Source organism: Silene latifolia, chromosome Y (assembly GCF_048544455.1).
Source record: "Silene latifolia isolate original U9 population chromosome Y, ASM4854445v1, whole genome shotgun sequence".
Lineage (NCBI taxonomy): Eukaryota > Viridiplantae > Streptophyta > Magnoliopsida > Caryophyllales > Caryophyllaceae > Silene > Silene latifolia.
The window spans coordinates 464,269,186-464,341,274 of NC_133538.1; the positions used below are offsets into that span (position 1 = coordinate 464,269,186).

Consider the following 72,089-nt stretch of genomic DNA (forward strand, 5'->3'; position numbering starts at 1 on the left):
ACTCCGTCCTAAACTCTACTAACACACTTAGAATGTTATAGGATCAAGTTTCCACTAACATATTCTTAGCAAAGAATAGAGATGGACAACTTTTACAAGATCAACAATTCTTAAGCAAGAGAGTTTAGTATGTTAAAAATGTGATAGCCACGATCGTAACAACTTGAAGACTCTTAGAAGATTTGCAAAGGACACACGGTTTTAAAGCTTTGAAAAAACAATTTTGCAAACTTGAAATTAATTTCAGAAAGAAGTCTTGGGATTTTATGAGGGAGATGGCTCGCCTTTTATAGAGAGAATGGGTGAGGAGGTTGCTAGGGTTTTGAAGGGTCAAAGACCACACATGTGAAGAGCCTTAGCAACCACTCAAAACTTGCACCAAAGAAGGTTCTTTTGCAAAGGCAAGAATAGAGAAAGAGTGTTTGAAAGATATCCTTAAAAGCTCATGCAAATTCAGAAAACAAAGAGAGAAAAGACAAGTCACATGACAAGTTTACACTAAAATGGCAAAAAGCATTTTTTGTTTTCTAAAGGACCAAAGGGTCAAATTTGCATAAAGAGGAAACATTTTGAAATTAATAATTATTCAAACCACTCTTTATTGAAGGCCAACTCCTAATAAAAATCTTAAGTTTATCTTTGAAAAATAAGAGACACGTGAAAGATTTTTTGAAAGATAAAAAGGCTTCAAGTGTTACGAATTGTGGCAACAATCCAAGCAGCTGTTTACTAATGAAAGTAACAGTCGTCTTGACTGTTTCTATTACTCTAAGATACTCTACTTTCTCACTTGTACATTAGATGACACTAAGACTCAATACAATGGGATGATTAACAACTTCAACACTTCTTAATCCATGCTTGATTTAATCATTAATCCTGAAAAGGTAAACTAAGATAACACAAATCAAATGGGCATGTTATCATCAATTTAAAGAACCCAACAAATTCCCCCTTTGATGATGACAAGCCCTAAATGAATGTATAAGCAATGTAAACACCTTGATTCAAGATTTTAAACAAGCAAGATCAAATGAGAGAAGGGACAATATTACCTTATAAAGAGCAAGATCTAGAATCAAACTAACCATGACAATTTTACATTGCCCCAAAACAAGATTTAAAGTTAAGAAGGTTAGACAAGACATTAGTTAATCAATATGCAAAGAGATTAAGTGCATGAGTTTACCTTTTCCCCCTCTTGACATCATCAAACGGATAGGGATGTCAAAGGCATTAGAGTGCAAATAACCACAAGAAAACACAAAAAGACACATATAACCGTGACAAGGTAACAAAGTCAACATAAACATACGGATTAAACATAAGTTAACCATAGTTCACCACGGCTAAATAAAGTTTAAGATACATCACCAAGCATCAAAATAACGAGTAAAAAAGATAGTTTTAGAAGGGCACAACACGGTGGGACAAAATGAAAAAGGCAAGGACAAAGTCAAGGGGGCCGAAAATATAAGGGATAGGCTAAGGGGAGGAAGCTTGTTCACCATCCGAGCCACTACCCAAGGGATCATCATCCAATGGAGCATCATCACCATGTTCCTTTGTTGAGACAAGAGTGGATATAATGTCCACTTCTCCACGAATAAGGTCCACGGTGGAGGCAAGAGCCGAGATGGCCAAATCCTTTTGATGAGCATCGTGCTTAATCCAAGCACTCAATTCAGCCATGGCTTGAAGAACTTCCCACATACTACCCGTATTCACTTGACTAGACGACCCACCCTCAGGATCCGTCTTAATTGTCACAGAAATCAATTCATCATTTTCCACTTTGATAAGCATTTTCCCCATTTGACCATTACTCATAATGTCACACATGTCTAATAACCCCAAGCTAGAACTCACTAACACCCCATGTGCCTTGAGAACAACCGACAACCACATTCCATAGGGTAAGTGTAGCATGCTAGAAGAGGGTTTGCGGAGTTTGGTCGAAATAAGATGAAAACGATTAAACATTAACCCAACTAAGTTCACCTTCTTGTGAGTTGCAATGTGATAAATTAGGTATTGTTGGGCTATGGAGAGTTTTCCCCGGTCACTCGAAGGGTAAATGGAACGACACAACATGTTAAAGACAATTCGAAGAGGAGGGGGTATTTGGGTGTTGCTAACAGGACCACAAGAGACTGCTTTAGGACACACGACTTGAGCAACGCCGAGGGGTGAGGCGTAAGGTAAAGCAACCCAGGTTTCGGAGGGGAGTTTGTCATAACCTCCGGTTGGGATACCAAGGGCGGTAGCAAAATCAGATTGAGTAAGTTTCAGAGGCTTACCATTCACCTTAGCAGTGAGGAATTCACCCGATTTGTCAACTCGGACGGATGCAAAGAATTGAATTACCTCACTCACAAAGACCGGTTCACGCATTTCCAACAATTTTTCCCAACCTTGAGCCAAAATCATGTCACGGACAGTGTGAAAGGCTGGAGGCTCGAACCAAGATTGGTTGTAAACCCGAGGAGAATGGATGGCTTTGGGATTCATCAACCTCTCACAGTTTTTGTAGATAGAGGTAGGAAGATCTAGACTTTCAAGGTGATCCCAAACAAGAGCCAAATCCCATTTAGAGGTTAGGGAAACCGAATCTGAGGGAGAAAGGTACACTAATTTCTTCTTTGAAGGTTTTGATTTTTTCAAAGGTGGTTCACTGGGTGTTTCAACAGGAGGATTAATAGTGGGGTTTTCAATGTTGCTTTGCTCGACACTTTCAGAAATAGGGGGGTAATTGGGATGAAGAAGCTTTATCTTTTCTTTTGTTGTTTTTCTTTGCCGAAATCGGATCAGATTCGGCAGACTTAGTTGGATTCTCATTCAAATCGAATTCAGTTTCTTCAATATCATCAACATTCACCGTAACCGGTTCAGAGGAAGAGCTTGGGACAATAGTACTTTTCTTCCGACCTCCTCGAGTACGACGCCCGACCATGGTGGAGATGGGGATGTCGTCAGATGGGACCGATGATGGTGGGACAGTGGAGAGAGGTGTTGGATGAGGGTTTGGTAGATCTGGGTTCGGTGATGGGGTTGGAGTCGTGTTTAAGGTTTGTGGAGGAAAGGCATGGGAGATTTTGGGTGAAGGCATGTTTGGAGTTGTTGTTGTTGGTGGGTCAGATGTGACGGGTGGTGAGGTCATTTTTGTGGGTTTGACGGGTATAGTTTTATTGAAGGATGTTTTTACCATGGTGGGTTAAGGGTAGGTTAGTGGGTAGGTGAGATGGTAGGATTTGGGAGATGAAGAGATGGATGTTGTGGGTTAGTAAGTTTGGACGGGGGTTAGGGATAGAAGGTGGGTTGAAGGGAGTAAATGGCCCAATAAATGAGGGAGGTGAGGTAGTTGGCCCAGCTAATCAATTTTAATCACTCAAGATAAGACGCAAGGTAACATATTATAAACATAAATTTAGATATGAGGTTGAGTGATTACCGACTCACGAATACGGTGTCAATTTTTGGTCTAAAAATGATGTCAATGCACTTAGAATACTTAATAACATATATCCAATTTTAATTTAATCAATTAAGGAAATTTGTAAAACTCATACTAAAAATCACAAGCAATTAATTAACCCAATTTTTAGTCTAAATTTCTCAAAATGTTCTCTTGCAAGTGGCTTAGTGAAAATATCGGCAATTTGATTTTCGGTTTTGCAAAAGATAAGTTTAATATGTCCTTTTTCCACATGATCACGAATAAAATGGTGACGAATATCAATATGTTTGGTTTTAGAGTGTTGAATAGGATTTTTGGAAAAATTTATTGCACTCGTATTATCACACATTAAGGGAATGGAGTCAAAAATAATACCAAAATCCAAGAGTTGTTGTTTTACCCAAAGGAGTTGAGAACAACAATGTGCCACACTAACATACTCACTTTCGGCCGTAGAAAGAGCTACCGTGTTTTGTTTCTTTGAGCCCCAAGAAGTCAAGCAAGGACACAAGAACGTTGCATTTCCGGAGGTACTCTTTCTATCCACCGTGCACCCCGCATAGTCCGCATCCGAAAAGCCTATGAGATCAAAAGGACAATGTAAGGGGTACCATAAGTAAATATTTTGTGTTCCAATCAAATACCGAAGAATTCGTTTAACGGCTTTAAAATGTGATTCTTTCGGATTTGCTTGGAACCTAGCACATAAACAAACGCTAAAGAGAATGTCGGGACGACTTGCGGTTAAGTAGAGAAGTGAGCCTATCATACCTCTATACACCTTATCACTAACATTCTTACCGAGTTCATCTTTGTCCAATTTGGACCCGGCTACCATAGGTGTATCATGAGACTTACCATTAGTCATCCCAAATTTCTTAAGCATTTCCTTAATATACTTTTGTTGATGGATCATGATTCCATCCTTTGATTGCTTAATTTAGAGCCCAAGGAAAAATCCTAGCTCACCCATCATGCTCATTTCAAACTCCGATTTCATTAGTTCCGAAAAATATAAGTAAAGGAGTTCATTTGTTGCACCAAATATAATGTCATCAACATATACTTGTACAACCAAAAGTTAAATCTGATTGTGACTTTAAGAACAATGTTTTGTCAACGGAGCCTCTTTTAAAACCATTTTCAATAAGAAACTTAGACAATCTATCATACCAACACCTTGGTGCTTGTTTTAAACCATAAAGAGCTTTGTCTAATTTGAAAACATGATTAGGCAAGTCATTGTTCTCAAAACCCGGTGGTTGCTCTACAAAGACATCTTCTTCCAAATATCCATTTAAGAAAGCGGTTTTAACATTCATTTGGAAGAGTTTAATGCCTTTGTGAGCCGCAAAAGCTATAAGCAATCGTATGGCCTCAAGTCTAGCTACCGGTGCATAGGTTTCATCGTAATCAATACCCTCTTGTTGGTTATAACCTTGCACCACTAGCCTAGCCTTGTTCCTTACAATTTCTCCTGAGTCATCAAGCTTATTGCGAAAGACCCACCTAGTACCAATGACTGTACGATTAGGCGGTCTAGGGACTAAGTGCCATACCTCGTTTCTTTTGAATTGATTGAGTTCTTCTTGCATGGCAAGCAACCAATCTGCATCGATCAAGGCGATACATTTTTGAAGGTTCAATTTGAGAAAGGAAGGCATTGTGGGCACAATACTCATTGAGATGAGCGAGATTGTTGAGGGATGATCTTGTTCGAATTCCCGAGTTGATATCACTTGTGAGATTAGTAAGTGGATGAGAGCTTTGATGTTTCCACTTATTTAGAACAATGGTTTCTTGTTCCCCCTCAGCAGCATCAGTCATAGTGACTGTTTCTTCTGGCCTGGAGTGATCTTCATCATTACTATTTTGGGTTGCTTCAGTTCTGGAGGTGGAGGCAACAGTTGTTGGGTCTGTTGCTTCCAGAGAAGAAACAGTAGCAGATGTACTACGTGTTCCCCCTGAGTTGCTGATTTCCTTTGAAGGTGACAGTCCCTGTGTCTGTTGTAATGCAGTGTTGGGAGTTTCTTCATCCTCGAACACGAAGTCCTTTCGAACAAGACCAATCTCAAACTCATAATCCTCATCCTCATCATCATCATCCACGTTTTGTACCTGTCCAAGTACACTAGATTCATCAAAAATGACATGGATGCTTTCTTCAATTAACAAGGTTCGTTTATTGTAAACTTTATAGGCCTTGCTATGATTGGAGTAACCAATAAATACTCCTTCATCACTACGTGGACCGAACTTACTCAAGTTGTTTTTACCATTGTTATGAACAAAACATTTGCTTCCAAAACATCTAAAATATGAAATGTTGGGTTTTCTTCCACGTAGCAATTCATAGGGATTTTTATTCAATATACTCCTTATCATGACACGATTATGAATGTAGCAAGCGGTATTTACCGCTTCGGCCCAAAAGTTCTTAGGCAACTTACTTGTTAATAACATTGTTCTAGCCATTCCTTCAAGGGTTCTATTCATCCTTTCAACCACACCATTTTGTTGTGGTGTTCTAGGAGCCGAGAAGTTATGGTCTACACCATTGTCATCACAATAAGCACCAAATGATGAGTTTTCGAATTCGGTTCCGTGATCGGTTCTCATTGAAATAAGTTTTAAATCAAGTTTATTTTGAATCTTTCTTAACCAAATTAGAAACTCATCAAATGTCTCATCCTTAGAGCTTAGGAAGAGTGCCCAAACGAACCTAGAGTAATCATCAACAATGACACACACATAACGACTACCACCTCTACTTCTAGTTCTCATTGGTCCACACAAGTCGATATGTAAAAGTTGTAAAGGTTGAGATGTACTCACAATTCTTTTGGATTTAAATGAGCTTCTAACATGTTTACCTCTAGCACATTCATCACATACTTTATCAAAATCAAACTTCATATTAGGAATGCCTTCAACTAAGTCAAGTCTTTTAAGGGTATTAAGAGTTTTTGTACTAACATGACCAAACCTTTTATGCCATAACCAAGGATCATTGTTCATTACACTCATGCAAGACATGGTGTGACCGGATAGAGTGTTCAAATTAGTTAAGTAAACATCTTTGACACGTCTTCCTTCGAGTATTAGTTCATTAGTAGTGGCATCAAATATTCGACACATATTAGCACTAAATTCTACAAAATTACCCTTATCACAAAGTTGAGAAAGGCTAAGGAGATTATGTTTCAAACCTTTGACAAGCCGCACATTGTCGACACAAAGTAATGATGACTTACCAACCTTTCCAGTGCCAATTACTTCACCTTTCTTGTTGTCACCAAACCTTACCGTGCCACCATTGTATGCTTTGAGTGAGAGGAATTGGCTTCTATCACCCGTCATGTGACGAGAGCATCCACTATCCAAGTACTAATTGCGGCCGCCTCTCACCAAGCCCTACACAAGATTAGATTTTAAGTTTAGGAACCCAGACAAACTTGGGTCCCCTTTTGTGATCCACATATCTTATGGTATCTTTCCTAATCCATATTTGCTTTATTGTTTTGATGTTCTTGTTAATGTCATCAAATCGTTTTGTACACCCATTGAAAACATGACCATTGTTACCACAATAATTGCAAATGATGTATTCGGGAAGACCCACGTATTTTCTCCTTCTAAAATCAGTTTTAGGCTTCTGGATGCAACAGTCAGTCTAACTGTTCCATTTGAACCCCAAACCAGTAGTTTTGTTACATCTCTCGGTTTGATTCGTGAGGAAGTTTAACACGGTTTGACTTCCTTCCCATTTTTCAGTGATGTTTTTAGCATTAACAAGTTCATTGATCAAGTCTTTAACCCTAGAGAGGAGATGCAAATTCTTTTCTTTTTCCCTCTTGAGTTCATCATTGTTAACACTTTCTATGGACAATCTTTTCTCAACAATGAAGTCATGGGTGTGGTTGTTGAGTTTAGACATGAGATATATGATTCTTTCTTTGGACTCTTCATATTTAGATGTCATCTCGTCAAGTCTTTTGTTTAGATCAACGATTTCATCGGATCTATGATGAGGAGAAGACCTAGATGTGCTACATTCGGGCATACCTTTTTGAAAGAAAGTAAGCCTATCATGGAGAACCTCTATTTCATTCTTGAGACAAACAACCTCACCCTTAAGACACTTGTTTTCATTTTCCAAACATTCAATCTTTTCTTTAGACTTGTCTAAATCTTTGTCAGAAGCAACAGTCTTAGACACTGTTTCTCTTAAGTCTACAACTTCAACTACAAAGTCATAGATCTCATTCTCAAGAGCATCTTTGTCCTTCAAAAGATCATCACGTTCCTTGGTTAGTGAGGAAACTTGCATCACCAAGGTAGTGTTGATATTTTCGAGGTCAGAGATGTCCGTGGGGGTCAACCTAAGACGCTCTAGTTCTTTAGTCAAATGTTTGTTTAACTTGTTGACTCTTTTAACTTCATCATAGGCCTCAGAGGTGACAGTGACGCTGTCTGTTGCTTTTAGTTCATTTTTAAGATTAAAGTTCTCTTGAGCAATTTCTTCAATTTCATTTTGCATTACCTCAAGCTTATCATTTTGAAACCGACACTTATCAAGAAGTTGATCAAGAAGCTTACATACTTTCTCTTTGGAGTAAGTTCTAGCCTTGGCCTTTAGATAATTTACCTCGTTGTCGGAATCGGAGTCGGAATCGTCGGGGTTAGCCATAAGGCATCTTAAGTGTTCAAGTTTTGAGGTTTTTGAGACTTTTTCTTTACCATGATTTGTAAGACACATTTTAGCCTCTAGTTCCTCCTCGATGAGTTCCTCATCTTCCTCGGAGTCGGACATTCCCCAAATAGCACTCATGACTCTATGTTTATAGTCCTTTTTAACCTTTTCTCTTCTTTCCTTTGATTTGATTTCATCCCACTTGGGACATTCTTTAATTTGGTGAGTTTTATCACCACATTTAAAGCATCCCACGGTGGAGTTAGGTCGTTTCTTAGGAAAGCGTTTTTTCGAGTAATTATTAGTGAACCTTTTGTTTCCTTATCCATTGACCAACCCGGCTAGATTCCTTGTGAACATAGCAAACTCGTCTTCCTCCTCATCTTCTCCATCACTTGGAGAGGATGTGAGGGCGAGACTCTTTCCCTTTGAAGACTCATTAGAATGCTTATCGAGATTAAACTCATGAGCTATTAGTGATCCCATTAGTTCATGAAGAGATAGGGTTGACAAGTCTTTAGCTTCCTCTATGGCGGTGACTTTAGGTTGCCATTTAGGGGTTAGACTACGAAGGATTTTTCGAATTATGTCCTCGGACTCGAAATTCCTTCCTAGACTTTTAAGCTCATTAATAATACAAGAAAAACGTGAAGAGAAACTATTTAAGGACTCGTCTTTTGACATTCTAAACATCTCATATTGTTGCATGAGAAGGTCAATACGGTGTTTTCTTACTTGGGACGTCCCTTCATAGGCAAGTACAAGGGAATCCCAAATAGATTTTGCCGTAGGACATCCGGAGATTCGACTTACTTACCCCTCACCAACACAACGTTGAAGAATCGACATTGCTTTGGAATTCTTTTCGGCGAGTTTGAAGTCATTTTCATTGTAATTTCTTTCCTCTTTTGTCTTGGTGAAACCGTTTAAGATATCGGTTTCCTCAATGGCAAGAGGTCCATTTTGGATGATGTTCCAACATTGATAATCGATACTTTTGATGTAATGTTCCATTTTGAGTTTCCACCATCCAAAATTCGAACCGGTAAAGACCGGGATCTTGGAGTGTTTCTCGGAATCCATTACCCACGAATCAAACTCTAAGGCGATTAGCCTCGATCAAGAGCACGAGGCTCTGATACCAATTGTTGAGTTTATGGATTCAAGTACCTAAGAGGGGGAGGGGGTGAATTAGGTACTATTTAAAAAATTTAACTACAACTTTATTAATTAAAGTGAGTTAAGATAACAAAAGAGAAGAGAGAATACTTCGAGTAATATTGCGAGATTACACGAGTACTAAAATGAATGCCTGCTGAAGTATGAAAGTAACAACTGTTCGGACTGTATCTATTTGTCTCAGTTTATGGAATACAGACTGCAGGCCAAATGTGATAGTATGATGAACTGTTACTTCGAAATGTAAGCAAAGTAAGACAAACAAAAATAAAAGAGCGGCGGAAATAAAGTAAGACAATTGAACACGAGATTTTTGAATTGGTTCGGCAAGAAACTCAAGTGCCTACGTCCAATCTACTTTTTATTGATTTCTTTTAGTGATCTACTCCGACAACTAAAAGACCCGTACAATAAAAGACACCAACCTACTCCGGTTGTAAAGCGAGTCCAAGAACTACTCCGTTCTTATGACAAGCCAACTCGCAATCTACTCCGGTTGCCAAGAGTTAAAGACTACTCCGTCCTAAACTCTACTAACACACTTAGAATGTTATAGGATCAAGTTTCTACTAACATATTCTTAGCAAAGAATAGAGATGGACAACTTTTACAAGATCAACAATTCTTAAGCAAGAGAGTTTAGTATGTTAAAGTAATAGTAGCCACGACTGTAACAACTTGAAGACTCTTAGAAGATTTGCAAAGGACGCACGGTTTTAAAGCTTTGAAAAAACAATTTTGCAAACTTGAAATTAATTTCAGAAAGAAGTCTTGGGATTTTATGAGGGAGATGGCTCGCCTTTTATAGAGAGAATGGGTGAGGAGGTTGCTAGGGTTTTGAAGGGTCAAAGACCACACATGTGAAGAGCCTTAGCAACCACTCAAAACTTGCACCAAAGAAGGTTCTTTTGCAAAGGCAAGAATAGAGAAAGAGTGTTTGAAAGATATCCTTAAAAGCTCATGCAAATTCAGAAAACAAAGAGAGAAAAGACAAGTCACATGATGACAAGTTTACACTAAAATGGCAAAAAGCATTTATTGTTTTCTAAAGGACCAAAGGGTCAAATTTGCATAAAGAGGAAACATTTGAAATTAATAATTATTCAAACCACTCTTTATTGAAGGCCAACTCCTAATAAAAATCTGAAGTTTATCTTTGAAAAATAAGAGACACGTGAAAGATTTTTTAAAAGATAGAAAGGCGTCAAGTGTTACGAATTGTGGCAACAATCCAAGCAGCTGTTTACTAATGAAAGTAACAGTCGTCTTGACTGTTTCTATTACTCTAAGATACTCTACTTTCTCACTTGTACATTAGATGACACTAAGACTCAATACAATGGGATGATTAACAACTTCAACACTTCTTAATCCATGCTTGATTTAATCATTAATCTTGAAAAGGTAAACTAAGATAACACAAATAAAATGGGCATGTTATCATTAATTTAAGGAACCCAACATACATGTCACATTCATTTCCCTACTTCCCTCTCCCTAACTTGACTACTTCGTCGCTACCGCCACCACCATCACCATCACCACCAACCTAACCTGAGTATATGCTCGGATGCACTCTTCAAAACAAATCTCACACTTTATACCTAGCAATCGTCAAAATCACTCTTTTTCTAATTAACAACAAATCTGATAAAAATTCCATTGACATCTCACTTCAAATCAAATTAAAACAACAAATAAAAACCCAAGAATCTCCATTTCTACCTCTTCAAATCAATTTTCGTCATTTGTACATTATCTAACCTCTCTAAAACTCAACATTTCTTTCCCTATTTTAAGGGGTTTCTGTCTTCTTCAAGCATGGCTTCGTTCAGTCTTCGCTGAATGGTAGTGCCATTCAAGCATTGTAGAGGCAGATGAGGTGCTTTATTGTGCTGATGGTGGTGGAGTGGTGGTGGCTGGTGACATTTGATTAGTGGGTTTTCTGGGTTTTTGGTAAAATTGGGGTTTTAGTCTTTGATTGATTGTTTGATTGGGTTCTTTTGTTTTTGGATTTTGATTAACATTGAAATCAGTAACCTAATTAGGGAATGTTTTAGATACATTTAGTAACATCTTTAAAAAAATTCTGAGATTTCAATTTAAATTTGGGGTAAGTTGTAATTCTGGGTTTTAATTTTAATTTGGGGAGGTGTAATTCTGGGTTTGTAGATTCTGGAAGAAGAACCAAAAAAATGGACCCCACCTTCAGTAAAAGTTAAAAGAGGGCGTAGTACAGATTTTTCTCGGTTAAACGTTAGTATGGATTAATATGAGAAATGGTGAGATAGTTTGGATTATTCGTATCAAATAACCCGATTTTATTTTATTTTGTTCTATTCAACTTATATTCGGTCAAATTTCTTTTTTAAAAAAAAACTATTTTTTTTTTTTAAATATCAAGGGGAAAAAATAAACCGAAGAAAATCACCCACTAACCCCATTTTCATCATCTCTCAAAAAAAAAAAAATCGTCTGCCATCAGATCTTTCTTCCTGATACCATTTCCACTTCTCATTTTCTCCGCACAAACAACATCATCATCATCATGTCGTCTAAACCATGGGGCGGCACCGGTACCGGCATCGGTTCATGGGCCGCCGACGCCGAGTTAGCCGAAGCTGAAGAACAACAAGCCGCCGTCACGGCCGCCGCCAACCCTCAGAGTTTCCCCAGCCTCCAAGAGTCCGTTACCACCAAACCCAAGAAGAAAAAGATGACCCTTTCCGAGTTCTATTCTCAACCCGGATCCGGATCCGCTACTTCCAACACCCGTTTGACCCCTGACGAGATGTTCAGTCTTCCTACGGGTCCCAAACTCCGTTCTCCTGATGAGTATGTCCCCGGTGGGTCCCGCTTGGGTGGCGGATTTAGTAACTACGGCGGCGGCGGCCGCGATGGTCCATCTCAGGGCCGACGTGGCGGGTTCGATGGTGGGTCCCACAGAGGGGATTATGACTCGGCGCCTCCACCTCCTCCGTCTAGGGCTGATGAGGTGGACGACTGGGGCGCCATGAAACGCAGCGTTCCGAGGGAAAGGGAGAGAGATAGAGATAGGGGTTCTTCTTCGTCCAGGTATGGTGCGTTGGGATGTGTGTCCCGCGCTGATGAGGTGGACAATTGGAGTTTTGAGAAGAAACCGTTGCCTTTGTCTGAGTCAATGGCCCCTTCTAGATCGAATACGTTTGGATCCGGGAATAGGGATTCCGGGTCGGAGTGGAGGAGGGATGAGCCGCCACCCGCGGGTCGCCCCAGGTTGGTGTTGGAGCCCAGGCGTACTAGTATTACTACTACGAATAATAACAGTAGTAATGAAGGGGGTGTGAATGGTGGTGGTAAAGAAGAGGATGGGGTAGTTGTGGTCAAGGTTAATAAGGGGAATCCATTCGGTGCGGCTAGGCCTAGAGAGGAGGTGTTGGCTGATAAGGGTTTGGATTGGAAGAAGATGGATTCTGATATAGAGGCTAAGAAGGTTAGTGTTGCTGGTGGGAGTAGGCCTTCCAGTTCCCAAGGAAGCCGCCCTACCAGTTCGCAGTCTAATAGGTCGGAGAGTGTTGCTATTGGTGGTGGTGGTGGAGTGGAAGTGAAGGCGAGGCCAAAGGTGAATCCTTTTGGGGATGCTAAGCCTAGGGAAGTTTTGCTTGAGCAAAAGGGTTTGGACTGGAGGAAGATTGATCTTCAGTTGGAGCAGCGTCGTGTTGATCGGTTTGTCGCTTTTCATCCCATCATGATATTCATATTGTTGTTTTTTCATCATTTCATGCCAAGGAAAATGCTCTGTGTTTGATTAAGTGCTCAATTTTTTGTTCCGAATTTTGTTTAGGGTTATATTAGCTTTTTGCTAAGTTTCTTGTGTGTAGTACTGTAGTGTTGACAATGTAGAAAACGTTCTTTGGGTTTTCTTTGTTACCTCATGTGCCAATGTTTCAGCTTTGGTAAAGTTAGAGGTAGTATGATAGAGGTTAGAGAATAAATCATGCACATCAAGTTCTATTTATTATGGAAAGTTGGAATCATGATGATTATCGTCACTAATGTTGTGTATTTATAGCTCCTAGCTGGTTTGGAATTCGTATAAAAAAGCTGGTTTTGAATCATGAGTCACCAGTTTCTGGTATTGTGAGTCCAATTTTGCCTTGGTAGTTCGTACTTGTACATTAACAAAAATAGAAGAGGTTTCTTCCCTCATGGATGACCTAATAGTGTAATGTCCTTATTTTATGCTGTAGACTACGCTTGCATTGTAAATATAGGATTAAGGGATGATAAGGGATAATTTAATCTTATCCTTCGAGCTTTTGCCTTTCTGATTGGTATCGAATGCTGTGGGACATGTCAGAAATCAGAAGGCGCATGTAAGCATAGTATTTTGGGATGACATTGGGTGATTTACTAAAGCGCTACAGCAAGCATATTGTCTTCTGATGACATTGGCTTGACATTTCCGATGATACACTCTTCAGTGATGATGCATGAAAGCATGCGTGTTTGTAGAACCTAAAACTGTCTGATGGCCTCTTTTTTGCTTAACCAGTTTATTATACAATTGCTGCAGGCCTGAGACGGAGGAAGAAAAGACTTTAAAGGAGGAAATTGAGATTTTAAAGAAAGATCTTGAGAATGCGGGTAAGGATGTTCAAGATGGTTCAGGAGTTGAAGAAGCCAACCTACGTGGGCTAATAGAGAGCAAGGAAAGGGATTTGGAAATTCTAATCAGAGAACTAGATGACAAAGTTCGATTTGTTCAAAAGCCTGCTGAGAGGCTGGGCTCTGGTGCAGGTAGGCCAGGCTCTGGAGCTGGTAGGCCAAGCTCCGAAGCTGGTAGGCCGGGTTCTGGCGCTGGGAGATACATGGGGTTCCAAGAGAGACCCCCCCCTCGATCTGAAACATTTAATGATTACCAGGGTGCAGAAACAATGGACAGGCCAAGGTCAGGTGGCACAGGAGATAATATATGGACAAGACCTGGCGAAGATAGAAGAGGAGGTTTCCAAGGAAACAGAGATAGAGGATTTGTGGGCAATAGAGACTTCAACAGGTAATTATCCTGCAACTGACAGTTGAGCTGTATAATGTGTATGTTTGTGGCAAACTGATTATTGCCTACCTTTGTGTGGGGTTATTGCTTCCTTCTATGGTTTACCGGCTTATGCCCATTTGCACCTACGGGTACTGAAGATTCCAAATATTTATATGAGACGATCTTACATGTGAAACCAACTCATTAATCATATACTTAGTAATTAATTAAACAATACCTTAAATATTTAGCAGCTCTTGTTGTTGAGTTGGTCTCATACAAGACTCATTGAAAATCTATGCATTGTGCTTTGGATGGTAGATGAATAGTTTGACGGTGGATGTAACTGTTTTTCTTCTTTTTTCTATTACCCTACTTGGTGCTCTCTTTGGAGGCGCTGGGTAATGATAGTGATAATGAAGAATGTCGACACTATTTCACTTGCCTTTCGGCAGTTTGGTTGCTTTATTTAACTTCGCTTGAGGTTTCTTTGCCCTAATAAATGCTGCACATTACTTTGCCATGTTGCACTTGCTACAATTTTTGCTCATGGAGAGAGTTCTTGTACTGCCAGTGAAGTCCATTGTAAAACTTTTGGCCAGTGAGTAGTTTTTGACATTTCACGTGCCCGTGTTTGTCGGCGTCTGGGTTTCTGCTGACATTAGGCGTCTTGAATAAGGGATGAGCGGCTACATGAGAGACTGCAAGGATGAACCTCTATGTGTAACTTGAATGAACAAGCCACGTCATCATAACGTTACTATTAGAGAATATTAGATATATTAAGATATTAGGAAAGATATTATTATGGGTATCATAATAATATCCTATAGAATATATTTTGGAATATTCTTGATGATACCCATAATAATATTTTTCCTAATCCCCTTTATTTGTTCCCCTTTAAGAATAAAAATTCTCAAAAGTTTTCCCTCCAAACTCCATCTACTTATATAAGGAAAGAAATGTGATTTTCCTATTAAACTATTATCTTTTATTAAAGCATGATTTTTCTTAGAAAATGACTTGATGCATACTTACGCGAAATAAAACAATAAAATAAACTAATATTATTAGTTTCGTGAAAAAAATTCACTAAGATAAGAAAAGTTATAAATTGAAATCATTAACTTAGTAAAAAAAAAAGATTTCATGACATACTCAATTTCTTTATTATTTTTGTAGTTTAATTTTTTCGTCATATCAGAACACAATGAGGTGAAATATGAAAATATTAAGGTATAAATTTGGAATGAGTAAGCAATAAACTAAAAAGTAAAAATTTGATGTATACCGCGCATTTATTGCGCGGGATCTATACTAGTATCTTAATATATACTCCTATCTAATATTCTCTAATAGTTACCCCTTCTCTCGTGTTTCCCGATTTTGAAGTTTCTGTACAATGTACTCCAAGGTTCATCTTTTGCCCAACGTGCCCAATTTCCTAACTCTCCGCTACAACTTCTGGTCTAAGTAGCTATGATGTCAAGTTTTCCCCACCGTAGCTCTACATACCGAAAACCCAACCCTAGCCACAACCCGCCGAAACCCTACCTCACCCAAGCAACCTACTTCCATACACCCGAAAAACCCATCCCACCCTTAAAAAACGTAACTCGATCCACCCACTCTAACACAGCCCTAACTGACGAAAGGAGCGTTGTACACCTACCTAAGAACCCTTGAAAACCTGCAATCTCTCTTACCCACGAAAGTTCACTCCCACCCTCACCTTTAGGGTCCTACCGAAGTCGCTGATGGCTTGTCCGTGGCTTCATTGCCTCTACGTCACTTTTGAATGGTGTCGTGATGTTTTAATATCCACATCTGTTTTCCTTTTTTTAGAGTGGTGCTGGTGTTAGGTACCATAAGCTGGAGCATGAAAGTGGTAGGTTAGGATTAGGTTGGTGTTAGGCATGGTGGATTGAGGGTGGTAGGCTGAGTATGGTGGAAGCAGGAAACTAATGTTTGGACTTTAAATATAATATAAAATATAATTAGATTATGTTTGTTAAGAGAGTTTAATATTGAAAATTAGGGTTGTTGGTTAGGTGATAACATTGACACCGTTGTAACATGTCAGAAAAAGTGGAAATTTGGGCAAAAATACAAACCTTGGGTGTACAACATTCTCAAAAATATAAAATTTGGTTGCATGGTAGAAGTGGCAACCTCAGGGGTGCAATGTGAATATTCCTTTTTTTAAAAAAAAAATAAATTAATTAAAAACTCGACTTCACTGTAATGCTCATACATGGCAACCTAAGAGTTAGAAAGTCAATATCTCAGGATTTGTAATGCATATAGTCATATAGATGCCATTAGAATTTTCCAAAACTTTGTTACGTGTCATTTAGTTTTTTTTTTTTTAATTATTTTTTTTATTTATTTTTTAAGGGTATTTTGAAAAAGACTATCTGAAATTATTTTTTTTTGTTTTCGACTACTTTTGTTTTCCTTTTTTTTTGTCGATAGCTACCTATTCTAAGAGTCTAGATAGATTTGGTCAATTTTCCAGCATTAATCTGGCCGGATCTCTAACATAGGTAGTTATTGACCAAAAAGAAGAAAACAAAGGTAGTTGAAAACAATTAAAACAATATAAGGTGGTTTTTTTTTTTAACAAATACCCCTAAAAATTAAGGTAGTTTTTGACCAAAATAAAAATAAAAACGTCATTTAACCTCTTAACAGTGCTTATCCTTGGCATTTGGTCATTGTGGTTCATTTTCTTTGCCTGCTATCTTACTATCTGTTGAGTATTAGGCTGTTCACTTGGTGCGTTTAAAGGCAGGGGGCTCTCTTATGCTCTGTAAGTTGTAAAGTGATTGGTGTCTATTCTATTATGACAAGTTGAGACTTGTTAAGTGAAACACTTGATGCAGTCCATTTTTCTAAGATCCTTATGTTTGTCTCACACACGGGATTATCAAAACAATTGGGATTAGATTAAAAACACTGCCTTGTAATTGTTTTTGGGGGTCAAAGACCATCAGATTGACAGATTGGTGGATTTTACTTTCAAGACATCCATGCACCTTAGGAGAGAGCTTGTGTTCCAGTTCGCTCAGCCGATTCTCGAACTAGGTCATCTGTAGAGTATGAAGTAAAACATCTAGGACTCGAATTTTGGACGATTAAGACTCGGTTTTTTAACAGTTTAGTGGACTGTTTCGTGTGCTTAAGAGGAGATTAAAACGAACACAAATAACAAAGCTTTGGACAGGAACTCTACGGACTCGATTTGAACACTCATAGGGACTGTTTTAAGGACCAACAAACAACACTAGGACAAATTTTAAAGCTAACAAACGACTCAAACCAAACAAGGCACGAAACAGCCTGTTTTGGACGAAAATAAGACCTTAAATAACTTGATTAATTTGAATGAAAGCAATGGAAATAAGATTGTAATTTAAATGCTTATGAATTAAACATTCAAATAACAATTTCCAAAATGACATAAAGCAAAGAAATGATAAAGTAAACTAATAGTCCAATCTTCCTTGTCTGTAGCTCAACTTCTTATTTATGATTATATGGACTGATTGGAGGCTTGTGGAACCGTGTATGACTCCTATGCAGCTCCCAAAAAATCTCTTGAGCTTTGTTGGATCAAAAGAGGAAAGATTGATAGCGACATTTAGCTCATTGTTCAAAATCGGGTCCCCTTGTACCTTTGCAAAGATTCTTCAATTAATTTCTGAATGGTAGCCTTTGGAGATAAAAGATCCTACACAAAAACGTCCCAAACTCACCCAAGATAAGAATTAGGACGGTTGGAGCCATGACTTCTTAGACGGTTTTTGAGTTAGACCTCAAATTAGGACGAGGTCCAAAACCGTGGAAAATGGAGCTTAGTGTTGTTTCCAATTTCACTTCAATCCCTCCCTCTTCAAAAGGACTTGTCCTCAAGTCCTTGAAATCATCATCCTCAATTTCCTCATAGCTTGGACTCAAAGTCCCCAACATCAAATGTGACATGAATTCCTAAGAGATCAATCTTGTACTTGTTGAACCCAATTTGCTTGATGACTTTGAAAGGACCTTCTTCACTTGCCATGGACTGTTTTTTCCTTTACTTGATGACCTTACTCTCATATTCACCCATACAAGATCTCCGGGCCTGAATACTTGTGTTTGCTTAAGAACCATGGACATTTCTTTGCATTTGGTGGCCTTGGCATGGATGGGAGGTTCCTTTTCAACTCGTTTCTTGACTCCTTTCCATTCCTCAACAATTGGCTCGAAAATTTGTGTTTGGACAACCTCATTGTCGTGGCCGTTGCCACTAGCCTTGCACTCGAATTCAAATGAGCTAATTGAACTTGGAATAGAGAATGTAGTAGGCTTACATTGCAAACTTTCAAAGAAACCCTCGGTTTGATCTTTCCATTTGAGTAATGCTTGAACCCTTGGCTCCTTGAACTCATCTTTGGTATGGACAACATGGACATTCCCCACGCCATCCTCCCCTTGACTCACCTTGTCTTCATTGATCAATAATACTTTCTTGGGTGGTTCAAACATGGACTCGGGTGGTAGGGGTGCTAGCATAACTTTCTTTGAACCAAGTTTGAAAGTGTAGGTGTTGTCTTGACCATTGTGCATTGAATCTTTATCAAACTCTCATGGCCTGCCAAGTAGAAGATGACAAGCATCCATAGGTAGAACATCACAAAGAACCTCATCAACATAGCTCTTGCCCATGGAGAAGGACACTAGGCATTGCTTATCCACCTTAATTTCAGCCCCTTTGTTGAGCCACCTCAACTTGTAAGGATTAGGATGATCTTGTGTAGGCAAAGAGAGCTTCTCAATGAGAGTATTAGAAGCCACATTGGTACAACTTCCTCCATCAATGATAAGGTTGTAAACTTTCCCTTCAATAGTGCACCTAGACCTAAAGAGTTGTTGTTGTTGGTTACTTCCATAGGTTGGGTACTCAATGCTCTCCAAATGACCAAACTCACTCCCTCATCCGGTTCTACAACCATGGCAGCCTCCTCTTGCTTCTTAGACTCCTCACCATCATCACAAACAAGTATTTCATCCTCACCCTAATGCACTACCTCAAAGCTACTAAGTGCTCTCTTGTTTGGACATTGGTTAGCAAAGTGACCAAAGCCTTGGCATTGATAATATTTCTTCAAAGATGTGGTGTTTTTGTGTCAGCTCATGGGTGCTTTGTCTTTGTCAAGAGTGGGGAGTTTGTTTTGAGGGGTTGGTTCATCAACCTTGGCCTCAGTTTGGGTGTGGTAGGGGGCTGTTTTGGCGGCTGTTTTTGTGGTGATAGCTGACACGCCTACGGTAGTCGATATTTAAGACGGCCAAATTAACAATTTATATACCACAATACGTACTAATTAATACTAATTAAAAACTAGTAAAGTAGCAAGTAATGAGATCGAACCCAAGAGAAGGGGGGTTTTGCAATGGTGAAATCGAGAGAGCAATTAGAACAATTGTGACAAATTAACAATAAGTATGTAAAAAGGGGGGGGGGGGGGTTGGTTTGGGTTTTCAAAGACAACAAAATGAAATTTAAATAAGAGTGAACAACAAGTAATCAAGCACTCAAGTTTTAAGATGGAAATTTATCAAATTTAAGAAAGACTTAATCCGACTCATTAAAGTGAGACATTTTAGTTGATAAAACCACTCAATCAATCCTTCTAATTAATATTATCACCTTATTGTAGAGATTATTCTCCTAAATCTCCTTAATAATGGTTAAATGACAAGGAAATCACACTTAATCAATTAACCCAACTTATCAATCCTACCAAGTAAAAATCGCATACATTGGTTAAATTAATAAGAAGATAAAAGCACTAGAGATTCAATAAGGATAATTAGACACAATGAAATCACGATTAATGCCTAATTATAAGTTAATCCTTTACTTGCTAATTAAGCCAAGAAGAAATCACATTCATTAGCATAATAACAAAGTGTTGCAAATATGAGATTACAAGGAAATCACACTTAATAATCCCAACAACAATAAATTAAGGAACTTGATTAATTAAGCAACAAAGAAATCACACTTAATTACTCAATGTAAACAAGGTTTCCAAAATTCAAACAATAAACACAAAGGATTAACAATGATAATGAAAATTAAGGAAAGATTAAGGAGTCTTACAACCAAAGATTACACCTTTGAGTCGGATTAAGAAGAGGAGATTAGTTCTCCATAATAGATCTAAACCCAATCAAAAGATGAATAATTCCCAAAATTACAACTTGATTAATTAAAATGAGCATAAGATGTGTTAACCTAGAGGAAAACACACTATATATAGTTTAACATAACCTAATAACCGTGAGCTTAACATGGAGAAAGCCCGTAATACAAAATGGAGTGAAACCCAGAAAACTCGTACGGTGCGAGAAATGGGTGCAGGAAACTCGCACCGTGTGAATTGTCTGCTGGAATGCGTTTTTCAATCGTTGCTTGCTTGATCCTTGGAAGGCTTCTTCATGATGTTTCCCCAATGCTTGTTCTTCCTCCTTCCTTTGATGCTTCTCTTGGTCACTTGGCATCTCATTCTTCACTAGAAAACCTTGCTAAATGATAAAGCACTCGGAATTGGTCAAATAATGCTAGAATTGCCTAAAACCGTTACCAAATGCTACCAAATGAGCTCCAAATGATGCCAATTGTAAGTAGAAATAGGAGCTCATCAAACACCCCACACTTAGCCCTTTGCTCGTCCCGAGCAAACTAAAGTAAAGCTAATCACCGCGAGGCTAAGAAAAGCGTATGGGCATGCTCCTAATTCTCCTCACTTCTCTCACACTCCCTTCTTATATCATCCCTCTTCTAAAACACATGGTCACTTTTCTTCAAAGCTCCAACAAGTGAGTAAGTGACCCAAAATCCTCCAAAACTAACCTCTCTTCCCTCACTCGCCCTCCCTATGCCATCCCTCTTCTAAGATATGATCCTAGTCCACCGATTCTTCATCACCAACTTTTCACCACTCTTAACAACTCTCCTTATTTCTCCCCCTTATCACTCCAAAACAGTTCACACAAGGTTACCTAAGCCTTACAACACCTCCTAACACACAAAGTAGGCAACTCCAACTTCCTCCAGGATTATATTACTACAATTCTCAAATGGCAACAATATCATCAACATCATAATTCCTCGAACAATACTTCACAAGCCATTCATTCAAAACAACACAACTCACTACTTCATTCACCAAGTGTATCAAATGCTAATTAAAGATTCGGCCTCCAACACCCCCCACTTAGCTTTGATACACTTCTATCCTACCCTTTCGGCCTTCTAGAGTTCCACCACTTATGTCACCAATGCAAAATGGAAGTAGTCATTTATGTGACATGATTTCGAGGTTTCAAAGAGTCACAAAAAATTTCAATTTTTCCTAATTCTCTCATTTTGCCTAAACCGCCCTTTCGGGTTTTCGGTTTAGCTCTCTGCCTCACCTCTACTCTCGTGGCTCGTACTCATTTCTTCTTTTTGCACGTAGCGCCCTTTCGGGTTTTCACTCCGACCTCGGCCACTTTCCCATTTTTGCCTAGGATGCCCTTTTGGGTTTTCATCCTAGCCGGGTTTTTCTTCTTCTTTTCTTTTTCTTTCTCTCTTTTTTTTTTTTTTTTTTTTTTTTTAAATGAAATACGATGCATGAAAATGAATATAAAACAATATATACATGATGTTACCAACTCATGTCCACCCCACACTTAATTCTTCACTTTGTCCCCAAAGTGTGAGGTGAACACCCTAAACCCGCTCGAGAGTGTGAGCTTGAGGCATCTCCATTTCCCGGAGGTCCTCCCCTTCTTCTTGATTCCCTTCTTCTTTGAAACCTTGCCATTTCGGCCCTTGCTTCATCCACTTGAGTCTCACCATAGCCTTGGTATTGGGTGGGGAAATTTTGCATGTGTTGGCATTCATAGCCGCCACCATGTCAAAAGTTGCGTTTTGGACATAACACACTTCTTCCATGTCCTCTTGGTAGAGGTGGTAGCGGTTCTCGGTGATTCCCCACCGGGCATTCTCCGTGAGTTGAATTTGGGAGAAGGTGGGCGCAAGGTTTGTTAAACGGTTTGAGACATCAGATTGCCAAGTGTTGAAAGCTTAGTAGTTGAATTGTGGTGCCATGAAGGGATGTTGTGGTGGTGCTTGTGGCATGTGAGGTGGAGTGAAGTGGGGTTCATCAAAAGGAGCATTTGGCATTGGTTCATTAAAAGGTGCATCAACATGTGGCATGTCACCATAAGTTAGAGCTCCCCCCATTGTGGCCGCTCTCCACCTTCCTCATTGCCGGGTTCAACTACATGTACTCTATTAACCCAAAGGTCCACAAACTCGTCATCGGGACGCATGTAAAAGTCTTGGGCACTCCCCCAACCTAAGGGTGAGTTGGGGGGACGGGGTAAGTACATGTAAGGCCTTGGGTTCTTACCACCCATACACCAAATTACCACGGAGGCGGTCTTGTCCACAACTTCAAGCATATTTGCTTTCGTCAAATACTTGAAGTCCATGAGATGGTCGCCCTCGAGTGGCCACGCATTGGCCGGAAATGATACACCCGTTTTGGCCACAATTTTTTCGATCATGCCCCCAATAAAAATGGTTCCCTTTGGTTCTTTTTGCAATTCAAGGCAACCCTTCACAAATAAGTCCGCCTAATCCGGTATTCCCTTTCCCTTCGGGGTCATGGACCAAAGGCATTGCAATTGTAGGTAGTTCATCTTGGTAGGCTCGGTCATGACCATAAAGTTGGTATTGATGTGTCGGCTCACAATTCTCAAAATGGGGTGGGGAAGGGATGTGTTTTTGGAATTCCCCTGCCTCACATCTCCCGTGATGTTGTTCCAAAATTCACTCATTTTTTTCTTGTCAAGGGGTTCATTTACGGGTGCTTTTGTGATGTGAAGGGCTTCCCTCACTTGGTCATAGATTAGGGTATGGACAAGTCGACATGCCCGGAACTTGATTCCCGGAGTTCTATCCCTCCCCAACTTCACCTTCTCTAACGAGGAGAGGAATTCAAAAGTGACTCTCTTCCGGGTAAACACGGCTTGACCAATATAAGAGTCTAGACCAACTTTCTCAAGGAGCATGCATTTGGGGGTTATTGGGAGCATGCCCAACTCAATAAGAACATTCTCATCAAAAAATCTAGTCACCACTACGGATGACGAAGACTCAAACTTTCTCCAATTTTGTAAGGCCTTATCTCGGAGTGCTTCCTTCCCCGTATACTCGTTGTCATTGAAAGCCGAGGCTCCCTTGGGTCCTTGTGAGGAGGAAGCCTCGGAAGCCTTACCCTTTCCCATGTTACACCAAATTTTTCAGAAAAGACACAAGTGTGGAAAGATTTTTTGGTTGAGGCAATTGAACAAACACCTAGTATGCACTAAAAGAAGAATGTGCTAACTAGTTGTTTATTGAATGAAATGCACCTCACAAGTTAGAAAATGTTTATGGGCTAAAAACAACAACAATTAAACTACAAATTTTCGACTTTTCTAAGCAAATCTCGAAAAATTTGTAACTTGGAATGACAAGAATAAGAGTAAGGTGTATACCTCCCTTTTGATTCTTGTAAATGTTGTTGGATGATGAATATTACACAAGAATGCTCCCAAAAAGCCCTTTAATCCAATTGAAAACCCGAAATCTTCAAATCTTGAATCAACAAAACCCTAAGTCGATTTTTTCGTGACTGTCAAGGGTATAAATGCATCAATTTTTCAGTCCAAATTGATGTTGGATGATGAAAATTGATGAAACTTGGAAGTTGAATGCTTGAAATTGATGATTTGTGAAGGATTGACGGTTGATTTTTGAGTGAGTTAGGGTTAGGATGAAGAAAGAAGGTTGAAGGTTGTGAAAATTGGGGAAGAATGATGAATGGTACGGAATTATCGAGTTAATTGCTGTTGGACTGGGGTTTTTCGCATGGTGCGAAAAATGAGCCCTGAAAACTCGCACCGTGCGAGTTGCTGGCTGGAGTCGGCTCTTTTGTTGCTTAATTCTTCCATGCTTAGCCAATGTTTACCCATTTTTCTTCCTTCATTTCTTCACTTATGCCCTTGAGTTGATATCCTATATGCTAACACACACATTAAAACATTCTAACATGCCAAAACATTAATGAAAATGCAAGTGAATTAATTTATAATGCAATAATTAAATGATGCAATTAATTTAAACATGCAAAAATGCAATGAAAACAATGAGATGCGGAAATTAAATATGCAAGGGAAGAAATATTTACAAACTTTTGCCGTTTATTTAACGTCGATGGCTCGACAAAGTTGAATTTTCATTAATCTTCATAAATTGGATCAATAAGGTGTAGTGTTCCCACTTCACCCATTTCAATTCCTTCATGATAGTGCTTAAGCCTTTGACCGTTCACTTTCAAAACTTTCCCGGACTTTAAGCACTTGACCTCGATTGCTCCATATGGAAAAACACAAACCTTATATGGTCCCATCCATCTAGACCTCAATTTTCCCGAGAAAAGTCTAAGCCGATTTTGAAAGAGTAAGACTTTCTCTCCCACTTGGAACACTCGTCTTGAAATCATGTTATCATGCCATGCTCTTGTTCTTGCCTTGTAAATGGAAGCATTCTCATAAGCATCATTTCGAATCTCTTCCAATTCCTGGAGTTGAAGTTTCCTATGAAACCCCGCTTCACTCATTTGCAAATTGAATGATTTGACCGCCCAATAAGCCCTATGCTCAACCTCCACGGGTAAATGACACGGTTTCCCAAAAAGTAACCGGTAAGGTGACATCCCGATTGGGGTTTTGTAGGCCGTGCGATATGCCCACAAAGCATCATCTAACCTTAAACTCCAATCCTTGCGGTCGGGATTCACCGTCTTTTCAAGGATAGCCTTGATCTCCCTATTAGAAACCTCGGCTAGACTGTTGGTTTGAGGGTGATAGGCGGTAGATACCTTATGAATTACCCCATACTTTTTGAGTAGAGCTCCAATGGCTTTGTTGCAAAAGTGAGTTCCACGATCGCTTATCAAAGCCTTAGGAAAGCCAAAACGAGAGAAGATGATGGTTTTGATGAACTCACCAACCACCTTTGCATCATCGGTCTTGGTGGCTTTGGCCTCCACCCACTTGGAGACGTAGTCCACCGCCAAAAGGATGTAGGTGTAACCACAAGATGAGGGGAACGGTCCCATGAAGTCAATACCCCACACATCAAATATTTCACAATAGATTATTGGAGTTTGTGGCATTTCTCCTCTTCTTGAAATGTTGCCAACTCTTTGGCATCTATCACAAGCCTTCACCATAGCATGAGCATCCCGGAATAGTGTGGGCCAAAAGAAATCGCTTTCCAAGACTTTCCTAGCCGTTTTCTTGGCTCCAAAATGCCCGCCACAAGCATATTCGTGGCAAAATTTAAGAATGGTAATGACTTCGGTATCCGGGACACACCTTCTAATGACTTGGTCGGCACAAAACTTCCAAAGATATGGGTCATCCCACACATAATATTTAGCATCACTCTTGATCTTATCCCATTGTGAACGAGAAAGACCCTTTGGAAATTCTTGTAAAACCAAAAAGTTGACTATATGAGCATACCATGGCTCAATGGAAGACAAGGCTAGAAATGTATCATCCGAAAAAGTGGCTTGTATTAGTGATTCCAAAATTTCTTGATGTTTTTCTTGCACAATTCTACTTAGGTGATCCGCCACCGTGTTGGTTGTTTCTTTCTTGTCTTTGAGCTCAACATCAAACTCACTCAAAAGCAATAAACGGGGTTTGGATTCCTTTTTGTTCACCAAATGCCTTAAAGCGGCATGATCCGTGAAGATGATGACCTTGGCTCCAAGAATATAAGGTAGAAATTTCTCCAAGGCAAACACTACCGCAAGAAATTCCTTCTCGGTAGTGGTATAGTCTCTTTGAGCCTTATTCATCATTGACGCATATTGAATAACATGGGGTGCTCTTCCTACCCTTCGGCCAAGTACCACGCCAAGGGCATAGTTACTCGCGTCCGACATTATCTCAAATGGTTCACTCCAATTGGGAGGTTGAATTATGGGTTCCGAAATAAGCTTCTCCTTGAGCATATCAAAAGCTTCTTTGCATTCACTCATAGTGAATTCACAATCCTTTTGAAGTAGCTTGCATAAAGGAGCGACGATCTTGGAAAAATCCTTGATGAAGCGCCGGTAGAACCCGGCGTGACCTAAGAAAGATCCCACTTCACGCACATTAGTAGGATAAGGCAAGGTGCGAATTGTATCGACCTTGGCCTTATCAACCTCAATCCCCTTAGAGGAGACCACATGTCCCAACACTATTCCTTCATCAACCATGAAATGACATTTCTCATGGTTGAGAACGAGGTTGGTATCAATACATCTTTGCAAAACCCAAGAGAGATGACTCAAACAATCCTCAAAAGATTGACCATGAACGGTAAAATCGTCCATAAACACTTCAATAAAGTCCTCCACATGATATGAAAAGATGCTCATCATGCACCTCTGAAACGTTCCCGATGCGTTACAAAGACCGAAAGGCATCTTTCTATAGGCAAACGTTCCAAAGGGACATGTGAAGGTGGTTTTTGTTTGGTCCTCGGGTGCAATTGGAATTTGAAAATAACCCGAGTATCCATCCAAAAAGCAATAAAAAGATTTTCCCGCTAACCTCTCCAACATTTGATCTATGAAGGGAAGCGGGAAGTGATCTTTTCGGGTCACGGCATTGAGCCTACGGTAGTCGATACATACTCGCCACCTGTTTTGAACTTGAGTGGGAACCAAAACACATTCATGATTTTCGACTATCGTTAGCCCTGACTTCTTTGGTACAACTTGGGTTGGACTAACCCATTGACTATCGGAGATGGGATAGATCATACCTACATGAAGGAGTTTGAGTACCTCCTTTTGACAACATCCATCATCGGAGGGTTCAAATGCCTTTGTGGTTGGCGAACGGGTTTGGCTTCATCCTCCAAAAGAATCTGGTGCATGCATAAAGTGGGACTAATGCCTTTGATGTCGGCCATTGTCCACCTAATTGCTTCCTTATGTTGCTTAAGAACTCGGATGAGAGCCTCTTCTTGCTCCATTGAAAGCTTGCTTGAAATAATTACCGGTAAAGTTTCTTTTATCTCCTAGAAAAGCATACTTCAAGTGGCTTGGTAGGGGCTTCATTTCAACAATAGGGGCCTTGACAATAGAAGGAACGAGTTTCTCCTTGGCAGCTCTTCTAACAATTTGGAAGAAATGAAGCAAAAGTCCTGGACAGGAGAGAACTCGCACGGTGCGAGTTCCTGACCCTATTTTTTCGCACCGTGCGAAAAACCTCCCGCCCTCCGGATTGCTTCCTTCTCTTCCTACTCTTCCATTGGTAGATTTTCCTCAAACTCTTGTATAGTTTCCTGCAAATTACATGACAAAACATACCCCATATCTTCCCCAACCATTCCATTAGTTAAAGCAACATCTAAGGTGTCAATTTTACACAATTCATACGCGGTTTGAACAATTGGTTCAAAAATTTCAAGAAAACACAAAGAAGAGGTCTCGGTTGGGTATTTCATTGCCTCATGTATGTTATACTCAATCTTTTGCCCTTCAAACTCCATTGTATGGCATCCACTAGACACATCTATCTTGGTGTTAGAAGTTCTCATGAAAGGTCTTCCCAATAAAATGGATGGGAGTTGAGCCTTTCTCGGGTTCCATTTCAATTACATAGAAGTCGGCGGGAAAAATCATATCCCCCACCTTTACCATGACATCTTCAACAATTCCTTTAGGGTAAATGTTGGACCTATCGGCCAAAGAAATGACCGTACGAATCGGTTTCAAAGGTCCCAACTTAAGAGACTCATAAAGGTAAGTAGGCAAGACATTAATAGATGCACCAAAATCAAGCATAGCATTTTGACAATCCAAGTCACCAATTTTGCAAGGGATGGTGAACATGCCTCGATCACCACATTTTGTGGCAAACGCTTTTGAAACATTGTCGACACATGTTCACTAGCCCTTACCTTTTTCATGCTTTTTGCCTTGTTGGTCCTCTTAGTAGTGCACAACTCTTTCAAATACTTTGCATGCTTGGGCACACTACTAAGAAGATCAAGAAGTGGAATGTTTACCTCCACTTTACGAAAGATATCTTAAAGGCTCGAAGTCTTCTTGTCAATTATCCTTGTGTCATTCAAAGCACTTGGAAATGGAGCTCGTGACTCGTATTCCGGAAGTGTTTCATTGATCCTCACTTGATCGGGTGGAGATGCTTCCCCATGTTCCACTAACACTTCAATTTCATCTTCAACTACATCTTCCACTTCATGAACAATAGGAAGTGGCCTTGATTGCTAAGGAGCCTTGGGTGCCTCTACCAACTCCCTGTCATTCCTCATAGAGACCGCTTTTGCTTGTTCCTTGGTGGGTGGAGGAATAGTGTGAGAAGGGAGGCTCCCTCCTTGAGTGGATTGTGTATTGAGTGTGTTGAGTATTTGACCCAATTGAGTCTGAAGGTTGCCAATTCTAGAGTCGGTAAGCCGATTTTGTTGAAGCACGGCGGTTTGGAATTCCTTGGTATTGTTTATCAAGGCTTGGCTTTCTTTTTGCATGGCTTGGCTTTCTTTTTGCATTGCCACTTGATTCATAGCAAGTGCCTTCATCATATCTTCCAAGGAATTTTGTGATTGGTTTTTATTTTAATTTGGCTTTTGAAATGAAGAGTTTGAGGATCCCTTTTGGTTTTGGTTTTGGTTGCCACCCCGCCCAAAATTTGGGTGAGCTTTCCACCCCTCATTGTAAGTATTGGAATAAGGGTCAAATTTCCTAAACCCAAGAGCCTTAATCGCTTCACTTGCTTCCTCCGTTTGCAAAGATGGACACTCATCGGTGGGATGAGTTGGATCATTACAAAGACCACAAATTTTCACATGAGATGTACTCCCATTCCCTTTTGCAAGTTCCTTAACCAAATTGGTAAGAAAATCAACTTTGTCTTTCATATGGTTGGAGTTTTGCCTTGAAGAAGATGCCACCCTTGCCTTCTTGACTCTCCTCCCGAAATTCCTAGAGCTTCCCACCAATCTATCAATCAAATCATTTGCCTCTTGGACCGGCATGTACTCAATCCCTCCTTGTGTAGCGGCCTTAATCATCCTAGCATCATCCTCTAGGAGACCACCACAAAAGTTCAAGAGTAGGTCGTGGTCGGTATACCCATAGTATGGACACTAGCAAGAAGTTGTTTCAACCTCTCCCAATACTCATACAAGTTCTCTCTATCCATTTGTTCAACATTACTTATTTCTTTCTCCAATTGAGAGGAGAGACTAGCGGGAAAATACTTCTCTTGGAAGGCATTCTTCATGTGGTTCCAAGTAGTGATGCTCCTGGTGGGCAGATAGTAAAGCCAATCGTTTGCCGCGTCCTTGAGTGAGAAAGGGAAGGCTCTTAGTTGAAGTTGCTCATCGGTAACCCCATTAGGCTTCATGCTTGAGCAAACTACATGGAATTTGTTTAGATGCTTATTGGAGTCCTCCGTACTAAGTCCATGGAATTGGGGCAATTGGTGGATGAGCCCGGACTTAGTTCAAAGGTGGCATTTTCCGCTAAGGCCGGAAACGAGATACACAAGGGGACTTGTGTAAGATTCGGTGCGGTGAGTTCTTTGATGGTCCTAGGCCTTGGTGGATCCTCCCTTTGTGCATCATTGTGTGGGTGATTCTCGGCATCACCCATAATGATTCTTATGGGTTGTGGCTCGGTTTCAAAAGAAATAATGTTATCTTCCTCTTGGTCTTGTTGAGTCACGGGGTTAATCTCTTGAATAACCGGGTTCTCTCTTCTAATACCTCCTATCCAAGCAAGTGATCTTTGAATTTCCGGGTTGAATGGAAAAAGTGGTTCACTTGAGTTCCTAGTATTGACCAATCAAAAAAGTTCACACAAGTAATGATAAGAAAATAACAATTGTGAAATGAAAAATTGCTAACGCAACTATTCTAAAAACACAAACAAAAACACTAGCAAAACTGTTACCTTCCCCGACAACGACTTAATTCGACTCATTAAAGTTTATCAAATTTAAGAAAGACTTAATTCGACTCATTAAAGTGAGGCACTTTAGTTGATAAAACCACTCAATCAATCATTCTAATTAATATTATCACCTTATTGTGGAGATTATTCTCCTAAATCTCCTTAATAATGGTTAAATGACAAAGAAATCACACTTAATCAATTAACCCAACTTATCAATCCTACCAAGTAGAAATCACATACATTGGTTAAATTAATAAGAAGATAAAAGCACTAGAGATTCAATAAGGGTAATTAGACAATGAAATCACGATTAATGCCTAATTACAAGTTAATCCTTTACTTGCTAATTAAGCCAAGAAGAAATCACATTCATTAGCATAATAACAAGGTGTTGCAAAGATGAGATTACAAGGAAATTACACTTAATAATCCCAACAATAATAAATTAAGGAACTTGATTAAGCAACAAGGAAATCACACTTAATTACTCAATGTAAACAAGGTTTCCAAAATTCAAACAATAAACACAAAGGATTAACAACGATAATGAAAATTAAGGAAAGATTAAGGAGTCTTACAACCAAAGATTACACCTTTGAGTCAGATTAAGAAGAGGAGATTAGTTCTCCATAGTAGATCTAAACCCAATCAAAAGATGAATAATTCCCAAAATTACGACTTGATTAATTAAAATGAGCATAAGATGTGTTAACCTAGAGGAAAACACACTATATATAGTCTAACATAACCTAATAACCGTGGGCTTAAATGGAGAAAGCCCGTAATACAAAACGGAGTAAAACCCAGAAAACTCGCACAGTGCGAGAAATGGGTGCAGGAAACTCGCACAGTGCGAGAAATGGGTGCAGGAAACTCGCACCGTGCGAATTGTCTGCTGGAATGCGTTTTTCAATCGTTGCTTGCTTGATCCTTGGAAGGCTTCTTCATGATGTTTCCCCAATGCTTGTTCTTCCTCCTTCCTTTGATGCTTCTCTTGGTCACTTGGCATCTCATTCTTCACTAGAAAACCTTGCTAAATGATAAAGCACTCGGAATTGGTCAAATAATGCTAGAATTGTATAAAACCGTTACCAAATGCTACCAAATGAGCTCCAAATGATGCCAATTGTAAGTAGAAATAGGAGCTCATCAATAGCTCTCCCCTTTCCCAATTTTTAACCCTCAAAGATAGGTTCACGGCCTCCTCAAAGGACAACACTTGATGCATTCTTACCTTACTAGCAATCTTAAAATCCAAACCCTCAGTAAACCTAGCAATCTTTTGTTCGGGTTGTTCATTGACTTCACATTGCAAGGTTAATTGTTCAAAGTCTCTAAGGTAAGACTCAATGGGTTGTTGGTCTTGTTTAAGTTGAGTGAGCCTAATAAACATGTCTTGAGTATAGTCTCTAGGCACAAACTTACCCTTAAGTTGCTTTTTCAACATAGACCATGACTTAATAGCCTCTTTACCATCTCTTCTTCTCTGGTTTTTCATGTTTTCATACCAAAGAGAAGCGTAGCATTTGAGTTTCAAGATTGCAACTTTGAAAGATTTGCTATCCGAATAATCTTTAAACTCAAAAACTCTTTGAACGGTTCTAAGCCAATCTAACAAATCCTCGAGGTTTAGACTACCATAAAAATCAGGGATTTCTATCTTTACATCCTTGTTATGCTCTTGTTGAAAAGCCTCAACCATGGAGTCCTCCGAATCTGAAAATGGATCCTCTTCTTGGATATCTCGGCCTCCTCTTCCACCCATGTAAGCACGGCCTCTACCTCTGCCCCGTGGTGGTTGTCCTCTTCCTCTTGGTGGTGTTGGAATATTAGCCATGATAGCATTGAAGGAATCCAACAACAAGTCACATTTTCCAGAAAGTTGAGTGACTTGTGTTTCAATTCCGGTAAGCCTCTCTTCACTCATGGTTGTTTTTTGTGTTTTTGAAGGTTGTTAAGGTATGTAATGAACTCAAAAGAAGGTTTCTTCCCAAGACTAACACAACAATGGAATTGTGTTATGACCTTGCTCTGATTACCACTTTGAAGTAAAACATCTAGGACTCGAATTTTGGACGATTAAGACTCGGTTTTTTAACAGTTTAGTGGACTCTTTCGTGTGCTTAAGAGGAGATTAAAACGAACACAAATAACAAAACTTTGGACAGAAACTCTAGGGACTCGATTTGAACACTCAAAGGGACTGTTTTAAGGACCAACAAACAACATAAGGACAGATTTTAAAGCTAACAAACGACTCCACCCAAACAAGGCACGAAACAACCTGTTTTGGACGAAAATAAGACCTTAAATAACTTGATTAATTTGAATGAAAGCAATGGAAATAAGATTGTAATTTAAATGCTTATGAACTAAACATTCAAATAACAATTTCCACAATGACTTAAAGCAACGAAAACAGAAACTTTGGGACTATTTTGACACGAAAACAAGAACAAGTAACCGGGATATGACTTAAACTAGATCACGAAGCAAGAGCTAATTCTGCCTCAAATAGCCTTTGGAGAAAAATAAGAGGGTGGTCCATAATCATCCCAAAACAGGCTATAAAAACGCAGCAAGAACAACAACAATTGCATCATAATTTAAGACCGTCACAAATGACCCAAAAACAAGAATAAAAGAGACCTAAAACCGGACTAAGGATAGGACAGTCCCGGAAACCGCTTGGCTTATCCTTAGCCTTGCATTACCATGAGTAAACGAGAAACGGAGGTGGAGCCACAACCAGTAACCCATCTAACATAGAACACAATACACGACCCAAATGACAAAAGAAATAGTCAGGCGGACTGTTACTTTGGTGGACTGTTGCTTTGATAGTGAAAACAGGCTGTTTTTTTGTGTGTTGTTTGCTCTCGGTTTGGGGGCTGTTTTGGGGGATTTATTTTTCTGATTTTTGAACATAAAATGAAACAAAGGGGTATGAATCGAACAAAGAACAAGGCCAATGTTCGAGACTAAGGATATGAATTGAGCAAGATCACAAAGCAAGCTCAAGACTCGGAGATCATCCAAGATCACGAAGCAAGGACTCACTCCCCTCTTATGGTCGCCCAGATCACAAAGCAAGACGAGACACACGGCTCCAAGGCCTTACAAGCTGAAAATTAAAGACTAAAAATAAAGGACAATAAAGTGAGTTGTTAACAAGATAAAATACAAAGTTGAAATATTGTAAAAACAAGACAAGAATGGACAGCCTTGGCAGTCTTAGGCATGTCATTTGGCTGCCATATTGTTGTTTCAATGTTCCTTCCTTGCTTGACATTTTGCTTGTACAAAAAGGGGACCATTTGGTGTCATTTTCTCTTGGAATATTTGTAATTGTGCTCTTCAAATTGCTTGGTAAAACCAGCTGTTTCAACACAATAATTCGCCCAACCACATTTGTTTCAGTGTACTGGATCAGAGTTTCTCGACAAGAGCAGTTGGAGTGGTTTCTATATTTGAATCCAGTGGCGTTCTACTAAAGCTCGGTTCTCTGTGGCGAACCGAACATCAAACCATCCAATGTTGTTTAAAGGGTGTATGGTTGGTTGTAAGGCCGAAACTTAAGGAACTGACATAAGTTGTAGGGTATATGGCGCTCCATCAGTAGTAGCACTGCTGACTCTCTACATGGCTTTTAGAAACGGCAACTTCTAGTCTTTGTATGATGTTAACATTTGCTAGATACCTGTTGATACGTCCTGTCTGAAATTAACGGCATTGTGCAAAATTATCTGAAGCTTTACTGATATCTGCTTCAATTTTGATCATTTACAGGTCTACGTCAAGAGAGCGATGGTGAATGAAATTAATTTTTTTGTGGTTCTATAAAACTTGGTGTGGATTCTTCGGAAGTCTCCCGAAAACCGGGAAGTAATAGATGACTATGATATAATCTTCTTCAGTTTCATCGGCTGTTTTGTCAAATTGTTTTAACGTTTTAGTTGTGGTACTAATCGTGAGGACCCTCTTTTGTTAAATTGTTGAATTTGATACCTTGTAAAAATACCATTTTTTGGTCGTCGTGTTGGAAGGCAAAGATCATGTATTGTTGTTAGACCCAACTGTTAATGGAACATTGTATGTTATTCTTCTTTCATCTGTTTTTCGTTGTTGCTTATCGCCCTACATTTGAGTTAGGATCCTCTTTAGTTTTCTAGTCCAATCAACTAGTTTGATTGATCTTAATGGTAACATTGATTGGAACAACGGGATCCTGGCATCCATCAAAATGATGGTTTTTTCAAAATGATGATGGTACTATCATCCATCAAAATCATGCAAAATTCTGGGCAAGATTTGTGTTTCAAGCGGAAGCTTCTGGCCTTCACTATGTGATTTCTGATGTTATTGGATGTGGTAATACGCACATTGAAGCTACTACAAACTGTTTGAATCTGGCTTTCCAGGTTGCTGGCATTGCTGTTTTGGATCATGCTGCCAAAGCGCCATCCTTTTTTCGCTTGATAATTTACTAGTTTCTACTCGTTGTTTTTCCATTAGTAGTTGTACTAGAAATCTTAATAAGATTGCCCATTCTATAGCAAAATCAGCTATGGTTTGAATATATCTTTTCCCTCACTGTCTAAAAAAAAAAAAACGGTATTCTGTCTCAGTTCTGACTATTATAACCTTGCAACGATCTCTTTTCCAACCATGCAATTCATTTTGTGACGCCCCGTGATAAAGCGAAAAGTAAAACTAATAAATACAAGCGGGAAATGTCAAAATTTTAACACTTTTATTTATTAGATAAGGTTTAGTATTCAGGAGTCACTAAAATTCAACGGAGAAAGAGTATGCGGAAATAAAAACATAGGTTCATACAAATAAGATAGTCAAAAAGTGGGGAAAATATATCCCTCGAATGACAAGACGAAAAAGGTAAACATGTTGATGGGGCATATTCTGCACCCGCTGACCGAGTCAACATATTGAGCGAGGTCAAAGATATCCACAGCAAGTCAACGACTTAGATAGCCTAACCGACGCAGCCTGTCGGCCTGTCTCTTGTGCCTCGGCTGGGACAACTAGCCAGCCGGGGCACATGTCCACGTACTCATATCCAAGACCCCTCGGCATGGAGTCAACAGGGCCCGCCGGCCTGCCATGGGTCCCTCGCCCGAGGGTACATCAGTCTTTCCACCTGCTAGCCACTTGGCCACTTGGCCACTACGTGACAAAAGGTGAAAGTCTATAAATACTCCTCAACTCTCATTGAGGAGAGGATCCAGAATCTAACCTAAAACACCTCATAATCTGGTAATATCTTCCTTATCTCTCTACAATATATACTTCGCCAAGTAATACACAACTTATCTCTTTAAGTTCACTGACTTGAGCGTCGGAGTGAGTACGCTCGGCCAAAGCCGAGCCCTCAGTTCATTCATTGTTTCAGGAGAGGCCGAAAGAAGGATTCAACCAAAGACGTCACTCTACGAGCCACGAGTGGTAACAAATAACTGTTTCGGAATTACACCCGGAACAATTGGCGCCGTCTGTGGGGATAGATACTAGAAGCTAGTCACATTCATTCCCAAACAAAAAAAAAACACAAAACAAAACCCATTCGCCGAGCTAAGAAGATGTCGAAACAACCGAAAACGGTGCTTGTGGAAACCGATTACGCCAAGATGACACATTCCACAACTTCAAATCGGGCGGTCCCCCACCCAGTAGTATCACGATACGACGTGCGGGATGCCAATAGAACAAAATACACCGCTGCCCGCCGACCAAGTCACCATTATGGGGCATGTGGTTGATGCGGCTAAACCGAAGCTACTCCTGGAACTAATGGGCGACACGCCGGCTCACACCGTCACAACGACAAGAGCGGCGGCACCCCACGAGAGATCGGGGTCCCAAAAGTGACTCCGAGAAACTTGAACGAAGCATTGAAAGAAGGCGACCATGTCAAGACGCCGGGAGCCCGGAGTGCCGTGGTAGACTGAGTCCATCCCGCACCCGCGGGAGGACGGCGTCGCCGCAGCACCGACGAGGCACGCCCCAGAGGAGTGAAAGAAGTCCGACTCACCAGAGTCGGAGAAGAAGTCCGACTCACCAGAGTCGGAGAAGAAGCCCGACTCACCAGAGTCGGAGAAGAAGCCCTTCCCGCCACGGGGAGAGGAGCCGGACTAAGGACGTGAGGAGCGATCGCCGCGTGTCATTCGACACGTGGTCGACAAACCCCCCTCGATGCCTATGTCCTAGAGGTCCCGATGCCGACTAAGCTAAAGTTGCCACCCATATCATACAAAGGAGAAGGCGACCCAACCGACCACGCCGAGGCTTTCGAGTCTTACATGTCGGTATGGGAGCAACCCGATGAGGTTTGGTGCCGAGTCTTCCCAACGACTCTGCATGGGATGGCACAAAGTTGGTACAAGGGGCTACCCGATGGGTCGGTATCTTTGTTATGCCGACCTAAGGGACACATTTTTGGCCCAAGATATTCTTGCATAAGAGGAGGGCCGTCGAGACATCGGACCTCCCGACTATCGAGACGGGAGGGAGGCGAGTCTCTCCGGAGTTATGTGAAGAGGTTCGACGCCAAGGTTAAGAAGATTCGTGAGTGAGCAATGAACCGGCGGCCTCGCACTGTGATGAAAGGCCTCCCGAGAGGAGACTTAAAAACCGAGCTCATCAAGTGCGGCGGCCTGAACCTAGACTCCGCCAGGAAGATGGCCGACCAAGCCATAAAGGTGGAGGACTACCACAAAACCTGGGTAGGCCCCAGCGAGGCCGGCACTCGAGAGAAAGAGCCGCCGGGAGGACAACCCGGATGAAGGACGCCGTGACAATAATAGGTCACGGTCTGACAAATCCGCCAGGAATCAGAACTCGGCGGGCGCCGGGGGGAGTTCAGGACCGTACTACCAAAAGCGGTTCAATGGTCACACCCCCTTGGTCGTATATCTTTGCCGAGGTCTTTGCCCTGAGCAAGAACGAGGGTCGGAAGTGGGAAAGGCCTCCCAAGGCGAGGGGGACGGTGACACGAGCCGATCGTGAGTAACACGGCCACACCGCCACTTAATCGACAACCGCCGACATCCGAAGAATGCCATTGAAGAGCTGATCCGGAAGGGGAGCTTCGGCAAGTATGTTGCCGGAGGCCAAAAGAAGGATACCGGCGGCTCAAATAAAAAGTCCGTCTTTGAACGGATAGGAGTAATCCATGTTGTCATCGGGGGCAACGAGAACGGTGGAGTCCGCTCATGGGCACAAACGGCACTGAACGAACTATGTCGGGCCATCAACTTTGTGCCCAAAACAGCGATCCCCGCTTCCAACATCCCCGACATAACTATTGGGAAGAAGGACTACGAAGGAGTCATCGCCCCGCACAGCGACCCACTAGTAGTCCACTTGGACATATCCAACCACCAGTCAAGAGGTGCCGATTGACACAGCGCCTACACGAACATCATGTTCGGGAGTGCTTTCTAAACCTCGGTCGAAGGTTGAGGACTTGAGCCCCGCACCAATCCGTTGTCTGATTTTTTAAAGGCCGCCTGTACCCTTGGGGTCAATCAGCTGCCGGTGATGTTCGGCGAGGGAATGCGGCTAAGAACGTCCCGTCTCGAGTTCGTGGTCATTGACGGCTCGTCCGCCTACAACGTTCTCATAAGCCGAGTCACTCGAGCGAGGCCGATGCGATAATGTCCATCCGGCCCCGACACGATGTATGTCTCGGGCCGGGGAAGTGCATAAACTCGTCTCAAAGGGACGAAAAAGACGAAGTAGTCAACGTCCGGATATCGCGGAGGGTGCAACATGCAATCCCTCAAAGTGGCAAAGAAGTCAGAGAAGGGGAAAAGCCCATCCTTACAACGGGAGGGCGACCTCATGGATGCCACTGTCGGCATGGTCGAAGGAGCGGAGACCAAAGAAGTGGAAATTGACCCGGGCGCACCGTAATCGTCGGTGTCAACCCGAGCCAAAATTCAGGGCCGCTCTCCTAGACCTTCGAGGAAGAACAAAGACGTCTTCGCTTACTCGGCGGAGATGCCGGGGTGAGCCGGAGGTAATTGTTCACAAGCCGAACGTGCTCTCCACCGCTCGCCCAAGCGTCGCGTAAGATGAGGAACTCCTCAACCGAGAAAGATGAGGCCATCAAAGCCGAGGTAGATAAATTACTAGCGGCGGGCTTTATCATGCCTTGTACTTATCCCGAGTGGTTAGCTAATGTTGTAATGGTGAAGAAATCATCGGGGGCGTGGAGGATGTGTGTAGATTTTACCAACCTTAATAAAGCGTGCCCCAAAGATTGTTATCCCTTACCTCGAATAGATAGCTTAATCGACGCCACGGCAGAGCTACACTATCTTGAGCCTGCCGGACGCCTTCTCGGGGTATCATCAGTATTCATGGCAAGAAGAAGACATGCCTAAATGCGCATTCATCACCGTGTAACACATACATGTATAAAATGATGCCGTTCGGTTTGAAGAACGCCGGCGCAACTTACACAAGACTGGTGGACAAAGTGTTCCAAAATCAAAAAGGGCGAAACATTGAGGCTTACGTTGACGATGCTATTGTAAAAAGCAAGTCGACAAATGAGCACTTAGCCGATTTACACGAGACATTTTGTTCACTAAGGAAATACAAGATGAAACTTAACCCAATGAAATGCAACTTCGGTGTCCTGGTCGGGTAAGTTCCTCGGCGTGCTTGTCGGCGCCGGGGAATTGATGCCAATCCGAGAAAGTCCAAGCAATCCTGGATCTGCCGGAGCCGAGGAATCGAAAAGAGGTTATGATGTTGGCCAGGGAGAATGGCGGCTCGGCCCGTTTTATCTCTCGGTCGGTAAACAAGAGCACCCCATTCTTGAAAGTGTTGAAGGGAAATAAGGACTTCACTGGGGGGAGGAACGAGCACGGCTTTCAAGCAAATCGAAAGCTCATCTTCAAACTCTCCCAACCCCGTCCCGTGCCGATCTTTGGGGGAGACGCTATATCTATACATAGCGATTACCTCGGCCACGGTCGATCCGTGATCATCGAGAAGAAGACAAACAAACACCCAATCTACTTTGTCACCATACATTGTTGCCCGCCGAAAGAAATTACCCACGATTGAAAAAGCGACCTTTCTTTGTCGTCGTTGCCGCAAGGAAATCAAGCCTTACTTCGACGCACATCCCGTGACGGTCTTAACCGACCAACCATTGGAGAAAGCATTGGAAAAATTTGAGCAATCCGGCGAGCTCATCAAATGGGCAGTAGAGCTATCCGGCTTCGGCATTCAATACAAGCCGAGGCCCTCGATAAAAGGGACAGGCACTTGCGATTTCTGGCCGAGTGCACATATCAAGAAGAGCAAAACCCCGAGGTATGGGAAGTATACACCGACGGGTCCTCCACGGCGAACAGCTCGAGCCGATACTTATCGTCGGCCCAAACGGGGACGAGTTTGAGTACGCCTTGAAATTTACCTTCTCGGCCTCGAACAACGAATCCGAATACGAGGCGATGATAACCGAGTCGAGCTAGCTAGAGGCTGTAGGGCGGAACACATCATTTTGAAAACAGATTCACTTTTAGTGGCTAATCAAATCAGAGGAGAGTACGAGACTCGAGACGACGGGATGGTAAGATACCTGGAAAGGGTAAAAGCTGACATTTCAAAATTGAAATCTTTTCAGATACAATGCATTCCCAGGTCTGAGAACAACCGAGCCGACGCTCTCTCAAAGCTTGCCGGTTCAACCATCAAGAATGTCGGTCGAACCGTCTTTGGTGGACATCGGGAATGCCAAAAGCATTACTGAGACCGTCGGCATGGTGGGCGGCATAGAGGCCGAGACGACGTGGATGACTCCGATAATGAAGTACAAACGATGAATGAATTACGGAGGACCGCAGATCTCTCACGAGAAGATAAAGAGGATCGCAACAAGGTACTTGGTGTTTGAAGGAGAATTGTACAGGAGGTCCGTAATAAGGCCACTCTTGAAATGTGTCGGCCAGACGCGAGCTAATACTTGACAAATTCACGAAGGCATCTGTGGTCATCACATGGGGGCAAGAACACTAGCCTACAAAGCTCTCCGAGCCGGCTATTTCTGGCCCACCATGCTTGAGGATTCCCGAGCCAAAACCAAAAAGTGCAACAACTGTCAAATGCATGCTCCGGTGATACATGCACCTTCCCGAGACTGCAGCCGGTACTTAGTCCTTTTCCTTTTGCACGGTGGGGGATGGATCTACTAGGGCCATTTCCAACGGCATCTGGAGGAAGAAAGTACTTGATTGTCGCCGTTGACTACTTCACCAAATGGGTTGAAGCTGCGTCGCATGCCGGCCAAGACGACGGCGGCCGTAAGAAAGGTAATCTGGGAAAATGTCATAACTCGTTTTGGGATACCCCAAGTCATGGTATTTGACCACGGTCGAGAGTTTTGGAGTGACACAATAATGAACTGGTTGGAGGAACTTGGTATCAAATTTGCATACTCCTCCGTCTGCCACCCACGAGCAACGGACAAAGCGGAGGCGACCAATAAAACAATCCTCAACGGTTTGAAGAAGACAGTTGAAGACCTAAAGGGAAGATGGGCCGATGAACTACCCGGCGTCCCGTGGTCCCTTCGAACCACGGAGAAAGAAGCAACGGGTACATCCATTCCACTTAGTCTACGGTCCGAAGGCGATCCGCCAATTGAAGCAACGGTGCCGACATTCAGAACGGCCACCTTCAACCCGGTTGAAAATGAGGAAGGTCTGAAAGCCTCCCTAGACCTGGTCCAAGAAAGCCGAGACACAACACGCCTCAACTTGGCAGTATACCAAAACCGAATGAGAAGAGCCTACAACCGAAGAGTCCACAAAAGGGACTTAAAAGTAGGAGATCTAGTCCTAAGAAAGTCAGCCGCCACCAACAAAGGGAACATTCATGGTAAATTGACGGCTAACTGGGAAGGTCCCTACAAAGTGGTTGAAGAAATGAGGCCGGGTACATACCGGCTTACAGACATGAAGGGTGTGCCTTTGACGAGCCATTGGAACACTGACAATCTCAGGAAATACTTTGTATAGCGGCGGAGGTGTCCAAGAAACTGTTGGCACCCCGACGCGTGTTTATATCTAATAAAGAATCATCCAAGTTTTCCATCAAAGTGTTTATCCCCTCCGTAGTCATATCGAGGTAGACGCCACGGCCCAAGCCGGCAAATCACCCCAAGAAGTAGACGCCACGACGATCCACAACCAGCGCAGCTTGATACTCGCGAAAAGCGACCAACATGCCTTAGGAACGTATAAGTACAGTTGAGACGCAGTTCTAGCCGCCTCGGCCAACCGAAGGCCTGGCAGAGGAAGCGATCAATATGTCTACAGATACGAACGCTGTCGAGCCGTAACCTCTAGCCGCCTCGGCCAACCGAAGGCCTGGCAGGGGACACAACGGTCGATACGCTAACATGTTTACAACGGCGGTTGGAAACGCAAATCGGACGCCTCGGCCAGACCGAGAGTGAAAGAGGAAGCGACCAACATGCTAACATGTTTAAAGAAAAAGACGTTAAACACAGTTGAGATACGCATTCTAGCTGCCTCGGCCAGGCCGAAGGTAAAAACGAAAAAGCGCTCAATTAATAACGCAAGAAGACAAGTGAAGGATTGTGATCAAAACCCCGGCCAAGCCGGGGGCCAATAAACAAGCTTTATTAAAAAAATGATTACAAGTAAGGAGAATACGACGACGGTCCCCATAGGGATAAGCCAAAACACAACCTACCAAAGTTTTACAAAATAAAAGGAAAAGAAAAGCAAAAGGTTACAGACATATCATTTAAGCGCCAAAAGATGGCGGGGAGGAAAGGCTTAATAATTGGCCCCGAACAGTGAAACTATCCGAGATGCTTGGTGAACTGGTGACGACCGCCCGTCTCCCTATGCCTGTTCTTTGCTTGCCATCGCAACGTTAAAAGATCGTCTTTGGTAGGCGACCCAGAAGCTGTCTTGGCAGCCTCAGCTGTCTTGGCAGCCTCAGCCTATGCAGCCTCAGCCTTCATTCTCTCAGCTTCCTCCTTGGCCGCCCTAGCCTTCTCAGCAAGGGCCGCCTTCTCCGCGGCCTCCTCTTCCTCCTTCTTCACCCTCGCCTCCTCAGCGGCCTTCGCCTCCGCGGCCTTCTCCTTAGCTTCGAGCTTGTCATCAAGCAGCTCGTCAAACTTTTGCCACGGAAAGGAGCCATCAAGAGGAAAGAGCTCCCCAATCACTTCCCCCGGCAGCGGCTTCTTCGGCCAGGTCCCGTGTGGGCGCACATGTTAGGAAGAATCTCGCGTCGGAGCGTCTCAATGTCCTCCTCCCTCTCGGGCGATGATAGCATCCTTATTCCGGACCACCTTCCCCGGGCCCGAAACATGCCCTTCCATTCGTCCCTCTTCTTAGCATTGAAGTCGGCGACTTTTCGAAGGTAGTCACGCCCCTCCGAGCTTAGCGGCTTCACCGCCGCGGCCTCGGCCTTTGCTCTCTCGGCGAGGATCGCGCCTTTCGGCGTCCTCCCTAAGCTTTCTCTCAAGACGGACGCCTCTTGACCTCATCCTTGGCCCTCTCGGCCTCCTTGTTCGCAGCGTCGAGTTCAAGCCTAAGCCGCTCGAGCTGTGGGGCAGCTTCAGCAATGGCCTTCTCTTGCTCCACAATAAGAGCACCGGCCGTATCCGCCCACTTCGATAGCATCCTGGCCAAACTTAGGCCCTCCGACCTAATCGGACGGGGGTAGGCCGAGGAAGGAGGAGGTGACGACGGTGGCATCTTGACCACTTGCTCGCGAGCTTTTCTTCTCGACGCCGTTCAACAGTATGCCCGGTAGACGACGGCGGTTGATCTACAAAAAATTCAATCAAAGCATCCGTGTCAACATACATGGACATACCAAAGAGCCTGTCATCAGGAACGCCTAATGAACCGGCTAAGTCTGAGCCACAGGATAGATCTGTACCATGCTTGGCCTTCTTGGTCGGAGGACGCATTTCTTTGCCGGCCCCGGTAGCGGTAGCAGCAGTAGCAGCAGAAGTATCAGCGGCAGTGGTAGGCTCTTTCCTCTTGCGGAAGAGAGGAGATTCCACTGCCAAGGTGACCACCTCCTCGGCGGTAATATCAACGACCTCCACCGTCTCTTTTTGGACTGAAGGGATGGGTGGTGGAACTGATGTCGACGCCGTCGCTGCCGAAGACTTTGTTTTCCGCGTTCGGCGCGGTATGTTACCAAAACCTTCGCACGGGCCGCCGTCGTATCTAAGCCCTTCCGCCGCCGATCCATGAGATCATTTGGCGCCGGTCTACGATCACGAGCCTGGGCCTTAGGATGCAAATCAACAACTTGCTTGTCCTTATCAAGTCCCATTCTCCTAAGGATATCTTCGACGGTCCGGGGGCAAAATGGTCTGCAAAGGAAACGAAGCAAGGGTTAAGTAGAAGAAATAAATCAAAGTTCAAAAAATAGAAACACTAAAAGCAGAGGTGGGCCTCACACCGACCCCACTCACCCCGTTCGAGGGCTGGTATGAGGCCGACGTGGCAAAGTAGCTCATCCTGAAGAATGATCTGCGTCGGGGGAATCCATCCCTTCGGCATCCCACTCTTCTCAGCCTCAAATGTGACCTCATCGCCCGCTCCTCATCCGCATTGAGAGGGACCTGCAAGCGTCCATCTTAAGCTTGCTCCGGAGACCCATTTGTCACGCTCCCCTTACTCTCGCACCGCAAATTGACTTGGTGCTGAAAGGACCGGGGCAGTGGATAATCCTCCGGAACCTCAACATACACCCACCGCTCCTTCCAGTCCTTGCAGGAAGAAAGCTTATCAACGGAGACGTAACCCGACTCCGTTTGCACGCTGTACCACCCAACGCAACCAGGGGCTGACGGCCGAAGATGATGAATCCGGCGGAATAAGTTAACCGTGGGGACCTCCCCCTTGAAAAGACAGAGCCATACAAAGCCGACTATAGTCCTAATGGCCAACGGGTGCAGTTGGGCCACGGCGACGTTCATGGCTTTGATTATGGCCATAACGTATTCGTTCAGAGGAAACCGGAGCCCATACTCCGGTGTCGATGTATACGCCGATCTGACCGGAGGAGGGCAACAGACGGCCCGACCCTCTCTAGGAATGACAATCTTATACTCCCGCCGAAGGAGAAATGATCTCGCGAAGAAGTCGGGACCCGAACAACCGCAAATTTGTGGGTCCAAGCACGGTCGAAGCGACCTTACAGGCGTCGCCGTGATCCATGATGTACGGCCTCTCCTCATTAGGATGAGCCCTTTCAGCATCATCATCGTCATCACCAACATCATCATCATCATCATCATCATCATCCTCCCAATCCTCCAGAGCTTTTGGATCAACTTCAGGAGAAGGGGACCTAGGGCCCCCAGACCTTATCGGAACGGCGGCTAGTGCCTCCTCTTCATCAAGACGCGACGGGAACCCCGGCGCACGGTTCTTGGGGAACGGCATCAGCAGAAGACATGTTCACAACAAAAAACTTAACAATTAAAAGTCGAAAATTTGTTTGTTTACCTTGAAGAAAAAGTGCTACGCCGAGTAACGCTCAAGACTAGAGAGAAGTTTCGACAAAGAAAGTTAAGCAAGAAGAAAATTTTTTGAGAAAATGAATTTGGAAGGCCAAATTCAGGGGCTAACTCTCCTATTTATAGGGCAAAGCCCACTCAAATCCGACCAATCAGGGCAAAGCCCATGAAGCGTCAACCAATCAACAACGAGACACATGTCAAGCATGCAGCCATGGAATGTCAATCGACAAACAGTTACAAAACTTCTTCAACACGCTCCTTGACAGAATGCCAATCGACGTATCTTCTTCAACACACCCCTTGGCATCTACTTGCCAAACGGCCCGCCGATTCAACCAAGCTTGGCAAAGACCGGGCTGGGGCAATCAAAAGCACACGGCACTCACAACCTCGGTCTCGGCCAGCGCCACTTTCTTTTCCACATCTAATGTCCATTACACATCCATGTGGAGGGGGATATGGTACGTCCTAAGCGAACCAAGCCGAGGTAGAAGAAGCCGGGCGAAAATTTCAACTTGCGCAGAATACGCTCAACACTCATCGAAGGTCCATACCACGGCATAGACTACGCTGGGGGCAAATTGATGGGGCATATTCTGCACCCGCTGACCGAGTCAACATATTGAGCAAGGTCAAAGATATCCACAACAAGTCAACGACTTAGACAGCCTAACCGACGCAGCCTGTCGGCCTGTCTCTTGTGCCTCGGCTGGGACAACTAGCCAGCCGGGGCACATGTCCACGTACTCATATCCAAGACCCCTCGGCATGGAGTCAACAGGGCCCGCCGGCCTGCCATGGGTCCCTCGGCCGAGGGTACATCAGTCTTTCCACCTGCTAGCCACTTGGCCACTACGTGACAAAAGGTGAAAGTCTATAAATACTCCTCAACTCTCATTGAGGAGAGGATCCAGAATCTAACCTAAAACACCTCATAATCTGGTAATATCTTCCTTATCTCTCTACAACATATACTTCGCCAAGTAACACACAACTTATCTCTTTAAGTTCACTGACTTGAGCGTCGGAGTGAGTACGCTCGGCCAAAGCCGAGCCCTCAGTTCATTCATTGTTTCAGGAGAGGCCGAAAGAAGGATTCAACCAAAGACGTCACTCTACGAGCCACGAGTGGTAACAAATAACTGCTTCGGAATTACACCCGGAACACATGTCATTCATGTATCTTCATCAACCTGTCATTCATGTAAACATGAAAGCCACAGTCAATGAGGAGTAACTCAAGGTTCTCCCAGCCACAAATTGTCAAAATAAAGATAATAAAGAATATAAGCAGATAAGCCCATTAAATAAGATGTGAGTGACTTGAATCATAATTAAACATGGGATCATAGATGTTTAAGACTCCAAAGACAAGGAGAACGGATGAACTAAATAAGTAGGTAAGGCATAAGCAACAACAAATAAATGGAGAAGGAAAATAAAGAAAGTAAACATGGTCACTTGACCACAAGCACGTATTCCAAGGAGATATGACCAATGTAACCATCCAAATAATGCAAAACCTTTACTACACTCATTAAATGTAATTTCCCCTGGTAGGACGACCCTAAAGATCATAGTAACACGGTCTTAGTCTAAATCTGGCCAGACTCTCGGGACAGAACGGTTCCCGATTCGACATGCGGCAGAACAGTCCGCATCCAAGACTCGATCGACAGAACGAAAGTCGAGTACCCACATTCGGCAGAACGGCACAAAAGAGGCGGAAGAAATGAGATAAATTGGTACTTGGTAGAACGGCAGAAGTAGGCATAAAGGTAAATCAAGCATGTAAGATAGCATTATGGCATTTCCACAAGAATACGACTCCTCACAAGTACTTATTTAGAAAAATCTTTCATACATGTATTTTACTGATAAGACTTTCATTTCATATATATACATGCCATTTGAACAAAATATAACAAGCGATAATGAACAATTTGCGTTATGTAAAATATGAGATGAAATGTAAATAACCACATGTGAATCATTCATAAGCATACACCATAATATCAGTGTAACACCCCCATACTCCAAGTGCCTTACCAGGACCACTCAAAGCATGAGAATACTACCATCTCGATTATCCGAGGCAATGTATATCAAATAGACCATAAAAGAACGTACTTTAATAAGTAAGTTTAAGTGATTACATAACAAAACCAACTGTAAAGTAAAGTACAACTGTTCTACAACCAAATTACAACTGAAGTAACAAAGGTATAAAGACAACACAGCGGAAGACTACTATCAAACTCGTGGCAACTCCATCCCCAGCTAATTCCGCGCGCATCCACAGTATACCTGCTAGACAACTGCTCACCACCCCCCGAATGGATCACCACATTTTTTTAAAACATTTAAACGGGGTCAGTACTGATTATACAAAACAAACAGCTGCAATAAAACAATACCACAACCAATTCAATCAACCCAAACTCCATCACATCACCACACACCTGACTACACACTAAAGTGTGTAGCCCTGCCAGATTACCCATCGCAACAAGTAATCCTCGCCGCTAGTGGGGGACCGCAGCCGTTCCCACCTAAGCCTCGCTAATCTCATCCGAGCGATAAACCCATGTTCATTAATGTGGACATCCGTTCTGTGGCGGGTTCCACAAAAGGCGAATCAAGGGCGTGAAGCCACTCCCGCAAGTGACTCCACTCAGCCAGGGACGCACCCCGAACATCACAGACAAACAATCACAACCAATTACCAAGTTCAACAATCACAATCATCAAATGCCAATTACTTTATGATAATCAATCAACAACAATAAAACAATCACCAACAATCAACAATGCCATGTAACCAATACTGAGTAGGGAAACCCTACCTGGAAAGGCAATCACCAAGATCGTGACAATCAGCTAATCATAATCGCTCTTCAACGAAATCACCTCCTATAAACGCACAATCATACAATCACAATCTAACTTCAACAATACTCCCAAAACCCCCAATTTACCCAATTAGGGTTTCAATTAAAATCAATGAAACTATATAAAAATTATACAAGAAGCTTACCCTTGACACGACGATCACAACGATATAAAGAACAAGATAATCCGACGATCCTAGCCTTGGGATTTGTTAACAACGCGAAGACCACGAATTACGTAATTCCTCTTTTTCTTTGAAAGGTTTTAGAAAGGTTAAAAGTGATTAAGAATGTGACGGAAGCCCTTATATATTAATCTCGCGTTATTAACAAAACCCGGCTAAAACACCCGTAAGACACACTTACTCCATCGAGTAAGTGACTTACTTGATCGAGTGCCCCTTACTCGATCGAGTGTCACACGTACTCGATCGAGTACCCATCAGGTCAGCTACTGTTTTGCGTAAAACATACTTACTCGACAGAGTAAGCCCCACTCGATAAAGTACCCATAGACATAGAAAACCGTAGTATAACAGTCTTCCCTCCTTAAAAAGAACTTCGTCCCCGAAGTTCAACCCATACTCAAAATAAACATACTAACTCGACCAAAACACAACAACACAACTAAGAATTCAAAACGAAACCCCAACCTATTTAACATGAACTCTTAACACCAACTCCACCAACTATGCCTACCTCCACAACATGACTCACGATATCGTATCCACCACATTATAGTCTGTCGACACTAACTCCATACATTTCCACATACCATCCACCAACGTCGCTAGCTTCGTCTCACTACATATTATCCACTAGAAAATCCAATATCAAGACACTCATAAACATCAAACGGAATGTTACATTCTACCACCCTTAAAAGGAACTTCGTCCTCGAAGTTTACTCCCACTCATAGCATCATCATCCAACTGTCAACACTATCGAACTCATAAACATCATCACCCAATTGTCAACACTATCGAAGTATTCTCACACTCCTAGACATCACACTATTACAAGCACGGCCATGACCTTGAATAAAATCAATCACAACAAAGATCCATCGTTTATGCTACACCAACACTCTACTTCCAATTATACTACAACATGCACAACCATCAAACTCTCTTTTATCGCATCCTACCCCTCTTAAGATAAATGTTACGTCCTCGTAACTCACTAATACTAGATCCTTAGCTATATCTTCTCATTATCCTTATCACCACCATATGCCAAATATAACCACACCTATAACCATTCCTATTTCCAAGGCTCTCTTACTTAAACAATTCTCATACCTCAATTCATTCGGCACACCACCTAACCTATACCACAAAATCCTTAGCATAACCAATACTCCAATTCATCCACATTACTGTATAACAACATACTCCTCTATACAAAGCACCTATCTCCAAAAGCATAACTCATGATCCACACTTATAGTGACACCCCCATACTCCAAGTACCTTACCAGGACCACTTAAAATATGGGAATGTCACCATCTCGGTTTCCCGAGCCAATGATAATCTTAAGACAATAGCGAAACATACTTAAAAGTAAAATAATGTTTAAAGTGATTACATGCCAACTCCAAAACTGTTAAACTGAAATACAAGATTCTCAAAACTGTCTACTATTAAAACTATCAAAACTATAAAAGTGTCTGACACAACGGAAGACTTCTAAACTGTAACGTAGTGACTCATCCCAGCTATCCCATGCGCATCGTCTCATACCTGCTCAATAACTGCTCACCACCCCCGAATGGATCACCACAGTTTTTAAAACATTTAAACGGGGTCAGTCCTGATTACATAAAAACAAATGCCACAAAGAAACAACGTCACAAACAGCTCAAACAGTTCACACAAATCCCCAGTCTCCATCTCCAAACTCCACACAACTGACTACACACTAAAGTGTGTAGTCCTGCCAGAGTACCCATCGCAATAAGTACTCCACGCCGCCAGTGGGGGACCGCGACCGTACCCACCAAATCCCCGCTCATCTCCATCGAGCGATAAACCCAAGTTTCCTTAATGTGCACATCCCTCCTGTGGCGGGTTCTACATGAGATGAACCAAGGGCGTGAAGTCACTCCCACAAGTGACTCCACTCAGTCAGGGACGCGCCCCGAATATCACAGACAGTTATACAACAACAACAATCAACGATATAAACCAACAACCGTCACAATCACCAGCAATATAATTAATCAATAATCACAATACTACCACCACACACACTATTTAATTAATACTGAGTAGGAAAACCCTACCTGAAACAGCAATCACCAAGATCGTCATAATCAGCTAATCAAAATCGTCCTTCACTGAAATTACTTCCCAAATTACATACAATCATACAATCAAAATCTAACATCAACAATACTCCCAAAACCCCTAATTTACCCAATTAGGGTTTTAACTAAAATCAATGAAACGATATAAAAACTATACTAGAATCTTACCCACAATGCGACGGTCTCAACGGCGTAAAGAACTCAACGATCCGACCACCTTAGCCTTTGAGATTTGTTAATAACGTGACGAATGCGAACTACGTAACTCTTTTCCCCTCTTGAAAGGTTTTTAGAAACGGGAAAAACCGATTAAGAAAGATGGCGGAATCCTTTTATACTATTCACGCGTTATTAACAAAACCCGGCTAAAATAACCCGTAAGACTCACTTACTCGATCGAGTGAGTGACATACTCGATCGAGTGCCCCTTACTCGATCGAGTGCCACACGTACTCGATCGAGTACCCATCAGGCAGACTACTATTTTTCGTAAAGACATACTTACTCGACAGAGTGAGTCCCACTCGATAGAGTACCCATAGACATAGAAAACCGTAGTATTACAGTCTTCCCTCCTTAAAAGGAACTTCGTCCCTGAAGTTCAACCCATACATAAAAAACAAACATACTAACTCGATTAAGACACAACAACGCAACTACGAACTCAAAACAAAGCCCCAACCTATAAAACATGAACTCTTAACAGCAACTCCACCAACTATGCTTACCTCCACAACACGGCTCACGATATCATATCAACTACATCATAGTCTCTCTCGACACCAACTCCAAATACTACCAACTACTATCCACAAACGCTGCTAGCTCCGTAACATATCATCCACTAGAAAATGCGATATCAAGACACTCATAACATCAAACGGAATGTTACACTTATTACCCACACTCACACTAGATCCTTAAGTTCCTTTCTTTCATTACCACAAAACTCATTCATAACTTAACATGATACTAATTCCCAACACCCTATGTTCACTGTCTCTATAAAAGATTATGAACTACTTGCAGCTTTCAGATCAGTACAATACCCGTTCCACCAATCACTTGCCATTACTACGTCAACCAATGCCTCATCCAAAACAAGGTCAAAAGTACTGTAACAACCTCTCACAACTGTGTCCCATCAACAGGATATTACTATACCATGACAATAACGGAAACATACACAACTCTCTTCCATATCATACTCTACCCTCACTCCCAAGCTGAAACTGGTAAGAAGTATTAATAAACAAAACAACAGTTTATATGTACAAACCGAAACTCACAATAAACAGCTGTAAACAAAACAACAATCTATATGACTGGTATACTCATTCGAAAACGTACTCATCCCACCTACTCCACCACAACCGATGACGGCATCGCAACACCGCCACCAACAGCCACACCGCAGCGCGAAAATACCCGCATCACAACATGAAGTACCGTGCCCGGATCACCACCCGAGGCACCACCACCACATCGATAGACATCGCAACTTACACAATCCCATAAACACTGACTCGGTGTAACTTCCCGGATAAGAAAACTTACTCAAAACCACTTTACTAGATCACTACGCAACATATTACACAGAATAAATAGATAAGAACCTCATGAATATCATCCCCCTACCATATAACGAAATAAACATGTATCATCAATACACATACAAGTATAACTAGCCATGCCAGATCACCCAAACTATCACCTTTTTGAATAACATTCCATTAGATTACCGTACCCAACATGCATTACAGAACATTCAAATAACAACTTTATAACTATCACACCATACCACTTATCGTGAGGTCAGAACCTCGCACAAACGTTTATACACATGATAGACCCGTAATCACATCCAACTAGTTACCACTTGATAAAGGTTATCTCTCGCCCGAGCTTAACTCGTATGCCCATCATAACGTATTCTCCCATTCGTATAACCATCACCTTCTGCCAAATATAACCATACAGCTAATACTCAACTACTAGCAACCGTCTCCTATGTCCACATCGTATACCCCCTCACAACCATACATACCAATCCGACCTCTACAAAAACCAACCTCTTTAAAATGGCTATCTTTCCTGCTTATCATCGCCCTTAACCACTAGTGACAACACCTCCACACTACCACCGTTCGTACATCAAACCTTTTACACTCATCCCTAAATACCACGGTTTCTTTCCTATCTTCGGTTAGCATCCCAAATAACGTACATTAAATCCATCAACAACATTTACCTGAACAATCATCCCAATTTTGCCTTTAATTGTATCGCCACCTAACTCACCTCCAAAATCTCATATCGTGCAAATACTCTTCTAACTTTTAATCCCCTTAAGTCCTCGAAGCTCATGGCTAACATGTTATCCTGAAACTCCTATATAACCGTTAACTCAAATCCTAATGATAGTATCATACATCTCGATGATTCCTCACTTTTATATCACATAACTCCGGTGAACACTCTCCTAGTTTACTCCCCTCATTCTTTTCTTTTTACACTCGACAAAATCAATTAACAATTCAACTCCTTATTACTTCTACCTAACTCTTTAGTGCTCCGGTTACCTTCTCATTGCTCCAAAACTCAAATCCCAATATTTCATATCACTACCATCTCACTCTTTCTTACCATGGATCTTCTCTTATCATGCTATCACTCACACTTATCACCAATCACCTTTTTTTTTCTAGAATCCCAAAACTCATTTCATACCGTTAACTACCCAAGGAAATCACACATTAGTTTCACCTCTTGATAATACAAATTCCCAAACTCACTCACTATCTGCAAATTCACGTCGCGACATGTCTCCATTAAGTTCATTATATACCGCTCTTCTCGATCCCTCTACAACGACCTTTCATTACATATATTCTTAACCAACACAATCTAACCATCTCCCTCCATAATTCCTTACACTTCTCAAGTTGCTACTACCCACATCCTTCCTTTCAACCTTTTCATTCTCACGTTCCTTACACTTACATCACTCCTTGCTCATATACACTTACCTTTACATTACTCAAATTCACAAATATATCACTTGTAACACCCCCATTCTCCAAGTGCCTTACCAAGACCACTCAGGTATAAGGATGCTACCATCTCGGTTACCCGAGGCATGATATTCATAAGACAATAACGAAACAACTTAAATGATATAACTTTAGTGAAAAGTACAACTGAAACCAAATCCCAAAATACGGGTACAAGTTCTTAAAACCAACTGTCTACTGAAATACTGAAATGTCATAAAACAAAAAGACTACAGCGGAAGACTTCTATCGTCAGACGATGGCACATCCCAGCTATCCCAGTACTCAAATCAAACCTGCTCAATTACTGCTAACCATCCCCGAATGGATCACCGCAGGTTTTACAAAACAACAACCGGGGTCAATACTAATCACACAACTTATATATATATCAACAATAAGATAAAATGCATGACGACTTAACCCCCCCACACACAAATCACACCAATCCCAACAATCTCAATCACCGATCGTCCACTGGACCCATACCACTCGCTAGTGGGGGACCGCAGCCGTTCCCACCTAAGCCCCGCTCATCATACCGAGCGATAACCCTGTCCATTAATGTGCACACCCCCTTTCGTGGCGGGTTCCACGAAGGGCGAAACTAGGGCGTGAAGCCACTCCCGCAAGTGACTCCACTCAGCCGAGAACGCATCTCGAGAACCATAGACAAACAATCACAATCACAATCACAGCCGTCACAATACAATTACTATATCAAACAACCAATCTCAACACATCAACAATCATCCCATTATGGGACTAATACCGAGTAGAAATCCTACCGAAAGCACAACTATCGACGGTCTCTACAAATTGTATCAAAAAGCTTCTTCTACGAAACCTCCTCCTATCATACAACATACAAATGCTACCAAATCACAAACTACTAAAAAACCCCCAAATCCCTAGATTAGGGTTTAACCAACTTAAAGGAAAGACAATAAAAAGGGTACATAGATCTTACCCTCGACGCAAGGATCTCAACAGTATAACCAACGATGAAAACCGACCTTCCAAACTCCGGGATTTGCTAACAATGCGATTAAGATGATGAACGTACTTGCTTTCTCTCTTTGACAGTAAATTATGTTTTACAAAAGTGTTTAGAATGATGACGGAAAAGGTTATATATCTTAATCGCATAATTAACAAAACCCGAGAAAAACTCCCCGTAAACCGGCTACTCGATCGAGTATCTAAGGTACTCGATCGAGTACCCCCTTACTCGATCGAGTATCCTAGTTACTCGATCGAGTACCCAACAGGTCAGAAATTATTTTAAAACGCAACTTACCCTTACTCGACAGAGTAAGGCCTACTCGATAGAGTACCCAAAGACTCATAAATACGGAGTATTACAGTCTTCCCTCCTTAAAAAGAACTTCGTCCCCGAAGTTCAAACCACAACTAAACAAAGGTACTCCCACCACACTTCCGACTTAACAACCAAGACAAAAATCAACATGAAACATGTTACTAACCCAACACATCCCGACAAACATACCGACACGACATACAAAAAGGGGTATAAAACTCCTAAAAACTCTTCGCGATCATCTCCTACCCCCCTAAAAGAAACAAGGTTACGTCCCCGTAACCATACATACCTGATCAAAAAGAAAAGGGTAACGCTCTTTCATAGCTTCCTCTGGCTCCCATGTAGCTTCCTCAGTCTCGTGGTTAGACCAAAGTATCTTAAGCAAAACTGTCTCACCACTCCTAGTCTTCCTAACCTTTCGGTCAAGAATCTGCTTAGGCACCTCAAGATATGATAAGGACTCATCTAGCTCTAAGTTCTCTGCCTCTAACACATGTGACGGGTCACTCATATACTTCCGCAGCTGCGATACATGAAACACATTATGCACTCTCTCTAGCGCAGCTGGTAAAGCCAGACGATATGCAACTTCCCCAACTCGCTCTAAGATCTCATAAGGCCCAATAAACTTCTGACTTAGCTTGCCTTTCTTTCCAAATCTCATAACCCTACGCGTAGGAGACACTTTCAAAAGAACCTTGTCCCCAACCTGAAACTCTATAAATCTCGCATCTCTGTCAGACACTATGTCTTTAGGGACTCCATGTAACTTAAGCACGTTCTTTCGATAGGCCATAGCCAATTGTGCTTTAGTCCATGTATCTTTCATTGGAACAAAGTGAGCTGACTTGGTCAGTCGAACCACTATTACCCAAATCATGTTGTTACCTTGTTGACTCTTTGGCAAACCCACGATAAAATCCATGGAAATGGATTCCCACTTCCACTCCAAGTGCCTTACCAGGACCACTCAGGTACCGTTAAAGACTGAATCTTCCCTTGTGGTCGTCGCTGTTCCCCTTTAACTCTCTGGCATGTCAAACAACGGGCCACAAACTCAGATGTCTCTTTCTTCATCCCAGGCCACCAAAACATATTCTTTAAATCCTTGTACAACTTATCTCCACCTGGATGAACTGAATATGGTGTGCAATGTGCCTCTGTCATGATAGTCTTTTTCAACTCCTCATCATTAGGAACACACCACCTACCATCAAACCTCAAACTACCGTCTGTATGAATAGAAAATCGGGACACTGTCCCTTTCTCATCCATATTTAATATTATATTTGAATTACGTAAACCAATAAAATCTATGATGGGGCACACAATCTAGGCTCAAACAATTGGTATGACACTTTTTTTAAAAACTGTGATAAAGCCGCATGCAATTCGTTAATTTTATTTGTATACATAAACAGAATAGCAGCATGATTTGTTATCTTCTCTTCTGAAGACCCTCATTTACCATTTTAACTTTACCAAAAGCATTAAAGTTTAATAATCATAGACCAACAAAACTTGCAAAGTTACCACACCATATCATCAGCCATAACAGATAACCAATCAGTACCAGAATTTCACATAAACTGCTATTAGCATACCTCACGCATCAGGCACATGTACATGGTCAGCAAAAAGAGAATTTTTCATTCATCGGCAGTAGTGATGACAACAAAGTAGTTAAGAGCCTGCACTGATATTATTGTATAAAGGGGTTATCAGAAGACAATCTTCGTAAAAATCGGTTTACGAAATAGGAAATTGCTTCATGGTAGCAGACCCCGTTTATCAACCAATACACCCCGTATTTCAGCACTTGCCACCAGACGGAAGGTCCCTGAGACTTAGAGGCCGACATCTAAAGATCATCTAAGAAGTCATCAGCCTGCTTCTTCAGGTGTGCTTTGTAGGTTTAAGTTAGAGGTGGACTCTTTACTTCACAGTTGAGAAAGTGGTGATGTCAGTAAGTGACAGTGGCTTGACAATGCGCATGCCACCTGTAGATACCTAGTATCTGCATCTTCCAAAAACTACCCGATGATGATCGGACTGTAACGTGTTTTTGATATGCGTGCGTGGATTGGCTATACATGAGACAGTTTAATGCACTACTCGAATATGAAAAGTGATTTAAAAAATGGTTTTCTAACTTCATTTGCATTAAAATAACACTATTTAGAGTTAAAACCGTCTTCGGACCCAAAACCGACTTAGAAACCCGCATCTCAAGTCAACCCGAGTCAAACCAAATATTGAATGTCGAAAATAATGCCATGAATTTCTTTATCATGTCATTTCCTTTAAAATGATCCTAATTAGAGTCAAAACCGACACCGGGCCAAAAACCGACTCCAAATTCAAATCCCTACTCAACACGAGTCAAACCCGAGTCAAGCACACAAATTACCTACCCCAAGTAACACCAAAATCATCTTATTAGATACCCATATTGTTACACGACATCTAATTTCAATACCACAAATGAAACCAACCAAATAATAGATAGAGCAAAGGCCACGTCCAAAATGAAAGGGAATACACCCATTTGTATCACAAGGTAGCTCGCGCGTCTTTAGGGTGTCTGCTTAGCCTCTAAGCAAACTCAACCGACCTACCACCCCACATTTCTCAATAAATACCACCCTTCACACACCAAAAAACTCACGCGAGAGTCCGCCCCCTCCTTATCCCTTAAACTTCTAGACCCGACTTCCTAAGTCACAAAATCGACACGTGTTTACTACCTACCGATCATAAACACAAGCCTTACACATATTGTTTGGTACCGTCGCCGTGCATTCGACCGACCCATTTAACCAAATCAATTCATCAATCAACATGTTTTAATTAACATATTTTCAACTCATTTTCAAAACTAAATCCTTTTTTAAGGCACTCTTTTTAAATTTCTTTGATCGCGATTAGTCACAACGAGAAAACCGTCTCTAAAGTCGTCTACGCCGTAAACATAAATATACGTAAGTTTGAGGGTGTAAATATCTCATTTATTCATGTCTTTACTGTTATTATGAGTTAATAAGCATGAACAATGCATAACACGATTCAAATATAGGTTAGACGAGCCAAAACCGAGTTTTGGCCCGAGACAGAAGCCCTTTGCTATGCAAAGAGGCTCGCGCCTCTTGTGGGTTCTCGGGTCAGACTCAAGCGTGTTTTTTCTCGTCTTTCCTCTTTATTTCATTTCTTATTTGCAATCGGTTTTTATCATTTCAAATGCTTCAAATCGTTTTTATGACAAACTTTTAACCATAAATCATAATCACCCTTGCTTCCATATACCATGACGGTTTAATCCGTGACTCGGTGATATTAATTGATTAATTATATTTTAAAGGAAATTCTTTTCTTTTATTTACCATTGTAATTCATTTTTATGATACATATTTTGACCATTACAAAAATCATCCTTGGTTCTTTATACCATGACGTTTTATTCCGTGACTCGGTGATATTATTTGGTTAATTACATTTTAATGGGTATTTTAACACCCTTTTTCTTTATTTAGCATTTTTCTCATTTTGTTTACATTTGTAAATATACTAGTCATAATTCATAATCATCCTTGGTTCTTTATACCATGTCGGTTTAATCTGAGTACGATGATTAACTTGACTAATTACAAAGAAATGAACTTAACATAATTAGTTCAAATCAAATATTTTACATTTTTATTTGCAAACTATGCTTTTCAAACATGTAAATCCGACAACGAATATTACTAACATAATAGTAATTATTCCGAGTCATGCAAATCATACTTGCAAATCATTAATCATAAAAAACGGTTTTAAACATCCTTTTTAACAACCAGGACATGCCCCTTGGGTCGTCGTCTGACTCGCGCCCTAAGAGGTCGTCCGTTTTCACGTTTTAAAACCTGGGCAGAGCCCTTTACCTCGGTAATAGGCTCGCGCCTTAACAGGGCTTCCGTTGTAGTACTTGTCTAGGACTGTAATAATACGGTTTTATGAGTCTCTGGGTACTCTATCGAGTGGGCCTTACTCTGTCGAGTAAGGGTGTTTTACGATTTAAAATAGTTTCTGACCTGTTGGGTACTCGATTGAGTAACCTCGATACTCGATCGAGTAGGCGACACTCGATCGAGTATGTCAGGTACTCGATCGAGTAGCCGGTTTTCGGGGGGATGATTTGTCGGGTTTTGTTAATAATGCGATTTAATATATAATCACTTCCGTCATTTTCGTAATACACTTTTACAAACCTAATTACTTTCAAAAGAGAAAACAATCTACGTTCTTCGCATCAATCGCATTATTGGTAAATCCCGGAGCTTGGAAGGTCGGAATTCGTCTTTCTTTATACCTTTGTAATCCTTGCGTCGAGGGTAAGATCTACGTCTTGTTTTTATGGTATTTCGTTAAAGTTAGTTAAATCCTAATTTGAAGATTTGGGGGTTTTGTTGCGTTTCTTGATTGGTAGTAATTGTATGATTGTATGTTAGGAGGAGGATTCGTAGAAGAGGCCTTTTGATAACAGCTGTTGAGATCCTCTAACTGTGTTGCTTTCCAGGTAGGGTTTCCCTACTCAGTATTAGTCCCATAATGTGTTGGTGGTGATTTGTGTTTGTTGATTTTTATCATACAAGTATTGTGACGGTTGTTGGTGTTGATTGTTGTTTAGTAGTTGTGATTGTTGTATCTGTCCGTGTTCTTCGGGGCGCATCCCTGGTAGAGTGGAGTCACTTGCGGGAGTGGCTTCACGCCCATTATTCGCCTTCTGTGTAACCCGCCACAGAAAGGATGTGCACATTAAGCAATTTGGGTTTATTGCTCAACGGAGATGAGCGGGGATTAGGTGGGAACGGCTGCGGTCCCTCACTTGCGGCGTGGAGTGACCTGTTGCGATGGGCACTCTAGCAGGGCTACACACTTTAGTGTGTAGTCAGTATTGTGGAGTTGGGAATGGAGTTCGGAGTATATCTGTGACGATTGAGCTGTGTTGTTTGTTGTGTTGTTGGATTATATAAATTGTGTGATTAGTACTGACCCCGTTTATTGTTTTAAAAACTGTGGTGATCCATTCGGGGATGGTGAGCAGTTGTTGAGCAGGTGTGAGTCGAGTTACATGGGATAGCTGGGATGTGCCACTTTCAGATGAGAGAGTCTTCCGCTGTAGCCTGAGTAGTTTATTAAACATTTCATTTAGTAGAGCAGATAGTTGGTTCTGAGAACATGTCACCGTATTTTGGTATTTGGTTTTAGATTGTAATCTATCACTTAAGTTTATACTATTTAAATACTGTTTCGTTGTTGTCTTATGATTATCATTGCCTCGGGCAACCGAGATGGTAGCATCTTTATACCTGAGTGTTCCTGGTAAGGCACTTGGAGTATGAGGGTGTTACAAAATGGTATTAGAGCGACGATCCTGAAACCTGTAACCAATGAATCTAACGAATATATGGAGTCAATTAAAATGAACCCGGGGTAAAGGTTGTAGGAGCTAATGCAAAGGCTTAGGAGACGTCCTAAAGTCGCGAACGCGCCCTATAATTTTGAACCGGTCACCTGGGGGGGTATATGTCAAGGTCATATGTGGTGTTTGTTAGCTTGTATGTGAATGTGACGATATATGTTGTGAATTGATGGATGTTGGGAGTAGAAGATTGATATGGTGATTGAAAAGTTAGTGAGGTATATATATATATATGTTGTTTGTATAGGAAGCATGATGGTTGTTTATTATGTGGCATTTGATAACATGAAATCGTTGTTTTGATGATTGAATGAGGAGTTGTGTAGAATCGCACGCGTAGTTAGATTATAATGTTAAGTTTATAAGGTTGTATAGTATGTAGGGATATGAAAGATAACATGTGGGTAGTATATACAAGTCAGCATGACTCGATCGAGTAGGGGGTACTCGATCGAATAGGTGCGGTACTCAGTCGAGTGGGCCTGACTCGATCGAGTGGGTATTTAACGTTTTTATAACCAGAATCGTGTTTTTGGGTACTCGATCGAGTACATAGGGCACTCAATCGAGTAGGGGGTCACTCGATCGAGTGGCTGTGCTACTCGGTCGAGTATGTTAGAGTTCAAAAGGTCTGTTTTGGGTCTGAAGTCGGGGCACTCGATCAAGTAGCCTCTACTCGATCGAGTAGGTTTAGGCACTCGATCGAGTGTGTTCTGGGCAGTCTGTTAAGATGTTGGAGCATCAAGATGCTCTTACTGAGGCCCTAAAGAGAGTGGGAAAGGATAAGGAGGTTGATCACTCTAAGATCAGCCTTTATATAGCGAGGTTTAACCCAAAAGAGTACAATGGGACCGGGGAGCCAAATCTTCTTGACAACTGGCATCATGAGATTGAAAACATACTGGACCTTGTACACTGTCCTGATGAGATGAGGGTAGAACAAGCTGCGTTCTACTTGAGGGAAGCAGCTGGTGAGTGGTGGGACAAGGTGAAAGTGAGTGCTAGAGAGATGTATACGAAGCAGGGCTTACCTGCTATACCTTGGGAAGAGTTTCGAAGGGCTATGAGGAAAGATTTTGTACCTGAGCATGTGAGGAGTAAGCTGAGGGAGGAGTTTGATGGTTTTAGGATGACATCTGATATGTCGATTCTTTGAGTACTACAAGCAGTTTAATGAGAAGTCTAGGTATGCTGAGGACATGGGTTTGAGTGAGGAGAACCTAGCGCTGAGATTTAAGAGGGGGTTGACCCCCAAGATCATGGACAAGTTACCTATGGGAGTCCTTACTGATGTTAAGGAAGCGTATGAGAGGGCTAGGAGAGCTGAGAGGTTGGTGGAGATGGCTCAGGAGAGAGTAGTTGAGAAAATAAAGGCTGAGAGTGAAGGTGGTGGCCAATCTAGCCACTAGAAAGGCAACCACAATCAGGCTAGAGCGTTTTCTTCTGGGTCAGGGTTCAGTACTGGGGCTTCCTTTGGACGTGGCCGTATGAGTGGTAGTGGTAGTTGGGGGATGACCTGCTATGGCTGTGGCGGTGTAGGCCACAAGAGGCATGAGTGCACGAGTGTACCTGGAGCTTTTCAGAGATCAGCTCAGGGGATATATTCTCAGGGGCCGGCACAGAGTTATGCGAGCAATAGACCATCTAGGTCATGGTCTAACCGGGGAGGTCAGAGCTACCAGGGTGGAGGTGCCGGTAATTCCTATCAGAAACCAGCTACGAACAACAACAACAATCATGGGTCGAGTGCTAAGCCGACCACATCAGCCAATACTGTACATGGAGGTGGACAGAAGACCAGTGGAAAGTTGTTCATGATGGACAAGAAAGCAGCTGAGGACGATGCACATGTTATCACTGGTACTTTTCTTGTTAACGATATTCATACCTTTGTTTTGTTTGATTCGGGGGCATCTCAGTCGTTTGTATCTTCGAGTCATGTTAAACGGTTGGGTTTGAGGGTATGTGAGTCTGTAAGTGAGAAAGTTTTTATACCTTCGGGTGAGTCTGTATCATGTGGGAGGTTGTATAGGGATGTATCTATGATAGTTGGGCAAGTTGATCTACTTGTAGACTTGCTAGAGTTTCCTTTCGATGGTTTTGAGATGATAGTCGGGATGGATTGGTTGGGAAAGTACAAAGCTAAGATAGACTGTCATAAAAAGAAAGTGTCTTTGAGAGGTCCTAAGGGTGTTAGTGTGTCTTATCGTGGGTTTGTGGTCAAACCCAAAGTTCAGTTGATTGCAGCTGTGACCTTGAAGTCCTATCTGAGGAAGGGATGCCCTTTGATCTTGTGCCATGTGATGGATGACCGGATAGAGAGTCCGACGGTTGATTAGATACCAGTAGTGGGTGAGTTTGCAGATGTCTTGCCAGAGGAGATTCCGGGGTTGCCACCGAAGAGGGAGATAGATTTCACGGTTGAGTTGAAACCGGGGACGGGGCCAATCTCTAAGGCACCGTACCATATGGGTCCTAAAGAGATGGAGGAGCTCAGGAAATAGTTAGATGATATGATAGAGAAGGGATACATTAGACCTAGTGTATCACCGTGGGGAGCACCAGTTCTTTTTGTGAAGATGAAAGATGGGAGTTTGAGGTTGTGCATAGACTACTTGGAGCTGAACCGAGTGACGGTGAAGAACAAGTATCCTTTGCCAAGGATAGATGACCTGTTTGATCAGTTGAGTGGTGCATCAGTCTTTTCCAAGATTGATTTGAGGTCGGGGTACCATCAAGTGAAGATTAGAGAGGTGGACATACCAAAGACAACTTTCACGTCGAGGTATGGCCGCTATGAGTATGTGGTGATGCCGTTTGGGTTATCTAATGCACCGGTTGTGTTTATGGATTTGATGAACAGAATCTTCAGACAGTTTTTGGACAAGTTCGTGGTGGTGTTTATCGATGACATCTTAGTCTATTCCAAGACTAAGGAGGAGCATGAGGAGCATCTGAGGATTGTGTTGCAGACCTTGAGGGAGCATGAGTTATATGCTAAGCTGTCCAAGTGTAAGTTCTGGTTAGATAAAGTTGCTTTTCCGGGGCATGTGATCTCTAAGGATGGGGTAGTTTGTGGATCCTAAGCAAAGATTGAGGCGGACAAAGTGGGAAGCACCAAATAATGTTGCTGAGATCAGGAGTTTCTTGGGTTTAGCTGGATACTACAGACGGTTCGTGAAAGATTTCTCCAAGATTGCTAGACCTATAACAACTTTGATGAGGAAAGAGAACAGGTTTCGTTGGGATGAGAGTTGTGAGACAGCGTTCCAAACATTAAAGGAGCGTTTGACCACAGCTCCTATCTTAGCATTACCTGAAGGGATCGAAAACTTTGAGGTTTATACAGATGCCTCAAAGAATGGGTTGGGATGTGTGTTGATGCAGAACGGTAAAGTGATTGCCTATGCTTCTAGGCAATTGAAGCCTTATGAGGAGAACTATCCTACACATGATCTAGAGTTGGGTGCTGTGGTGTTTGCTCTCAAGATATGGAGACATTGCCTTTATGGGGCGACCTTTAAGGTATTTTCTGATCACAAGAGTCTCAAGTACATCTTCACTCAAAAGGAGTTGAACATGAGACAGAGGAGGTGGATGGAGCTGATTGGCAATTATGACATGGATATTATCTACCATGAAGGGAAAACCAATGTTGTTGCAGATGCTTTGAGTAGAAAGAGTGTACATTCTTTGTGTACAGCTTTATCTTTGATGAGGTTGAGAGATGAGGTGGGGAAGTTTGGGATACATATGATGCAGAGAGGGGATGCCATGGGAGATTTGACAGTGCAGCCTGATCTTTATGACGATATTCGAGGTAAACAGGCGTTGGATCCTAAGATAGTTGAGTGGAGAGCTGGAGTAGAGAAAGGGACAGTGTCTCGATTCTCTATTCATACAGATGGTAGTTTGAGGTTTGATGGTAGGTGGTGTGTCCCTAATGATGAGGAGCTGAAAAAGATAATCATGACAGAGGCACATTGTACACGTATTCGGACATCCAGATGGTGACAAGTCAGTACAAGGATTTAAAGAACACGTTAAGTGGCCTGGAATGAAGAAAGAAACAGTTGAGTTTGTGGCCCGTTGTTTGACATGCCAGAGAGTTAAAGGGGAACAACGACGACCACAAGGTAAGATTCAGTCTTTAGAGGTACCTGAGTGGAAGTGGGAATCCATTTCTATGGATTTTATTGTGGGTTTGCCAAAGAGTCAACAAGGTAACAATATGATATGGGTAATAGTAGATCGACTGACCAAGTCAGCTCACTTTGTGCCAATGAAAGATACATGGACTAAGGCACAATTAGCTATGGCTTATCGGAAGAATGTGCTAAAGCTACATGGAGTCCCTAAGGACATAGTATTTGACAGAGATGCGAGATTTATCTCAAGGTTTTGGAAAGAGTTGCAGGAATCTTTGGGAACAACTTTGAAGATGAGTACGACATTTCATCCTGCGCGACGACAGTCGGATCGAGAGAACGATCAAGACTCTTGAGGATATGTTGCGAGCTTGTGTGATGGACTTTGGTGGTAGCTGGGAACAGAGGTTAGATTTGACAGAGTTTTCTTACAACCATAGCTATCACACTAGTATTGGTATGGTACCATTCGAGGCCTTATATGGGAGGAGATATAGGAGTCCGATTTGTTGGGACGACAGTGCTGAGGCAGTGGTTCTAGGACCAGAGATGGTACATGAGATGGTTGAGCAGATTAAGATGATCAGGGAGAGGATGAGACCGGCTCAGGATAGGCAAAAGAGTTATGCAGATCTACATCGCCGGGATATAGAGTTTCAGGTTAGGGACAAGGTCCTTCTGAAAGTGTCTCCTATGTTTGGGGTTATGAGATTTGGGAAGAAAGGCAAGCTGAGTCAGAAGTTCATAGGGCCTTATGAGATCTTAGAGCGGGTTGGAGAGGTTTCATATCGTTTGGCTTTGCCAGCTGCATTAGAGAGGGTGCATATTGTGTTTCATGTATCTCAGCTGCGGAAATATGTGAGTGATCCGTCACATGTGTTAGAGGCAGAGAGCTTAGAGCTAGATGAGTCTTTGTCATTCCTTGAGGTGCCTAAGCAGATTCTTGACCGGAAGGTTAGGAAGACTAGGAGTGGTGAGACAGTTTTGCTTAAGATCCTTTGGTTTAATCACGAGACTGAGGAAGCTACATGGGAGGCAGAGGAGGCTATGATTGAGCGTTACCCTTTCCTTTTTGATCAGGTATGCATGGTTACGGGGACGTAACCTTGTTTCTTTTAGGGGGGTAGGAGATGATCGCGAAGAGTTTTTAATAGCTTTTTATACCTTTTTATGTTGTGTCGGTATGTTTGTTGTGGTTGAGTCGGGTTGAGTTTGGGTTAGTAACATGTTTTATGTTGAGTTTTGTTTTGGTTGTTGAGTCGGGAGTGTAGTAGTGTGTGTCTTTGTTTTGTTGTGGTTTGAACTTCGGAGACGAAGTTCTTTTTAAGGAGGGAAGACTGTAATACTACGGTTTTATGAGTCTCTGGGTACTCTATCGAGTGGGCCTTACTCTGTCGAGTAAGGGTGTTTTACGATTTAAAACAGTTTCTGACCTATTGAATACTCGATCGAGTAACCTCGATACTCGATCGAGTAGGCGGCACTCGATCGAGTATGTCAGCTACTCGATCGAGTAGCCGGTTTTCGGGGAGATGATTTGTCGGGTTTTGTTAATAATGCGATTTAATATATAATCACTTCCGTCACTTTCTTAATACACTTTTACAAACCTAATTACTTTCAAAAGAGAAAACAATCTACGTTCTTCGCATCAATCGCATTATTGGTAAATCTCGGAGCTTGGAAGGTCGAAATTCGTCTTTCTTTATACCTTTGTAATCCTTGCGTCAAGGGTAAGATCTACGTGAAGGAAAAGTAGATCTATATACTAACATATTCATATATGTTCCATTTTAATTTGTCATAAAATTAACAAGTGATCTTATGCATGCAAACTATTTAACAAAGTAAAGAAGAATTAATCCTTACATTGGAATTTCGGTTCATGTGGGCACAAAAGAGATCTCCTTCTCTTTTGTTCTTGAGCTTTCCTTTTGGATGAACAAAGATCCAAGTGTAGGATCTCTCCCAAGGATTTATACCCAAGACACACTCTTAATAAAATTAATATAATGTATACTAGATAATATTAATTTTGTAAAGAAAAATTGACCCAAAAAATATTTGGTTATCTCACCCAAAACCGGTTGAGAGAGGAATGATAGAGGAAATTTTTCTCTTTCTAAAACTCTTGTTTTTAGATGATATGAATGAATAATATCACTAGTTATTTTTAAGTGAATATTAGGCAAAAATAAGAAGAAAAATCTCATGGATTTCTCTTCCCAAAACCGGTGGGAGTGGAGGAAAAATAGAGCCAATGCATGCTCATGGTTACCTTCACAAGAATATGTAGGTGTGCATGGCTAGCAATAGGTTTACATAATCATGTTTTCCATTAACTTTAATCAACATAAAATATATGTTAAATCCTCCCACTATTTCGGCCAAATGGAGATAAAATGGATTCCATTTTATCTTTGTCAATTGTCAATATGTCACATGTCATATGTTGCATAAATTTGTTGTGCATTTTTAACATATTAAAAATCAACGTATTATTATTAAAAATACGTCACATACAAAAATCGACTTAGTAATTCATAATTACTTGTGCCAAAATATTTTACCAATTATAAATCACAACAACTTGTATTTATAATAATTCATTCAAATGTAATTGTTTCCTTAAACAATAATTTCATCTGAGTAATGATACAATTTGATTACTCAGACCGTATCTCATTTTAATCAATTTCAATGTGATACGTAAATTTTACTTCCAAAATCGTCCATCAATTTTACTCTAGTCACTTCGAGACGTCACCTCATACAAGTGACTATGGGCAAATACTATGTTAATCCGTGTTCACTTTAACGGGGTTCAATTGTCATTACAACCCGTTTGGATGTAACAATGTATAAATTGAATATAAAAGACAAATGTGATTGTGAACATGAACAAAAACAACACTTTTATTTCATTTCAAAATCTAACAAAAACTTGGTACACGTTTAAGTCCCATGGACGTAACATGTCCATCATGCTTAGCCTGCGATAAAGGCTTGGTGAGCGGATCGGCTATGTTGTCATCCGTCCCAACCTTACAAATCGCAATTTCCTTTCTCTCAATGAAATCTCTTATTACATGATATTTTCTAAGTACATGTCTAGATCTATTACTAGACTTCGGCTCCTTAGCTTGGAAGATTGTCCCACTATTATCACAATAGAGAGTGATGGGATCATTGGCGGTAGGTACTACTTTTAGACCTTCCGTGAATTGCCTGATCCAAACAGCTTCCTTAGCAGCTTCGATCTTTGCAATGTACTCGACCTCCGTTGTAGAATCCGCTGATTCTGACTTCCTTGAAGCTTCTCCACTACGACACCACCATTGAGCATAAAAACGAAACCAGCTTGTGATTTCATGTCATCTCTATCTGTTTGAAAACTTGAGTCCGTGTATCCATTAACACGTAACTCAGTATCTCCTCCAAACACTAGGATAAAATCCTTAGTTCTTCTCAAGTACTTAAGGATGTTCTTGACGGCTATCCAGTGACTCTCACCTGGATTTCCTTGATATCTACTCGTCATGCTCAAGGCATACGAGACATCAGGACGTGTGCATATCATGGCATACATGATTGATCCAACAACGGAAGCATAAGGGATCAACTTCATGCGTTCAACATCATGGGGTTCGGAGGGAGATTGAGTCTTGCTCAATATCGTCCCGGTTACCATAGGTACCAAACCCCTTTTGGATTTGTCCATGCTGAACCGTCGAAGAATCTTATCAACATAAGACTCTTGACTTAGTGCCAATATCCTTTTGGATCTATCTCTATGGATCCGGATACCTAATATGCGTTGTGCCTCTCCTAAATCCTTCATTTGGAAGTGGTTACCTAACCACTTTTTAACAGAAGACAACATTGGAATATCATTTCCAATGAGTAGTATGTCATCGACATACAAGATTTGGAACACAACATTGCTCCCACTAAATTTCATGTATAAACATGGTTCCTCAATACTTCGAGTGAAACCATTTTCCTTTATAACATGATTGAATCGATGATTCCAACTTCTAGATGCTTGCTTAAGACCATAAATGGATCTCTTAAGCTTGCACACTTTGTTAGGATTTGTAGAATCAACAAAACCTTCGGGTTGTATCATGTACACCTCCTCTTCTAAATGCCCATTTAGAAAAGCGGTTTTGACATCCATTTGCCATATTTCATAATCATGAAATGCGGCAATCGCTAACAAAATCCGTATGGATCTTAGCATGGCTACGGGGGCGAAGGTCTCATCATAATGGAGACCTTGGACTTGGGTAAATCCTTTTGCCACTAGCCTAGCTTTGTAGACATCATCATGTCCTTCTATGCCATTTTTGACTTTGAATATCCATTTGTATTGAAGGGGTCTTTCCCCTTTAGGCAAATCTACCAAGTCCCAAACTTGGTTTTCATGCATAGAATCCATTTCGGACTTCATGGCTTCAAGCCATAAGGAGGAATTTGGACTAGAGATTGAGGCCTTGTAGGTGGCGGGCTCGTCACTTTCCATAAGCAACACATCGACTGTTCCATCTTCCTCGATAAGTCCCACATATCGATCGGGATGGCGAATTACTCGACCCGTCCTTCTTAGTGGAGGAGGTACAACCGCGTTAGACGACGAAGGAACTTCTTCTTGTGTCTCTACCTCGGTTTTGTGGCTCTTGGACTTCGTCAAGTTCAAACTTTCTCCCACTCTGTCTCTTAAAAATAAATTCTCTTTCTAAGAAGACAGCCTCGCAAGACACAAGACAACCTCGAAAAAATTCATGCCATTTTTCTTCAAAAATCCATAAATCATGTAAAAAGACTTCACTATAGCCCATTATTTTACACACATCTTGTAAAATGGCATGTGACAACATAATAAATTTCTATGACCACATTCGAAATTTATCTCATATTAACCTATTTTTCACCTAAATCCGAATTTAATAATGAAAAATCCATTTTTCGAGCATAACATGTCCAAAAATTATGAAAATTTACAGGTTATCTCAAAATAATATATGTGACAACATATCCAAAAATCACTGTGAAATTCGAAGTATAGCTAATTTTAGACCGAAAATGACATTTTTACTCATAAAATCATATTTAAATGCCATTATTGTATAATATGAACAATAAAAATCCGTAAATTAACCAAAATATCCTAAAACATTTTAGGACCAGAAATTTTAACATGCATTGATTAATTTCGTGATATATCATAATAACACAAATTTTACAAGTTTTATATGTTAATCTTTATAACTCGAAAAAACTTTTAACCGATTTGCATGCAAACAACCATGGCTCTGATACCAATTGAAGGAAAAGTAGATCTATATACTAACATATTCATATATATTCCATTTTAATTTGTCATAAAATTAACAAGTGATCTTATGCATGCAAACTATTTAACAAAGTAAAGAAGAATTAATCCTTACATTGGAATTTCGGTTCATGTGGGCACAAAAGAGATCTCCTTCTCTTTTGTTCTTGAGCTTTCCTTTTGGATGAACAAAGACCCAAGTGTAGGATCTCTCCCAAGGATTTATACCCAAGAAACACTCTTAATAAAATTAATATAATGTATACTAGATAATATTAATTTTGTAAAGAAAAATTGACCCAAAAAAATATTTGGTTATCTCACCCAAAACCGATTGAGAGAGGAATGATAGAGGAAATTTTTCTCTTTCTAAAACTCTTGTTTTTAGATGATATGAATGAATAATATCACTAGTTATTTTTAAGTGAATATTAGGCAAAAATAAGAAGAAAAATCTCTGGATTTCTCTTCCCAAAACCGGTGGGAGTGGAGGAAAAATAGAGCCAATGCATGCTCATGGTTACCTTCACAAGAATATGTAGGTGTGCATGGCTAGCAATAGGTTTACATAATCATGTTTTCCATTAACTTTAATCAACATAAAATATATGTTAAATCCTCCCACTATTTCGGCCAAATGGAGATAAAATGGATTCCATTTTATCTTTGTCAATTGTCAATATGTCACATGTCATATGTTGCATAAATTTGTTGTGCATTTTTAACATATTAAAAATCAACGTATTATTATTAAAAATACGTCACATACAAAAATCGACTTAGTAATTCATAATTACTTGTGCCAAAATATTTTACCAATTATAAATCACAACAACTTGTATTTATAATAATTCATTCAAATTTAATTGTTTCCTTAAACAATAATTTCATCTGAGTAATGATACAATTTGATTACTCAGACCGTATCTCATTTAAATCAATTTCAATGTGATACGTAAATTTTACTTCCAAAATCGTCCGTCAATTTTCAAGCAATTTAATTAACTCGTAACATTATACGATTAATTAAATGATCAATTAAGAGTGTTATCCTTTAGGTATGACCTAGGGGATCAACTGATCACCACCGTCACACGACGATGTAATGTCAAACTCTAGTCGGCCAATCATTACCGATATATGTTGATCAGTTGACAGTAAAAATATTACTTCCCAATTGTATTCTTTATAATGAGATTTAAACATGTGATCATCATGATCAACAGTCGTGATCGCATTATTGTCGGAGGACACATATTCCAACAATCTCCCACTTGTCCTCGACAAGTGTGCGTCACCAATTCTCTTGTCCTATTACTATCTCCCACTCAATGCAAGTTGTCTTTCAGGTCGTACTTGCAATTGATCATATCGAGAGTGGTTTCCTCGATCTGGAGAATAACTGATTGACCGGACTTATCTATCATACATACTTTCCGAGCGTGGCCATGCATTTCCAGTTCATTACTCCTCGAATGGCCCTGAGATATTGTTATAACCCTGACTAGGGGTGGACAATTCCTATCGCACTCATTCCCTTCAACTAGCCACAGCCATCATAACCCAAAATGTGCCCATTTGACCCAATTTACGAAGGTCGTAGTAACACAAATCAGAGTTAATATGAAACTGTGCCATCTTAGGCGAATAGTCTTTAGTCAAAAGAATCGACTCATTAGAATACTATAGTAGCTCTCGCCACGACCAGGCTATATAAATTGCCAGAACTCTATAAGCGGTCATAAGGCCCGACAAAATGTTCCTAACAGTCTGCCTATGTGATCGACTAGTCATCTCACATGACTCTATGGCATTTGAACTTGCCATCAATCGCATCACACTCTAGTCACTTCGAGACGTCACCTCATACAAGTGACTATGGGCAAATACTATGTTAATCCGTGTTCACTTTAACGGGGTTCAATTGTCATTACAACCCGTTTGGATGTAACAATGTATAAATTGAATATAAAAGACAAATGTGATTGTGAACATGAACAAAAACAACACTTTTATTTCATTTCAAAATCTAACAAAAACTTGGTACACGTTTAAGTCCCATGGACGTAACATGTCCATCATGCTTAGCCTGCGATAAAGGCTTGGTGAGCGGATCGGCTATGTTGTCATCCGTCCCAACCTTACAAATCGCAATTTCCTTTCTCTCAATGAAACCTCTTATTACATGATATTTTCTAAGTACATGTCTAGATCTATTACTAGACTTCGGCTCCTTAGCTTGGAAGATTGTCCCACTATTATCACAATAGAGAGTGATGGGATCATTGGCGGTAGGTACTACTTTTAGACCTTCCGTGAATTGCCCGATCCAAACAGCTTCCTTAGCGACTTCGATCTTTGCAATGTACTCACCTCCGTTGTAGAATCCGCGATTCACTTCCTTGAAGCTTCTCCAGCTTACGGCACCACCATTGAGCATAAAAACGAAACCAGCTTGTGATTTCATGTCATCTCTATCTGTTTGAAAACTTGAGTCCGTGTATCCATTAACACGTAACTCAGTATCTCCTCCAAACACTAGGATAGAATCCTTAGTTCTTCTCAAGTACTTAAGGATGTTCTTGACG

The 72,089-nt window shown here is 41.5% G+C and overlaps 1 protein-coding gene across 2 annotated transcripts; it reads left to right on the top strand.

Annotated features, from left to right (window-relative positions):
* The first annotated feature begins 11,749 nt into the window (after positions 1-11,749).
* LOC141633476 (eukaryotic translation initiation factor 4B2-like) lies at positions 11,750-34,533 on the top strand. Of its 2 annotated transcripts, none has more exons than XM_074445936.1 (3): positions 11,750-13,034; positions 13,885-14,367; positions 34,212-34,533. In XM_074445936.1, the coding sequence occupies exons 1-3, from the start codon at positions 11,878-11,880 to the stop codon at positions 34,234-34,236; spliced, it is 1,665 nt and encodes a 554-aa protein (XP_074302037.1). In that variant the 5' UTR covers positions 11,750-11,877; the 3' UTR covers positions 34,237-34,533. The 2 variants fall into 2 exon arrangements, with proteins under 2 accessions (XP_074302037.1, XP_074302038.1); XM_074445937.1 differs by lacking the exon at positions 34,212-34,533 and adding an exon at positions 33,843-34,132 and having other exon boundaries at positions 11,755-13,034.
* Positions 34,534-72,089: the final 37,556 nt, after the last annotated feature.

Coding starts and splice junctions, on each gene's coding strand:
- LOC141633476 (XM_074445937.1), top strand. CDS start 11,878: ATGTCGTCTAAACCATGGGGCGGCACCGGTACCGGCATCGGTTCATGG. Junction 13,035..13,884: donor GAGCAGCGTCGTGTTGATCG/GTTTGTCGCTTT, acceptor CAATTGCTGCAG/GCCTGAGACGGAGGAAGAAA. Junction 14,368..33,842: donor GGCAATAGAGACTTCAACAG/GTAATTATCCTG, acceptor CATTTGTTTCAG/TGTACTGGATCAGAGTTTCT.